Here is a 70,051-nt window from a genome sequence, read left to right on the forward strand (position 1 = left end):
ACATATAATGTGTGTTTATTTAAGTGTTTAATAAGTCTCATACAATTTATTGGAAACAATAAAATGCTAAAGGAAAGTTATCTTAGAATCATACAATTTATTGGAAACAATAAAATGCAAAAGGAAAGTTATCTATTTTCTATCTAAATGAGTTGCAACTCTAGACAGGTGTTTAGGCAGGTCTGGACAGGCTAGGCGGGTATCTAAGTGGGTGTCTCAGTAGGTCTAGGCGCATTTTTTTAATTTTCAAATACTTAAATGTTAATCGGTACGGTGGCCAGCCGTCTCGCGCCTAAGCGAGGATTTTTAGAACAATGTCTCGTCCTTTGTGACAACTTCTTCAGCCTCAATGGTGGCCTGTCCATCCATGGACCAAACAATGGTGAAGATGTATGGTAATAGATGTCCGAAGATATTCAGCCCAGCCCAAGCTGAAGCCCAATTGTGAGGTAGAAGATGGAAGAGAAGATGTTGAAGATATTTCTCATGGGGATGGATACATTGAGAAAAAGATGCAATTCCAACGCCTACACATCCATGGATCATACAATGGTCACCACCAAACCTCATCTCCTTCCACCTTCCCTCCTTCCTCCCTCCAAATTCAAATTCCTCCAAACCTCTCCAAACAATCACACCCCACACCCAAAAACCCACCCATCTACCCACCAACCAACCACTTCTTCCACCCCCCATGGACACCCCAACCTTGACCACACCCAGCAAATCCATGCCCACATGATCAAAACCCAATTTGATCACACCCAGCAAACCCCTCTCACCCACCTCCAAACCCAGCTAAGCCCTGCAGCTCAGCACAACTTCTTGATAACTTCGTACATTAAGAACAACTGCCCGGAAATTGCACTCGAAATATATGCCCAAATGCGAAGAATGGATACCCAAGTCGACAGTTTCACCATTCCATCAGTCCTCAAAGCTTGCGGGCAATCGTCTTTCGCAGTTTTGGGAAAGGAGACGCACGGCTTCGCGCTGAAGAGCGGGTTGGATGGTGATGTTTTCGTGCGCAATGCGTTGATCCAAATGTATAGCGAAAGTGGGAACGTGGTGCTAGCTCGCTTGCTGTTTGATAAAATGACTGACAGAGATGTTGTTTCTTGGAGTACAATGATTAGGAGCTGTGTTAGGAACAGATTGTTTGGTGAGGCATTGGAACTTATAAGGGAAATGCATCGTGTTCGAGTGAGGCCTAGTGAGATTGCCATGATTAGCATGGTTAATCTCTTTGCGGGGGTTGCTGATATCGAAATGGGGAAAGCGATGCATGTTCATGTTGTGAGGAATGGCAAGCACGAGAAATTGGGAGTTCCTGTTACTACTGCTTTGATCGACATGTATATCAAGTGTGGAAATTTAACTTATGCAAGGAGGCTCTTTGACGGGTTAGGACAGAAAACTATTGTTTCGTGGACTGCAATGATCGCGGGGTACATTCATTGCAGAGATTTACACGAGGGAGCAAAACTTTTCAACAGAATGCTGGCGGAAGGAAGTTTTCCGAATGAGATTACGATGCTGAGTTTGATTATCGAGTCTGGGTCTGTTGGCGCTATGGAATTAGGCAAGTGGCTGCACGCCTACATTTTGAGACATGGGTTTGTCATGTCTTTGCCTTTGGCCACTGCTTTGGTCGACATGTATGGAAAATGCGGAGAAACTAGATATGCAAGGGCTGTTTTTGATAGTGTGGATAACAAAGATGTTATGATTTGGAGTGCTTTGATCTCAGCTTACGTGCATGCCAATTGCACTGATGAGGCTTCACAGCTCTTTGCTCGGATGAAGAATAGCGGAGCAAGGCCAAATCAAGTCACAATGGTTAGCCTGATTTCGTTATGCGCAGAAGTTGGAGCCCTTGACCTGGGCAAGTGGGTTCATTCATATATAAACCAGCAACGGGTGGAAGTTGATGTCATTTTAAGAACAGCTCTAGTTGACATGTATGCGAAGTGTGGAGAAATCGATATGGCTCTCAGGTTGTTTGATGAAGCCACAAATCGAGACATTTGTATGTGGAATGCCATGATGACAGGATTTTCCATGCATGGCTGTGGAAAACAAGCTCTGGAACTCTTTGAACAAATGAACAGAGAAGCTGTGGAGCCTAACGACATCACATTTATCGGAGTTCTCCATGCTTGCAGTCACACTGGATTGGTGGTAGAAGGAGAGAAATTTTTTGAGAAAATGGTTCGTGTCTATGGATTGGCTCCGAAGGTTGAGCACTATGGATGCATGGTGGATTTGTTAGGTCGAGCTGGGAAACTCCACGGGGCTCATGAACTGATCAAAAGCATGCCCATACAACCTAACACAATTGTATGGGGTGCCCTGCTCGCTGCGTGCAAAGTTCATAAAAATCCCGACTTGGCTGAAGTTGCTTCAAGGCAGCTTCTCCAGTTGGAACCTCGAAATTGTGGATACAACATTCTGATGTCGAACATCTATGCAGCATCAAACAGATGGAATGAAGTTGCCGGGGTGAGAAAAGCCATGAAAGACAGAGGAACCAAGAAAGAACCCGGTCTCAGCTCGATCGAAGTAAATGGCTCGGTCCATGACTTCGTAATGGGGGATAAAGCGCACCCTCAAGCCGGAAAAATTTACGAAATGCTGGCTGAGATGATCAAGAAGCTGAACGAGGCAGGTTACACTCCTAACACGTCGGTCGTGTTGCAGAACATAGATGAGGAAGAGAAAGAAACTGCGGTTAACTATCACAGCGAGAAACTGGCCATGGCATTCGGTTTGATCGCTACTGCTGCAGGTACCCCGATTCGGGTTGTAAAGAACCTCCGAGTCTGTGACGATTGCCACACAGCAACAAAGCTTTTATCAAAAATTTACGGGAGGGTAATTATAGTAAGGGACCGGAATCGCTTTCACCACTTCAGAGAAGGATCTTGTTCTTGTGGTGATTATTGGTAGCAAACGACGATTATTTGTAACATGTAACGTAAATTCGAAATGTGATTAATTCATTCAGATCAACAATTACACATTTTTCGTGTTTTTCCTTCTAAGGAATGATCCGCATTTTCACATCGAAAACATATTGTCATCCAAGCCACGTTTCAGTTTTACGACCTCCGCTACCACTAACAGAGTGCCGAATGCTGATCTTCTCAGTAGAATATTTTTGCTGCAGCCACTCGAAAGCGTTGACATCAAGTTTCCCAGTAACAGATTTCCCTTGTTTTCGACGATTATGCTGTTCCCGTATGGAAACCCAAAGTTTCTCAATGGCAGTCCTTTGTTTCAATGTGAACCTTGCTATGTTATCAAAGGCGTGCTTTGCTAATATGTCTATGACTGTTTGGCACCTGCAAAGTAAAAGTACAATATAAAATAAGAAATTCTAGCTCTCCAGATGGTACTAGGTTGGATACTGAGAAGAGCGCATCGAAGAATTTAAAGTTTTCGAGAACTTACCATGGGGTTTTATAACGCCTAGCAGCTATCTCTAAACAAAGAACCAAGGCTTCCCTTTTTGACCTGAGGAATCTCTTGGTCTCTTCCTCCTCCTTCGTGATCTTGTTATCTTTTTTTTCCTTTGTTCTATCATCTTTCTTTGTAGAGGCAGGAGTTAAAAATGCATCAAGCCCAAAAGGATCAGACAACTCATCATTATTTTCCGCTGGTGCAGCTGAAGTCACGTCCTGCTTCGTCTGGTCATCTTCATCTGCTATCTTTGTTCCATCTTCCAGCACAGCTGCTTCCTCTCTGTCATCGTCCTCGGTTGCAACAGGCAGATTAGAAATGGCTTCCTTTAATCGTCCAGCTGCTTTTGAAAACTGTGTAAACATTCACATAACAAATGCATGACGAGAAAAAGAGGAAGAACATGAAAGACAGAAAAAAGGTAAGTCAGGGTTGGTGAAGAAATCACAAAAACAGATGGTAGTTCCACACTGAAATTTATTAGTAGATAATATTAAATGAAAATATTAGTTTAGAATGCATATGTATCCAAATTGGTTGCATGGTTCATCCTTCTCATCAAATCATATACCAAAGAAGCTATTCATTACATGATTCAGAAACTATGATCACAAACTGCCATAGGAAAAGTTCTCACCAGGAAGCTGTCGTCGGTGAATAATTCATTTGCCATCACTGCCCTGATTGTCCATGTCATTAATTGATTCTTTTGCTTCTTATCGAGACACTAAAACGAAAATTTAATCCTTGTAAGTTGAGTATTCAAATAAAAATTTCATGAACCAATACTAACATTATCGTGCATTATATGCAGACTTTCAGTCTTACCTCAGAGGCATCTTGTGCTGCTGAAAACAATGCATGGTAATCAGCTCGCATGGAAGGATCCGTACAAGAAGTAGGAGATTCCATTGCGGCTTCTAGTATAGCAAAAAAGTAATCACTAGTCTCAGCTTTCACACTTCCTGCCTGAATAAGCTGGATGGCAAGCTTTGAAGCCTTACTAAACTTCGCAGGAGTCTTTATATGCGAAGCTATCTTCTGCATCGCCTCTATCACCTGTTGCTCTGAGGCATCCGTCGTGGTTTTGAACCTCAACTTTTTCTTTTCCGGCACAGTTTCTAAAAACCAGTTCCAACATATTAGCTCATTTGATCGAATTAAAACATTGGTATCTCACACAAGTTGCATACATGAAGAAATAAACAAGAATCAAACTTTATTAAATCGTCAACACTAATTTCTAGCAAGAATTCCAACACAAAGAAACCGTCAACACTCCGATTTCCAGCTAGAATTCCAACAGTAAGTAACCGCATTTCCTTTACGAAAAGCTGCATTCCGAAAGTTTATATCAAAAGCCTAATTGTGTACAGAGAGCATAACTTCTGTACATTAATTCAGGGATACAATAACTAAAAACAAATGCAGCCCTGACAGTTAAATGAATTCAATTCTGTTTCTAGGGTTCTTCAACAGCGAAAATTAATGTAAAACTAAAACCCTAATAAGGCAATTTTTTTAAAGCTGCCGGAAATAAAATCAAAGAATTTACGAGTAATGGGTTTGAAAGCAATGTATCCAAAAACCAAAAAAATTACCTTCTGGGGTCGACTCCGCGGGATTCGGCCGCTTGAGGGCGGATTTGAGAATTGGTTTAGGGGCAGCAGGTGGAGGAGGAGCAGGAGCAGGGGAAGAAGAGTCGCAACTAAAAGAAGCTGTTTTTCGAGGTTTTGGTGGTTTTGGTGGTTCCGGTTGCGGTTGCCGGAGTTGAATTTCAGGAGAAGGAGGAGGAGGAGGGTCTGCAGACGGCGGAGGGAGGCCTTCAAACAGGTCGTCAGCCATGTCCCTCTCCCTCTCGATCGAACTGGTTCGGAGCTTGTCCAAAAAGGGAGGAGTTCCAACCCGATTGGATCTCTCTGTTTTTAATGGATATCAAACTCCTATTGTGGGCTTTAATCCAAGCCCATTGTAAATATCAATGCATCTTGGGCCCGTAAGATTATTCAAACCCACCCCAACTTAACTATCCATCTGAGTAACCCTCTACAGTCTTTATGTTATTTTATTTGACGATATTACTATTTTAAGCTACATCAAGAAAAGCATGAATATATCCAAACCGTCGATTGTTCAACAAAAATGGATAATGAATGATTTTAAAATTTGATTAAATTTTTAGTGTATATTTGTAAATTAATGATTAAGAAAATAAAATTTTTGATTATATATGATATTTGTATGGTGAAGCATAGTATGAAGCGAGATTTATGTATACCCATAATTGTTGTTATAGTTAAAACTGGGAAGCGTTTTGATTTTTAAAAAATAAATACTAATTTGATTGGTTATTTATCAATTTGTATTTTCTAAAATCATTAAGGAAACGCAATTTTTTATTCAAATTCAAGAGCCATTCTTTAATTAATAGTGAAGGGTATTATATACAATATTTGTACGGTGAAACATAGTATGAAGTGACTTGTCTCACTTTAAAAAAAAATATTTATATACTATATAATTAATTAGAAATATATACAAATACATACAAAACTAAAGCATATTAAATTGCATGTACACAAAAGTTTGAAAACTTTTATAAAAATTTGTAAAATATCCGAATTATGTTTATAAAATTGAGAGACAAAATCCGATTCCCAAAATTTGTTCCAATTTAATCTTTTTAGATTGGAATTGAAAATCTGGTTTGCTATCCGATCCATCCAAAAATTACTCTAAATAAGATATAAGGGCTACTAATCGTTTAAGAGTATGGAAAAAAACATGAAAATACTACGTACCCTCGTTAGAGCAAATTGTGTGTTTCAAAATTTAAGAAAATAAAACAAGCATGCAAAGATGATGGAGTGGTCATAAATTAAGACATGTACATGGCCATGCTTCTTTACAAGAGACAATATCGAAGATTTACATTAATAAACTTAGAGTTATATAGGGACAATATTGAAAAGATTGTGTGAGTAAATGTTGAATGTTTTGGTTTTCTTGAACACCCCCCCTGTGACAATCCGTTTTAAATTTGACGTTTATATTTTATTTTAAAAGCGTGAATTTATGATAATGCCTTAGAGGCGAAGGTTTTGACTTTCATTGACCCACATGTTGTGAGACGTACTAAATATTCGTAACTATAAACCCAAGAAGTACTTTTGTATTGGTTACTATTTATATTTTTATTATATATATTTTATAATCTTTATTAGTATTATGTTTTGGGCATTTTAAAGTGTTGGGGGGGGGGGGGGGGGAAGAGAAGAGGGGAAGGCTGTCTGATGGTAGCAAAAGAAAAGAGGGAGAGTTTCAGGAGTAAAAAGGAGGGGAAATGGTGGCGAATCGGGAGAGGAGAGAGAAAGAAGGACGGCCAATCAGGGGGGAGAACAAGGAGAGAAAGGAGAGGGGTGAGGAGCACCCAAATCGGACCCGTGCACCACACATCCAACCCGGTTTCAAATTGGTGAAATTCTGGCCAATTTCCCACCACTTTTCCGATGAAACATACCCATTTATCACTTGCAACCTCTTCCATAACCTCTTCTCTACCCTCTTCACCCAAAATTAGGAAAAGTTTAGTTGAAATTTGGTGGAAAACCACCATGGGTGTCGCGGGTATCCTTGGCCGAAATCCATCAATTGTGAAATGTTTTTCTCCAATTAACACCACTAGAACACTCCCCTAAAACCCAGGAACAAAGCCCAGGTAGTGGTGGAGGCGTCAGAGCAAGTTTGGAGGTCGAATTGAACGCACCCAAAATCTAGGGTTCCGACGGGTTGGAGCAAAATTGGAGCAAAATTGGAGCTTTTCCCGGCCAAATTAGACTTGGCCACAGGCGACATTGGTTCGTAATGTCTCGATAAGCGTGCTAGGGAGTCATAGCTCTGACCTCAGGTGAGTGGGTCTTTTCCTTCCTATTGTGTGTGTCTATATATATATATATATATGATTGATAATTCCACAAACGTTTATAAATCGATTATTGCTTATTATTACTGTGAATGCTTTGAAGTAATTATTGTGAACTACGAATAGCTTGATCCCTGTTTAGGGTACGTAGGCAGTTTAACAAGACGTTAGATGTAGCCATACGATAAGTGAGATTAAATAATCGAGACAAAAGCTTTGTTTGGGAAAATGAGCAATGCGAAGGAATCTGGTGAAAAACATGAGATTTAACCCTATGTCTTGGTGGTTAAATGTTGGTTATAAATCAATGTATGAAGAATCGAGAAATTGAAGTAAGGAAACATAAGTAGTGACAGTTAATTTAACTAGTGTCTAGTTGGGCTTAACACCGATAATTATTCCCAAAACTAAGTAGTTTGGAAGTGGGGCATTACAAATTATGCATTTCACGCTATGTTATATTATATATATATATATATATATATCTGGAAACACTATGAAATGTTTGGGTTTAGATTGTATCATGGCCTATTCATATGTATATTACCTGAATCTAATTATTGTGAATGCTTTGAAGTGTCAAATGACGCTGCGGACGCTTAGGTGAGATTCAAGTAAGTACACTTTGATGATAATGATGGTAGTGAGTACGATTATGTTGAGATATATTAGAGCTCATAAACCTACACCTCGATGTTAATGCTCCCGCCCATGGCTAGCGCCTAACCTTCACGTAATCGTTCACCTCCCACACCACACACTCACCTTGAATCCAAGGTAGGTGCCAGCCTGTCGTACATACCACATTAGGTGGTTCTGACTCGTAGGTGACTAGCGATACTTCGCACAGCCTTCACGTGATTGTAGCACTTGAGCGTATTTATTTACACCCAGCCTGTTGTACAGACCACTATAGGTGGTTCCGACTCGTGTGCAAGGATATGTGATGAGCTATGGGTTCAGCTGTACAGGCCACAAGAGGTGGCTCCGGCTGACATATTACTGAGATATGAATAAGTCGTACAGGTCACTATAGGTGACTCCGACTTATATGCTAGCCATGATTGATGAGATATGTGATGAGATATGAATAAGTCGTACATGTTAATATAGGTGACTCCAGCTTGCGTGCTAATATGGTTTATTAAGCACATGATTATTTATATTGCTAATGAGAGGCTGAGTAGTATTATATTTCTGAGTTTACTGTTAGTATACTTTTGATTTCATACTTCTACGTAGTATGATTTGCTGGAAACTATTCGAGTTCTACAGCGATGGGTTACTACCTTTGATAATGGAAATGATTTTGAAAATCTTTGTTTTGACCACTCACACTTTCTATTTTTCACCCCTCCAGGCTCTAGTATCATGGTTCCGTATCGACGAGGACATGCGGCACTCCCAGTTCTGGTGGCTTATATTGATGGTATAATTATTGTCTTTGTTCACTGTACTTGTCTTATGCTTTGTATCACGTGTGAAATGGGTCCATACCTGCTCACCGCGTAGTTGTGTATATAGGCACTTTTAAGTTTAAATTTATTCACATTTTATACACTATCACACTTTATGGCTTCATCACCTTCTAGGTGTCGACCAACACAGCTCGATTCGGGGTTCTATTGGACATTCCGGGTCGGGATGTGTCACCCCCTCCCTTTTCCAGTGGACTAGCCAGCTCAGTCCCAAGTAGAGATGCAAGACTCGTGGAAGTGTTTTTAAAATGACTAAATTCGCTTTTTGTAAAAATACTTTTAGAACCAATTCTTAGTAAAAGTGTAAAACTATGTTCAGATGAGGGAATAAGCTTGGAATTTTGACAAAAATCAGAATTTATAAATTGACATGTACCAATTCCCTTGTTTAGATTCACAAACATAGAAATTTAGAATTTCTGCGTGGAAAAAAAAAAAAAACTTGAAATTTGGGACCCCCACTTCCCAAGTTTAAATTCAATATTGTAAATAGATGTCATTTCCCAACTTCTATGAGTGAGAATTTAAAAATATCAAATTCTATATTCAAATTCCATTGTTATTTTAGGTTAATCAAACAAGAAAATTAACAAATTCAAGAAAATTCACAAATTGTAGAAAATAGATTTCCGTAGTTTCAATTTCCATCAATTTAACATTCCTTAGTAATCTTAAATTTCCTCATCCAAATAGAGTGTAAGTGAAATTTGAAAAGTACATAACTAGTGCTACTTATAAGAATCACATAACTAGTGGTACCTTCAAGTGCTTCTTGGAATCCACAAACATTTTATCTAAAATCGTTTTCAATTATTTTAAAAACACTTTCAAACAACTCAATAAAGTAGTATTGAAGACTTAAATATTATATAGTATTTCATCAAATGGTCGCTTTTATGTTAATTTACCAGCATATAAGCTTAACTTTTTGTTCAAATTATTATATGTTTTTCTTATAGAATAGAAGAAAATGCTAAAAACTAGGGAATGCTAATTAGAAAGCATAGGAAAGGAGCAAGTTGAGCTAAAAGCACTGGTACTGCATTCCAAAATTGCGTACGTATGTGCGTAGTTCCTTTTCTTCATATGACATGATCATGCATGAGAGATCCATACTCAGTGCTCACTCATCTGTTTGGAGTAAAATATTAACAAAAACAAAATCCCAAATTACATCTTGGAGTTATGAATGAGTTTATACATGTGATAATATATGAGATCCAGAAGAGGGAATGTATACTTGAAAAAGTATGTTCAAACAATTAAGAACATATTTGAAAGTGTTTTTAAAATAATTATAAATATTTTTAGATTATAAAAAACGTTTCAGACTATGTTAACTGGGTATAAAAAGTTAGAAGTGTTTTTCAGGAACCACTCACATTTACATTAAAATCTTCATTGTGCTTCTAATAGAAGTGCTTTTAAGCCGAAGTGCTTTAAAAAAGCAATTCTAAATGAGTTACTTAATTTTGACATATAATTTACACACACTATTTTTTGTCCATCTGCATTCTTTGTTTATTGATGCTCTTGATTCGCTTTTACTTTATTCGATCTAAATACTGAAATTAAACAGAAATATACATGAAGAAAAATAGCATGTGAAAATCATAAGTTCTTGATAACAATTGAAAAACTTAGGGTGGCTGGGTTATATGTAATTATGCATTATTGATGATACTACTTTCACATGAAAATCGATCTTCTTGTCAAGTTTCTTGCGTAGGGCACCATATGACGCTTTGCTACAAGAGGAGATCAGAGTTGAGGAGGACGTGCATCCCACATTCTCATCCCGCGCACTCGACCCCACCCAAACAAAACCCTAATTCCCAAGACCGACACCACGCACCACCACCTCCCCCATTCATCATTTCATTTCGTTTCATCTCTATCCCCAATTCTCATCCCATCTAATTTTTCAGAGAGAGAAAGACAGAGAGAACTTTGTAGTGAGAGAAACTAAAAGAAAGAAGGAGAGAAGGAACCCAAAGCTAGCTAGCTTCCCCAAGACAGTCTTTGACCTTGACACCCACCCAAACCCTACCCAAGTTAATTCATCCCCAAAAAACCCCAACTTTTAAGTTAATTCTTCCTCATTTGATGTTTATATCTTGGTCGTACCTGATCAGATCTCTCTTACACTTCACTCTTGTTACTGACCCAGCTAGGGCTCTCTGAATTTTCTTCCCCATTTCTTTACCCTACCTCTTCAAGCTCTTCTTATATATCTAGATTTCCTGTTTATACAGATCACACTTTCTTTATATAATCAACCAGCTTAATTATATCACTTCTAATCTTCTACTTGTCTCTTTCCTTTATTTTATAAATTTATATATATTACTACACTATCTTCGTTCTTCTCTCCTCCTTTTTTCTACTTTTCATTTTTATTTTTTCAATCGATCATGGCGAACCGGTGGTGGGCTGGACAGGTAGGTCTACCGGGAGGAGGAGCAGTGAACGAAACCTCAGCCGTAGCAGGTGCCGGCAGCTCCCCCATGAAAAACCTCATGAAACCAGATCTGGGGATCTCCATGAACACCACCGGAACCAGCAGCCTCGGAGGATCCGGCGGTGACGAAGACGACAACAACAGCGACGATCCCAAGGAAGGAGCCATCGAAGTCGCCACAAGACGACCTAGAGGCCGTCCCCCCGGCTCCAAAAACAAGCCCAAACCCCCAATCTTTGTGACTAGAGATAGCCCTAACGCCCTCCGCAGCCACGTCATGGAGATATCCAGTGGGGCCGACATCGCCGACAGCGTCGCCCAGTTCGCCAGGAGAAGGCAGCGAGGCGTCTGCGTCATGAGTGGGAGCGGCACCGTCATCAACGTCACGCTCAGGCAGCCGTCCGCGCCCGGCGCGGTCATGGCGCTTCACGGGAGGTTCGAGATTTTGTCCTTAACTGGAGCGTTTTTGCCTGGCCCTGCACTGCCTGGTTCAACCGGGTTGACCATATATTTGGCAGGCGGGCAAGGCCAGGTTGTTGGAGGAAGCGTGGTTGGCCCCCTTGTGGCTTCAGGGCCCGTGATGGTGATCGCGGCAACGTTTTCTAATGCGACGTATGAGAGGTTGCCATTGGAGGAGGAAGAAGAGCAAACAGGAGGGGGTACTAGTTCGGGGACTGCAGCAGGAGGTGCGGGGTCGCCGCCGGGGATTGGAGGTGGTGGGATGGGAGACCCGGCGGCATTGGCAGGGGTTTATAATTTGCCATCGAATATGCTTCCGAATTTGAGCCTTGATCAGCAGGCAGCTTATTCATCTTGGGCTCATGGTCAAGGTGGTGGTAGGCCTCCATTTTAAATCAAGTTAATAATTTTAGGGTTTATGGATTATTGTGAATTAATTAGGAATAAAATTGAGAAGTGAGTGTTTAGTAGTAGTAGTACTACTCTTTGAAATTAACTCACTTTGAGAGGAAGAATGAAACTGGAAATTATTGAGGTACTTAAACTTGATTTATTTGTGTTGTGCTTTGTACTGCTTGAGCTGCTGCTCCTTCTTCTTCATCTGGTGTAGCTGTAGAATTTCCCTTTTAAATTAGATGAATGTTTTACAATGAGTATTTATATATATTAGTTAATGACAAAAACATGAAAGAAACCAATCATAAATAATATTGATGGAAGAGTTAAATTAAAATTAAATGTACAAGCATAAATAAATATAGGATATTTATGAGATATTTTGATTTATTTCTTTCTGATTAAACTACTAATTAATCTTTTGAACCAAGTCTAATCAAGCTACTACTTGGATTTGGTCATTCATTTTATATTTTATTATATTATATTGTCCAAGTGGTGTGATCGGTAGATTTAATTACCAAGTGGTGTGATCGGTAGATTTAATTAATTATGTGTATTGTGCAGTGATCTTTCCTTTTAATAATGTGTTAACCGAAAATGTTATGAAGGATTATTATGTTGGAAATTAGTTTAACATATAATAACCATAAGAAATACGAAAAATTGGAAGCGACATCCACGTTTTTCTTTCGTCTTGGATGTTCATCTGTATATCTTATATCTTATTAGGTGAAATTTTAAGTCTACTTTTCTATGAAACCAATACACATGTTGTTTCCTTAACTATTTTTATTAGCTAGTTTAATTATGGGACCAATATTGCTGGTCGACTTTGGCTACTGTGCTTGTCTAAAATTTATTTATGTTAAGCAAAAGATCATTACTATTGAAAAAATTGACCATAAAATTGTACAAAACAATGCCATCTCCGTCAAGATATATAAAGTACGTGAGGAGGAGTATGCAGAAATATTTTAAATCGAAAGTTTATCAAACATTGCGTTTGTTTATATCTCATTTGTCAATTGATGTCTAATGACATTGCAACTTTTTCAACGGTATCAAAGCAGATTAATTAGCGCATATGTGAAGCCCAAAGGTCATATACGTGCTTCACATCATCATAAAAAACCCTAATTATTTAGAGAATGGTTTTATTTTGATTCATGATGGGACTTGGTTAGATACATAACTAAGAATAATGCTACCATTACTGAAAATTTCTTTCCTGCAAGAATAGGTAATATGGAAACTCTAAAAATTAAGAATCTTAAAGATATATGATCAATAGTCTTTCACACGCACAACGTTCATCTCCCATTCATGCTATGACTATTTACGGTACTAGGGATATAAAGAGCTAAACATTAATATTATAACTTCTATGTTTACATACAATACTAATTATATAAAATTGTCACCAAAAGGATGTTTCCTTGACACTCAAAGGATATATCTTATTTGGGTAATGTTAATGAGATCATTTATTTAAATCATATTTTGTAACCTATATGATATGGTTGATGATAATTGAATTATTACTCAAAAATTGATTAACATATGCTTATTTTTTTATTGATGACACATTACATAAATTTAAATTTTGGCTTGAAAAATAAGTTTACCTAACATAGTATAGAAACATGAAGGACCCTCTTCACATGGATTCACGTGTCATTGTTTAATTAACCCTAATTTGTCTATTACCTAGTAATAATTTGCATACAACATTCACTCTAAATTTATAATGGTAAAGCAGCTTTGTGTTGAGGATCACGGAGCCCACCCTCAAAGAGTTTAATATTTAAAGCAGCCTGATTAATTAAAATAATCTCCAGACTAAGACTAACGCACAAATGAAACCTCCTTTTAGTGCACCAGTAGTTGTCTTTGCTGGTGTAGTTTTACCAACATGTTGAAGCCCCAATTATTTTTTTTAATGTCTAAACAAGCCAACTAAACTATAATACTTTGGAGGGGAATCCGTAAAACCTGCACTAAGGAAATGAGGACAACCAATAAAGTTGAAGTTTCTGCATATTATAAACAAGAGTTAGTAGAAAACTACTGACCTAATAAATTCATTAATTTCGACAAAAAAAAAAAAAAAATCATTAATTAAGTATTGAGGTACATCACCAGTGGGAAAAAAAAACTTCTGAGAGCATATTATCACTTTCCAACTCTACCTCTGATCGATGAATGTGTGAATGATGATGATGATGACGCAAACACAATTAAAAATTTAATTAAAATTTAAAGTTGTTTTCGAATGCATGCACCTACCGTGGATTACACGTTGTCCTTGGCTGGATTATTAGGTGCACTTCTATACGTTGACCTAACTTTCGAGAGAGTTTTTAGTGTGTTCAAAATATGAAACAAAATAATATTCATTAAATATTTGAAGAGACACATGAAAAAAAATAAAAAAAACCCTTCTTTAATTGTATAATGATATTTGGTATTTAGTCTTGTTTTAAACATATTGAAAAATCTGTCCTAAGTTTCAAATGAGAGAGTGGAGAGATACTTTCTTGTTCTTAATTCACAATGTGACAAGTTTTTATTTAACATATAAATTACATTTTAAACATGTCACAAATATTTATCGGACAAATAAGGCAACTAACTACTATTAAATCTTGATTGCATTTGTAAAAATTTCGATTTGACTGCGTCTTCTCTTGTTAATTAGGACTTCCAAAAATTCTCATCACTATGGGCTAATCGCCATGCTTCATATAGCGAGAGCACTAGTTCAAATCAATCCATTGCAGCGAGAGCACTAGTTCAATTCACAATTAATTAATTAATTAAACCTAATTATCGATAAAGATAAAAAAGATGTAGGCGCAGTTTTGTGATTGATGTGCTTCATGCATTCCCAGCCGTAAATTGAGATTATGGTTTTATATTTGAAGTTTAAACCTAATTAACTTAATAGTTATATGATGATCGAACTGATGGCAGTTCGAATGACAGCTTGACAAAGCAGCTATTGGATCGCATTTTATACGGCGATCTATCAAACAATCTAAAGCTTTCACTACAGAAATATAGAACATTTTCTTTAATCATGGGATTACCTTTTTTTTTTTTTTAATATTCTATATATTATTCTATATGCTTTCTGAAGCCAATATAAAATTATATAGTAGTGGTGCAGTAGTGACTGTATGCTTTTGTGTCAATAAATTACTTAGGTCTTCAGTTTACGATTAAGATATTCATCATTCAGGGCAAGCTATATCTAGCTTTTCAAATTAACCTAAACTCAGAAAATGTACCGTGGTCTAGTCGTCACTAGTTTATAAATCTAGTGAAGCTGATCAGGAAGAGACCAACAGTAAAACTAAGAAACTAATTAAGAAAAACAAAACCAACATTAGAATTAGAGCTCTGCATCCATCCAAGTGTTGGACTGGTTGGTTGAATCAGGAGTTTTATTTAATATTGGTTGTGCGTTATTCTCTCCTTATCTTATCAGTTTTTGTGTTGAGAATGGTTTACTCATATTTACCGTTCCCAAATTTTATAATCTTTTCTTTAATAGTACTATTGCTTCTTCTACAATAAACCAAAGTACAAATTGAAATTCAACTTGTTTTGTTTTTGAGCTTTGATAATTCACACAAAAGACAATCGTGTCGAAAGACAAAGGGATTGGTTTGCATGTTTAATTGGTACTTAAATGCCAAGGGAACTGACCAAGGGTTTCCCCTTTGACATTTTGACTATGAAAATATGAAGTGGATCCCTTGGACTCATAGAGGGCTCAGAATTGTACGTTTATGATGTGATCCTTTTAGTCCTAGTCTCCTGTAGAACTGCTGGCTTTTGCTTATCCTGTCCATCAATTAACTTGTAAGGTCTACACAATTACTTGCAGCCAAAATTGCCTCATCAGTTCTGAATTTGTTTGGTCAAATTTTCTCTAGGGTAAAAACTAATGAAGATTTTTTTTTTTTTTTTTTTCCAGCCACGGGTAAGGAAGGTGTACATGTGATGATTGATGGGTTTTTGGTGTCGTGAAGATGGTAAATGACTAATTAATTTGGTGAAATCACTTTGTACTCCATGAAAGTTCCTGACTAGGAACGGGTACAATTCGAAGTGAATGCAACAGTTTTCTAGGCGTGGCATTCGTACATATTCACTGCCCCCAAGTTTCCAAGAAAGAAAAATGAGCAAACATTGCATAGCAAAGAAGTTGGAGACATATTCGGTTTAATGAGCATAGGGGAAACGAGGTTGACAAAAAAGGTTAGTTTTACCCTCATCAGTGTGATGTACGGCCATGTCGAGCCTCTGGTAATAGAATGAATTACTATTACTAGGTTTATAGGGTTTCAAACATGGACTAACCTGCCTCAAATACTAGATTGAATTACTTTTGCTCAGTGCTCAGCGCTCAGCGTGATGCATGCACACTTCTAAGAGCCAGAATAAGGGCAAGAAGCCCTGTGTTGGTTTGTGTTAATCCGACATGAATGAGGAGTATGTAGTGCACACTGAACTACACGCAAGAACAGGAGATGAGTGCAATGTCTATAAGTGAAACAAAAATTTCATCATAAGATTTCCATCCCAACCTAATGCCCAAAATATCGAAAAATTGTCATCAATGAAGCCTAGATCCCTCATGTCAAATTGTTTTTTCAGTAATTAATGTAATCTAATCAAACTTTTATGTAAAATTCCTGCCTTTAATTTAAAACACATTCAGAATATACAAAACTAGAGACTGTGGCAAGGTATTAGTTTAACATCTCTAAATTAACCTTCCAATCAGGGCATTTTGTTTTTGGCACTCGATATTTAGATCATCTTCAATCCTTGGGTTAAAACCTAAAATTTTTAACCTAGAAAATTTACGTTTTAATCCAGAAATAGTTTTTCTCAACCAACCCTTATGCGTTAAATTTTTAGCCCAAGATTGTTAAAGAATGAATTTAGGATAATTTTTTTCTTAAAGTACTTTTCTTTGAAAAAAAAATGTGGACTATCCTAATTTAATTTTATAAATATTTTGACCTAAAAATATTTAGATTCCGATAAATATTGAAAAATCACTAAATTGGCATCATGAAACTCGTGTAACACTACGAAAGAATATGAAATACATAAAATAATTTTTTTTTAATTACTTTAGTAGTTGGATTTAAATTTGGACCATTAGATTTTTTTTTTTTTACCATTGGATTTGATCAAATTAGATCTTAATCGTTGAATTCAATGAATTTATAAATATAAAACTAAAAAAATACACATATATAGTGGGACAACCCCACTAACCCAGATGGAATCCTAGGCTAAATTTGCCACAAAAATGAGTTTTGGATTTTAATTCATATTTGCTCCAAGGATTGGATCATGTTGGTCTTATTGCTTTGGATACAATCTTAACAAACCTTTGTTCAAAAAAAAAACAAAAAAATGGAAAAACCCTTAAAAACCCTAGCGTTGCGAGAGAGAGAGAGATATATACAGTGTCATGGTCGGCAATGCTGGTATCATCCGGACAATCGAGTACCACAAACCAGGGCATTAGGGTTAGGGTTAGGGTTTTGTTCAAAGATATACATTAGCGATTACAATCCCAAAATCAAAAACCGATCAGAGTTAAGATGACAAGCAAAGGGAATGTCAAATCGATCTCACCTGAATGCGATGGGATTTCAGACTTTTCCATTTTTTTTGTTTCTTCATTTTCTTGGAGTAACGAGGAAGATACAAGTGAAATTTTCTAGCGTTCGTGAAGAGTGTTATATGCAAGCTGATCAATTACTACCCAACTGGAAAATTAACAATCGTAAATTTGCATCTATATGAAGTAAAAAAATCGAGTGATTTGTTTTAGACAACACAAATGAGGCAACGTTAATCAAAGATGGCCTTAATTTTTTGTGGTGTACAGATGTAGGGTAAAAGTGACATTACATATTTAGTGATATTCACAATTGATCCTAATACCGTTTGTCTTATCTGAAAATTCATTGTGAATTGTGTTATAAATTTCTTATTTAAGTGTGATGGTGTAAATCTTAGATTAGATTTGATTCTAGTTATTCTTCCCTATTAGGACTTGTATTCCTTGGAGGAGAAGAATTTCTTCTATCTTCTATTACTATAAATAAAGGTACTGCGTAGGGGGAATAACACATCCTCTACACAACCCTACAAACACATCTCTCTCTATATTTTCTCTATGCCACTGGCCCTCTCTCCCTATCAGTTAGATATAGGCCACAACATGTTATCAGCACGCTCCTACTGATGTGCTTAGGAATCTGACGTGGAAGTTTTCTGCATCAAACCAGTTCACCAATATCATCACGTAATCAGGTTCTTTCAAAGCAATAGTTTTTATCTCGATATTTTTGCCGTCCTTATATCATGAACATTCACCATAATGCATGACCCAACTTTACGTTTATCAAATTTTAGATTCTCCATAAATTGTGTATGCCTTAATCCATAATTGTTGAATGATGTGAATTTGATATTGCCATGAATTGCATCAAATATATATCCACGCATTAAATTATTTGAATATATATGCATTGAACTAATTGAAAATAAAAAAATTAAAACATAATTCTTCTAGGGTTCTTCGAACCTAGGACCCAAGCTAACCTCGTGGAGCCTGAAGCTCCACCCTCGTGAACGAACCAAAACGACGTCATCCCTGACATCATCCCAAAACCCAGAAAACCCTCCCTCACCGTCACGAGCCACAGCCTTGCCATCTTCTTTTCTGGGCAACCATGACCAGAAGTCATGTTCTTGGGCTACTTTAATCATCTTGAACGATGATTGAACGGGATTCCAAAAGAATTCCTTTGATTTTTTTTTTTTTTTTTTTCGAATTATGGTTCTAAATCCCTCGATCGTATTTTCTCTGTCACTTGGATTTGTTCCCCATCGAACTCACGAACCTACACCATGGTTTTCAACCCAGAACTCAACCGCCCGTAGTGGTTGTGCCGGTCTCCTTCTCCGGCGAAGCTACCTAACACACGCTAGGGTGTTCTGGACACCAAAACGCGAAGCCCATATTAGGCTGCCCTATTTAGCGGCCCAACACCACAGCTTTAACCAACACGTGACACCAGCTTAAGGGTTATGGTGTCCCACATGCACGCGTTGCACCGGATCCCAACTTTGTGCTGGTGCATTTGAGTTCCCACATGCATGCAATCCTAGCCTGCAGCTAGTGCATCGATGCACCTGCACTGTGTTGCATCTAATCAGTGTCCATATAGGCCTCTGTTTTGGACACTATTTTTGCAGCCCGTTTGCTGCTACTTGGCTCGCAACCCAATTCTTTTTTAACCGATCAACCTGTGTCCACCACATTCCATTTTTGGGCCTGGGCTACACGGCACAAATTTGCTTAACCCACCCGTGGGTTTTGGCCCATAATTTTTGGCCTCCAAGCTTAATTGTTTTTTTTTTTTTTAAGACAATTTTGGTTTTATAATTGTTTTAGACACTTTAATTTTGGCCCGAAGTCCAAATAATTAATTCAATTATAATTTTAAACTTGAATATCTATTTGCATATTTTCTTGTTGCATATATCTGTATATATATTTGTGTTTTTTTGTAGGAACATATGAACTTGAAGTTCATAATTTTTTTTCGAAACCTGAAGTTTCTAGAAACATGCCTTGTTTGAAAACCTGAAGTTTTCCTCAAAAACATCACCCATGAAAACCTGAAGCTTTTTCATATAAATTTAAACTAATACATGTCTATTAGAACATGAATGTTCTACTCCTAGTGAATGGATTGATTTTTTCTCCATTATACTAACCACATCTTATCCATTTATTTTGTGATAGGAACATGTCGAATTTGAACAAACTCGACTTTACCGCTTTGGAGGTCCGTAGAAGAAACTACCTCAAGTGGGTCTAAGATGTGAAGTTTCACCTCACTACAAAGAATTTGCATCCTTCCATTGAAGATGAGACGAACAACGCGATCAGAGAAGCTGAGAAAGCCACAGCCATGATCTTCATCTGAAGACACATTCATGATGCACTGCAAACCAAGTACTTTGCTGAGGAAGATCCACGAGCACTCTAAATCGATTTGGCTGATCATTTTGATCACCAAAATGACATCTTCTTGCCAAAAGCAAGACATGACTAGCAGCATTTGCGCTTCCAAGACTTTAAGTTTGTAAATAAATATAATTATGAAGTTTGTCGAATCCGATCACTTCTCAAGTTTTGTAACGAGAACTTGACTGAAGAGAATCTCCTGGAGAATACTGATTTGACCTTCTCTGCTAACAATATTGTCCTGTAGCAACAATATAGATCTTAGAACTTCACTAAATTTTCAGATTTGATCTTTGTTTTACTTCTCGTTGAAAAGCAAGATTAGTTGTTGATGAAGAATCATCAAGCTCGACCTACTGGGGGCAACTGATGTGCCTGAAGCACATTATAGCATGAACCAATGCCTAAAATGCCAACATATGCATGGTAGGCACGGCCAGAAGCCACCTTGTCAAGGTAAACAGAGCCAAAGCCCATCTAAAGGAGGAAACCGAGCCCATAAGCGCCCTAACCTCACTCCCAAGGCCCTAAACTTCAAGAATAAGGGAAAAACACCTAAAACCATGGATGCGGACATGTGTTATCGCTGTGGTTCAAAGGATCATTGGTCCTGTGTTTTCCGTGCTCCCCAGAAGGTTATAGCTGAATATCATTCTTGTCGTAAGAAGTTTGAATCAAACTTCGTGCAAGTGGAAGAACCAGAAAGTACCAAGATGGAGGTTTTTGACTTTTAGGAGGATACCACCCCTATGAAATATTAGAATCTTAGACATGAACTATTTTTAGTTGAATTTAGAACCCTGGGGGCCGAATTCCACCGAGTGGCTGGACCACCCCTTGTTTTTGGTTTAATTTTGAACAATTTCCATTATGTTTAGATTATTTGTTGGTGATTTGTTTTTTGATATTAAATGTTTATTAATTACCATTCTTGAATACTTAAATTATTTTGAATGGATATCTGTTTTTAGAACTTTTATGCATGTGACCAATTCATTAATTTTTATTTCTAGGTATGACTAGTAGAAAAGTTAGTTGTCTGGCAAATAATGCAACCACGCACACCGTTTTGCGTAAACGTATCTATTTCACTAACTTCATACCTAAGAATGCACCTCTAACAACCCTCTCAGGACTATCCAACCTAATCAAAGGATACGGTAATGCACGTATAATGTTGTCCAATGGTACAATCTTGACCATTGATGAGGCACTTTATTCTCCACGTTCGGAAGAACGTTGTTGAGTTTTAAGGACATTAGAGATAATAATTACCATGTTGAAACCTATGTAGAAAATGAAGTTGAATTTCTGTGCATAACTTCTTACGAATATGGCTAGAAGCGTATTCTAGAAAAGATGAAGTGTATCCCAAGTGGTCTGTATACTACGACCATAAGCCCTATAGAAAGCCACTATGTGGCCGGCCTTACCTCTGGGACTACGCATGAAATAACACTTTGGCATGATTGTTGAGGACACCCTAGATGAACATCGATGAGTCGTATCCTCAAATCATCACACAGACATCCACTAACCTGAAGTTTAGGTTCGATTCAAGGAATTGCATGTCAAACCTGCTCCATGGGAAAACTTATTATTAAGCCTTCTTATGACAAGATTCGTTCGCTGACCATTTAGATATTTGTGGACAGATTCACCCTCTCTGACCATTTAGATATTTTATTATTTTGGTTGACGATTCCGCACATTGGTCACACGTGTGTTTGTTGTCCATAAGGAACGCTGCATTCTCCAAACTATTGGCTCAAATTATCAAGCTCAGGGCTCACCACCTTGATTATCCGATCAAATCTATTCGATTGGATAATGCTGGATAATTCACATCTAAAACTTTTGATGACTATTGCATGTCGGTTGGGGTAGAAGTTAAACATCCAATACCTCATGTTCACGCCCAGAACGACCTGGAAGATGCATTCATTAAGCGCTTACAAATGATTGCTTAATCTTTGGTCATAAATACTAAGCTCCCAATCTCTACTTGGGGCCATGCAATATTGCACGCAACCATGTTGGTTCGCCTGAGGCCTATTGCGACCCAACCATATAGCACCATTTAGTTGGTTACCGGATACAAACTTGACATATCGCATCTACGCATTTTTGGTTATGCGGTCTATGTGTCGATTTCGTCGTCCTTACGTACAAATATAGGGCCTTAACGAATGATTGGAATCTATATCGGATATGATTCTCCTTTAATCATTCATTATTTAAAACCTTTGACAGGCAATATGTTTACCGCTCGTTTCGTGGATTATCATTCTATGAGACGGTCTTCTCGTTGTTATGAGGAGATAAGAACGTCAACGTTCTTGAAAAACGACATGAATTATCGTGGTCGACTCCCTCTTTGTCTAATTTAGATCCCCGTACCACTCAGGCTAAGACTAAAGTGCAACGCATATTAGATCTTCAGAATGTAGCTCAGAGCATGCCAAATGCTTTCACTAATCTAGCACGAGTGACAAAATCATATTCCAGCTACGAATATGCCTGCAAAGATGGATGTACTAAATGTACGACACACTTCCCTCCTAGAGGCCCGAGATGCCACTTTAACCGATCCACGTACATTAGCGGCTAGCCAATTATTTGCCCCTACACACAAGCGTGGCATACCACTTGGTTCAAAGGATTCACACCCCCGAATGAAAAAACCCATGACATAGGCCCCTAAAGAGCCTACTGTGAATCTGACTATCGCCTATTCATTCTATCCAACTCATAAAGAAATTCTAGATTATGGAAGCATCCTTAAAAAGATGAATACACCTCCCAAGAATCGTGAGATTTCGGTCCATTATGCTAGCTTGGATGATGTTTATTGTAGAAATGAGATGATCGTTGACGATGTATTAGCATATGCAATAGCTACTGAGATCATGTTGAGCAGTGACATTGAACCCCATTCCGTTAATGAATGTTGACGTAGAACTGATTGGCCAAACTGGAAACAAAAAATCCAAGTCAAACTCGATTCACTTGCGAAACGTAAGGTGTTTGGGCTTGTAGCTCCTACTTTTCCACATATGAAGCTTGTTGGCTACAAGTGGGTTTTCGTTCGAAAGCGTAATGAGAAAAAAAAAATTATGCGTTACAAAGCTCATCTTGTTGCGCAAGGCTTCTCAAAACGCCCCGAGATTGACTATGACAAAACTTATTCACCCGTTATGGATGTGATTACTTTTCGTTACAGTTTGGTAGTTTCCGAAAAACTAAGTATTCAACTGATGGATGTAGTAATTGCATATCTCTATGGGGATCTTAATACGAAAATTTATATGAAAGTTCCCGAAGGACTTACCTTGATTAGACTAAATATTTCCGAATCTCGGAACATGCTTTCAATTCGGCAAAGGCATTCACTCTACGGTTTGAAGCAATCCCAAAAAATGTGATATAACTGTCTGAGTGTAACATCCCACACCGACCAACGGAAAGGAGGTGATGTGCCTTATATGTGCATGCCCACCTCCATATAGTACAAGGCCGTTTGGGAACTCACTGGTTTCGGGTTTCATCGAAACTCCGAAGTTACGCGAGTTCGAGGCAAAAGCAATCCTAGGATGGGTGACTCACTGGGAAGTTCTCGTGCGAGTTCCCAAAAACAAAACTGTGAGGGCGTGGCCCGGGCCCAAAGCGAACAATATCGTGCTACTACGGAGTCGAGACTGGGATGTGACAGAATGGTATCAGAGTCACTTTGTCGTGTGGTGCAGGTGTGCTGACGAAGACGTCGGGCCCCTAAGGGGGTGGATTGTAACATCTCACACCGACCAACGGAGAGGGGGTGATATGCCTTATATGAACATGCCCACCTCTATATAGCATGGGACATTTTGAGAACTCACTGGCTTCGGGTTCCATGGGAACTCACTGGCTTCGGGTTCCATCGGAACTCTGAAATTAAATGAGTTCAGGTGAGAGCAATCCCATAATGGGTGACCCACTAGGAAGTTCTCATGTGAGTTCCCAGAAACAAAACCGTGAGGGCGTGGCCCAAAGCGGACAATATCGTGCTACGGCGGAGTCGAGATTGGGATGTGACACTGAGTGAGTATTTGATTAATCAGGGATATGTGAATAATGAACTATATCCTTGCGTGTTCATTAAGAAGTCACATTCTAATTTGGCAATTGTTGCAGTATATGTCGTTGATATGAATCTCATTAAAACTTCTGGAGAGCTCCAAAGAACTATCACGCACTTGAAGTCAGAATTTGAGATGAAAGATCTAGGAAAGACTTGATACTGCCTTGGTCTCGAGATAGAGCACCGTTCGGATGAAATCTTAGTACATCAATCAAACTACACCCAAAAGGTGTTGCGTCGTTTTAATGAGGATAAAGCGAAGCCTTCGAGTACTCATATAGTTGTTCGATCACTAGATGCAAAGCAAGATCCCTTCCATCCGAATGAGGATGACGAAGAGATTTTTGGAGCCAGAAGTTTCTTTTATAAGAGCTCAATACACTAGATCCGACATCTCATTCGCAGTTAATCTTTTGGTAAGATATAGTAATGCAATAACATGCAGACATTGGACTGGTGTTAAAGACATCATCCGCTACCTTAAGGGTACCACGGATTTGGGCTTGTTCTATCCCTACAGATCCTCGAGTGATGTCGCACCCCCTTATCTCAATTCAATTATCGCCTTGTTAGTTATGCTGACACATGATACTTATATGATCCGCACAAAGCGCGTTCTCAAACAGGTTATGTCTTTACCGTTTAAGGCACCGCAATCTCTTGGAGGTTAACTAAACACACCTTAGTTGCCACTTCGTCTAACCATGCTGAAATTCTTGCCCTACATAAAGCAACTCGGGAATGCTTCTGGCTAAGAGTAGTTGTAGGCCATATTCGAAGCTCCTACGATCTTTACCCCATCATTGACGTCCTGACGATGATCTATGAAGACAACACAGCATGCATCGAACAGCTCAAGAAGGGTTACATCAAATGAGACAACACCAAGCAAATTACGCTGAAGTTCTTCTTCTCATATCAACAACAAGAGCATCAGAAGATTGAAGTCAGGCAAATCCGTTCACAAGACAATCTGGCCGACCTCTTCACCAAATCACTTCCAAATGTGACGTTTCAAAAGCTTATTCAAGGAATTGGTATGCGTAAAATTTCTGAGTTGTAACATTGTTAGTTCTCTTTGGAATAATGTCAAACTCAGGAGGAGTATTTGGAAGTATACTTGCTTGATCTTAATGTACTCTTTTTCTCTACGATTAGGAGCATTTTTCCCACTGGGTTTTTACTACCTAACGAGGTTTTGACAAGACACCCACCTTGGGTTGATCATATCCTGGATGATGTCCCGTAGACGTTTCATTTGACTTTGCATTACTTACGCATTTTTCCTTAAGCTACGAATTTTGTCCCTGCTCGGGTTGTTACCATAGCCTTAGGTTTTTTTGTGAGACTTATTTCTTTATGCAAGTTCCTACCTTATTGAGACAAGCGTGTTCCTAGAATCACTGCCGATGAGTCGACTTCCTCAACTCTACATGATGCCGAATCTACTTGAGTATTTACGCACTCAAGGGGGAGTGTTATAAACTACTTATTTAAGTGTGATTGTGTAAATCCTAAATTATATTTGATTCTAATTATTCTTCCCTATTAGGACTTGTATTCCTTGGAGGAGAAGGATTTCTTCTCTCTCTTATTACTATAAATAAAGGCATTGCGTATGGGGAATGTGTTCTCTACACAACCCTACACATACATCTCTCTCACTCTATACTTTCTCTGTGCCGCCAACCCCCTCTTCTTGTCAATTAAATATAGACCACAACAAATCGGTATTTAAATTTGGTTTAATCAAACTTATAGATGGTGTCTTTGCTCGGACTATCTTTTTCAATCTTCAATTCCACTCTTCTATTGATTACAAAACATTTGTAATGGGCATTACAAGCCAATTACGCGCATATTGACATTACAGGTGTGAATAAGTTTTGCAAAGCATTTTGTTTGAATAGGTGAATAATCATTGGATTGGAGTAAATATTTGTTAGAGTTAGGGCAATCATATAGCTACTGTCACCTTTACTTGAATATGAGTAGCCTTGGTTTAACACTAACAACAACAACCAAGTCTTATCCCACTAAGTGGAGTTGGCAGTATGAATCTTATCACGCCACTGCGCTCAATTTTGCGCATTTAACATCAACAAGAAAAGAAAAAAAACTCTCATTATTCAGTACATATTACTTGTGATATGCAGGATATGGTTAGCAATATATAATTACTATATTTTTTGAGTAAAACTAAGTTTAACATGTTTAAGTTGGATTCCATCCCTCTAGAACTTGTGCTCATTGGAGAAACCTAAAGAAGTTGTGAAAGATAAAGTACGGAAACAAAAGTAAACTGCACCGCATTACTTCACTTGCTTCATCTCCACAAACCTTCATCTGCTCATTGTAGAACTCGACGAAGTTCATCCGCCATCCCTTGCAAAAGAACCGGTTTTCGAATCAATCCGTTCATTCCCAGCTGCAGACATCTCTCCCATATATGCTCCTCCGCACTTGCTGTGAGGGCTATGAGCAATGGCCAACTATGGCTGCGGAACTTCCTGATTCTCAATGCTACTTCGAATCCATCCATTTCCGGCATGTGGAGATCCAAGACAACAATTTGAAAAGAGTTTTCGGCGGCAGTAAGAGCACTCAGGCATTCAAACCCGGAAGATACAGCGGTAACTTGACAGCCAAGTTTCTCGAGGAGCTTAATGGTCACAGTCCTGTTTATGTTATCATCATCCGCTACCATAACCCGAAGGCCTTTGAACTGCGAGTTGGAATTTGGTTGCTCCAAAGTATTTCCCAGGGGACATATAGTTCTTCCCATAGATGACAGGATTTGAAACCTGAGAACAAGTGTCATGCTTTCTGCAAATTCCACTGGGTTCATGGATATCCAGATATTACCTTGCATCATCTGCACATAAATTTATTACCGAAGAACCATAAGTTTCTAACATTATTCGTATTTTGATTGCCTTCTCATATCAATGCATAAATCAAAATCTATAAATGAGCTACACAAAATAACTAGTGATGCAAGCTGCAATAAGTATTTTCTAAATCTTATTAGCGTTTCTTGTAGAAACATATATTTTGGAAGAAAACAATCCAGATCAAAACTGTACCTGTATTTATACAGTGAAATTGTATCCATGACGCTAAAATTTGGCATAAAAGTGAAGACTGTTACTATCCGACTTATATAGTCCTTGTGAAAGATAAAGTGGACCAACATATTGTTCTAACTTCAGAGCAGAAAATACAATTTGACCAACAATATTACAAATTAAATACAGTAGAAATAGGTCGCCGATCAAACTAGAGGTTGCCTGGGATATGGTGTGGAGAGAATGTGGTGCCATGTTCATTTAAAGGTGCATAAGATATCCTTTGAAAGTGAGACTAAAAAGCAAGGAAACAAGTTAACCAACACGCATGACTTCTGAGACCGTGGACTCTGACCACGCATTTCTCACAAAGACCTTCTACATGCAGTTGAAATAGACTCATATTAAGAATGCACGGATCAAGACGGCAATAATCAACTGCATGGGGAGCATACCAACAGTTCAATTCCTTGGTCACAAATTACAATGAAGCAAATTATACAGCATCAAGCAGCAGAATAAACAATATTAATAACACAAACAAACATTGTTGTGCTTACCTGGACAATCTTCTTACAAATGCTGAAGCTCAGGCCCTTCTTGATTGCATCATTGTTGTGCTGCCTACGAGCATCGTGCGTCGATGCTACTAATCCGCCGGGATAAGAATTTGCCTCGTTAATCTCAAATTCAAACTTTATACAAATGTACTCATCTGGAATACCGATTCTCCACATTCCTTGCAATCTATCATCAGGGCCATCAGTACCACTCACAGAAATAGCCTGAAAGATGACAGTCCCCCCACCATTATAGGTACTCAATAGGTACCCAATCATATGCAAGAGTACTTGGAAAGTCCTTTTCTCGTCTCCTATCACCTGATTAGGCAATGAGCTTTGAACATCAATTTCAAAGCTAAAGCCTTTATACATACACAAGCATTTGGCAAGGCAAGCAGCTTCCTTGATCATAGAATGTAGTTCAAACGGCCTCATCTCCAACGGGAACCTTCCATTATCTTTTGCCGACATCTCCATCACATCATTTATCAAAGTGCAGATAACATAACTAGTTTTCTCCATTGTGTCCACAATAATGCTCTGTTTGAAACTTAAATTCTCTTGGAACATTGAAAGCAAACCCAAAATCGTATGCATTGGCCTTCTCATTCCATGACTCATTACCTTCTGAAACGAGTGCCTTGCTTGGCTGGCCATCATTGCATTCTTCTTAGCCTGTTGCAATGCTCGATTTTGTTCAGCCAGTTTCTCCCTCATTAGTTGAGACTCTTCAAGTACTGCAGCATGGGATAGAGCCACGGCAACTTGGTCAGCCACAACTTCCACTATCTCCAGCTCATGATGGCTCCAACCTCCAGAATCTGCAACCGGAAGAACCAAAACCAATATAGCATAATGTGTATCAACCAACTGAGGCGTACCCCCTTTGAAATTTGAAACCCGAAGCATTGGCATCCGGATTGCTGCTACAGCACCTGATTCACTAGACTCACCGCTACTTGCAGACCCCAATGCCGAATCAGGCCTCAGGATCATTACCCTCTCGCTCTCTCTTATCTCCAACACATCTGGGTCATTAATTGGGATAAAACGGCGATACTGTCGCGAAGAACTTGTTTTCAACTCATGGGTCAGGTTCATCTCTCCTCTTTTCTCATTCGGCATCCAAACTGCACAATTATGCAAGTCTAGTGTCTTTGAAAGCTCAACCAGAGTTGTATACAATATGGTGTGTTTGTCAAGCGACTTTCTAATTTCCTGGGTCAGCATTCGAACATGCCAACTCGCTTCCTTCTGTATCTTCATCATCCCAACTTCTTGGTCTAATTCCATCACATTTTGCCTCAAGAACAATTCTCTCACTTTTACTTTGAGAATCATAGGGAACAGAGTTAAAAGGGTTATTGCGGTTGCGCAAGAGACCAAGGCCGTGAGGAATTTGGCAATGGTGAGGGACAGCATCAACTGGAACGTGTAGCGGCCATAATACGTCCACGCATTCAGCAAATGGGTCAACCCACAGAGAACTATGAAGGCAATAAACTGCAGGAGGACCCATTTGAATGGAACGTTCGAGCAGCTGACAAAGTAAAGGAGTTCTATCGGGATTGAAAAATATGCTATTGCAATCAAGAAATCACTCACTCTTTGGCACTCCAGAATGTTTGGAATGCTCCAAAAACCCTCCTCGTCACAATTGCAATGTGCAAAGTCATGATCACTGCCCGAAACTAATGTAACGAAACACAAAACCAACAATCCAATTGCTAATGCTCTGAACATTGCACCCACCCAAGTGATGAATTTGTTCAGATCATTCCACTTCTATCAAACTTTCAATCTTTCAAACTCCGGAACAATCAAACTCACTCAAACACCCCAAAAACAACGAAAACCACTCGAATTCTATCACTTCAATCCCAAATTAAGAATCCCAAAACACATTTCCCGTATTCTAAGATATGAAAACACCCACCTGGATTGTTGGAGGGTGACTGACATAATTACTTTCTAAACTCCTAAGATCTAACCTTCCCATCTGCCAAAAACTCCAAAACTTTCTATCTTCCCAATCAAAATTCTACCTTTCCAATCAAAAACAGCCCTCCAAACTTTCTACAATCCACTCCTCTGCTGGTTTTTTTTCCGGGTTCTTCTAAAACCCTTCTTCCATTTCAAAAACTACAAGTAAAAGTTTGACTTTAGACAATCAAAATCTCAGAGAAAACAAGAACAGAGCCAAAAAATAAAAAATAAAAAAAATAAAGCAAAAAGAACACACCTCAGTGCCTCCCGTGTCCAAATCAAAAACCGAAAGTCGGAAACTTTATTACTCAATCCAACTTTTTATGCAAAACCCACCATTAATCACCTCCAAAGACTCGATCTTTCTCCACCAACTTGTAGCAGAAACGAATCCCAGAAACCAAAATACAAAATACCCAAATACAGATTGCAGACGAGCTGCTGGGTCGGTGAGGAATGAGATGTTTAACTTTACGCCTTTAAGGGGAGGCCGTGGGGCCCGCAATTGTAAGTGAAGAGAACCTGGACGTTCTCGCACAGAAAGGGCGCTAACTTATTTATTGCATCTTGTAATAAAAATATTTTCTTTCCTTATTTATTGCGTCAAAAAGGTTGTTCCATTTACCTTTTTTGTTGGTATAGTGTGGGCGGGTGCATGTGGCAGATGTGCATGTTTCCACCGTTGGATGGGTCCCACCTTGGGCAGATTTTGGCCGCTGGGAGGTTTGGCGGTTGCAAGTTGACTCGAATTAGATGATTCGGACGGTAGAGTCAGGGTTAATCTAACAAAATCTATAGTTTGATAAAAAAAAATAAAAACATGTAATGCATGTGCTTAGGCAGAGATCTTCTCGGTCGACATGTCATTGGTTTGGTTTTTCATTCTTTTAAGTATTTAGTAAGGCTTATGTGTTGCTACGGTAATTTGTTTGTGTCGCAACAGTAAGTTGTGATTTGGTCATTTGCGATAACTTTATGTGAGACATCGGTAATAGTTCAATTACGTTTGTTATATTTGTGATAGATTTGTTTCGAGATTCTTGCTTCATGTTGTTTTGTATGGTAATCGTATAGGAGTTTTAAAATCATTTATGCTCAATGCAAATTATCTTCGTTTCAACAAATTTGGTTACTGAAAACAATGTACTCATCTATCACATCTTATATTTGGCTATATATATATATAAAGCCAACAACATTTTTTGGGGTCACGGGCTTCATCAAATGTTTTGGACAAAAATGTCCCTAAACAAAAATGTAAAGCATCCCAAAACAATGCAAGGATATTTTCATCATATAAACATTATTTTTTAATATTTAATTTTTTTTTGTACAATTTTTATTTTTTTAATAATTAGTACATCACAAATAGACTAGTAATAATGTGATTCAATTAGTTGTTTATTAAATATTATTTTCTCTATTTTTAAACACGTTCAAAACATCTTAAGAGGCACGTAGTACTGATTATAAAAAAATGATCTTTCGCACTCGCATAATAATGTGATTCAATTAGTTGTCAAATAATTTTTTTTTTTTGAACAAACGATATTATTTACACTAAGGGTGAGGGAGGGTTGGGCTTAACCTCACAAAGAGCTAGTAATAATGTGATTCAATCAGTTGTTACTAAATATTACTTTATCTATTTTTAAACATGTTCAAAATATCTTAAGAGACGCGTACCATCGGTAATTAAAAAGGCCTTTTGCATGCTTACAATAATGTGATTCAATCAGTTATTTATTAAATATTATTTTCTCTATTTTTAAACACTTAAGAGGTGCGTAGTGCCGGTTATGCATGTGCTTAGGCACATATATTCTCGGTGGACACGTCATTGGTTTGGTCTTTAGTTCTTTTAAGTATTTAGTAGGGTTTATGTGTTGCTTCGTTAATTTATTTGTGTCGCAATAGTAAGTTGTGTGACATGGTCGTTTGCGATAACTTTATGTGAGACATCGGTAATAGTTCAATCACGTTTGTTGTATTTGTGATAGATTTGTTTCGAGACTCTTGCTTCTTGTGGTTTTGTGTGGTAATCATATATGAGTTTGAAAATTATTTATGTTCAATGCAAATTATCTCCATATCAACAAAATTGGTTACTGGAAACAATGTACTCATCTACCACCTCTTGTATTTGGTTATTCTTAATAATGTTACACTCTATCGCTTCTTGTTCAAAACAACTTAGGATGGAAATAAATCAAACTTAACACCTCGGAGTCTCAAGGAGAAAGATGAATGTTTTCTACCAAGTAAGTTCAACTTTGTTTTTTTTTTTTTTTTTTTTTTTTTTTTAAATCGAACTTAACACTTCAGACAAAAAGATAAATGTTCTTAACCAACTACGTCGCATAATTCAAAACCCTAGTTTCAACTTTTTAGGTTGGAAATTGAAAATTGGAGTTTGCAAGTATGGAAGTGTCAATATTGTGTTGGTTGATTAATGTCTTTTGAGTCTTGACCAGCCAATGCACAACTTTGAGTTAACGTGTGGACCTTAAGATGCCTTGAGACAAGGTTCATCAATAGTCTAAGGTATAGGGTCGGATCAATTATCTATCAAACTTGTAACATTGTGAACATTCAATATTTAATCTTAACTACTAGTATTACTCTCTTTGCTCGTAAGTGAATGGAGGTTTTAGATGCTGACTTTCGCGGATGGTGAATTCAATACTACTGTATAGTATGTTCGGTTAGTCTAAATCCTTCTCAATTGTAGTGTAAAATATTAACGTATAAAAATAAAAATAAAACCCCAAATTATCAAATTATTCGATCGAATTTTGTCAAAAGGCCAAGGCGTTGTATTTCACACATAGAACAAAGTTCAAATATCTCATCTTGTAGACCAATTTAGAATGCGATAACCATTTTGCTTTTCATTTTTATTTTTCACTTGTTTTAATTTTCATACAATCTCTTGATTTCTCCTTTCCTTCCACCGCCCGCCTCCATTTTTCCGTTTTAACACAAACTAAAAACATTATCAAGCGAGCCCTTAGCCGCAGGTGAAACGAGGTTGCCAGAAAAAAGGTTAGTTTAAATAAAATGCTTTCCAAAAGCAGCACCTAAACAAAGCTCTTCAAGTGATGCACTTCTCTTAAAAGTTTCAACACACTTCTAACAGAATCACTTTCACTAGAACACTCATGAACAGAAGTGCTTTCTAAAGAAGCACTTCCAAACAAACACTATGGACTATTCTGCCAGCCATTGACGTACCCTTGAAAGAAAATTCAGCAGACTTTAAGGCAACCGCAATTCGAACTCTGTACACCAAGAAGATAATGAAGAACCATTCAAGGATCAATCAACTCATAAGAAAAGATTTCAAAAGAGATGCAGAACTGTGATTAATTCCCGAATGGATAAATATCGACAACCATATCCAGGCAAAGTATAGAACAGAAACCAGCCGGCGACCCCCATGCACATACACCATGAGCAAAAGTGAAGGCAGCAAAATATTTCAAAGGGTGGAGGTCACAGGTATGGGGCCATCATCTCTAATGTATGGTGCACACTAAAAACAGAGTTAGCTGACGAAAATTATGTATTACACATCTATCTACGACAAAAAACCGCTTCTCAAATCCCAAAAGAAATCCCTAATCTTGAATTTGATCGTAGTCCCCGTTCTCCGGAGATTGATGTGGTGCACGACCTCCTCTTCCTGTCAATTCATAAGCACCGGTGCCTCTAGCATCTGGACCACCTCTCCAATCTGTGGGCCGTGAAGGTGCGACATGCATGCCCTGAAGCATGAAGTGACTTCCCCCCATAGGTTGCTGATCTTCATTCCCCCTGACAAGAGGTCTTCCAGAAGAGTCAAGTGTTGAGCGGAAGCCTCCGCTCATCATTTCCCCTGGCGATGGTAACTTGGCGGCAGAAGCATCACCTTTTACACCAGCAGTCGCATCCTTCTTGGCATCAATCTGAAATGTTCCGACAATAACCTGTGGGTGCAACTAAGTAGTGTTACATAGATACCGCAGAACCAATTTTCAAACAAGCTAACTGAAACGAGCAGAGATTTCAGTTAAGAAGAAAGGGTTAAAATGCCCCAATGCCAAATAACATAGAAAAATCAATTTGAGCATCAGATGGCATCCAAACCCCCTACTGCTTCGATGCAGAGACACATAAGACACTAGTATCTTATGCCACAGTTGTGCACTCAAACAATATTACAGACATTATTCAACAAAATGTGAATTTTTCTAAAATATTACCTGCACAGGGCCTGCAGCCTTCAGGGGACCACCAACTCCACCGCCGATGATTTGCCCATCTGTATTAGATAGGCATACACTGAGCCCACCAGCCCTCCCTCCAAGGTCAGTACGTACATAAGATCCAGACAACGAAATAATCTCAAAGCGACCCTAACATCAGAAAGAAACCATTACACTTTGATGAACTAAACATGAGGGAGATGATCAAGAAGCCACAGTTCCATCCGTCAAGTTGTCTGGTATCATAAAGGACTTAGCCAGACATATATTAATCTTTGGAGGAACTAACAAAATATTTTTTTTGCAAGAATATACAAACCTTTAATAAATTTAAATTTTTGTTTCACACGTCCAAAATTTCTAAGATAGAAAAAGCATAGGCATATTTTGAAACTAATATTTTTTATTTCCAATAAACCACTTTAGGCCAACCAAAAAAAGAAATCAAAAGAAAGGAATCTTGACGTCGTCATTTCCTCCCTTTTCTCCTGCCTAACTACACACACACAGAGATAGAGCAATGGCACATTGCACAACTATAATTTGTAGCAATGAACTCCACCTGAATAACTTGGACGCTACTAAAATCAAAATTCAGCCACCTATCACTATGGATGGTACTTTTTCATCAATCATACTATGTCTTCCTGTGTAGATATACAGGGCACTATAACTCAGAGCTATACAGTCAAAATATATTTTATTTAAAAGATTTTTTTATTTAGATACGTCTAAAAATAATATAGAAGCAAGTGAGAAATGTTATTCTCAGGCTTGCAGCTTTGCTGTATCTCAGTTTAGCTGAATGAACAAACCAATAAAAAAATCCATGTACACAAAAAACTTAATGGCTGAACTTGTACATTTAACCTCCATCTGAAGGCACACGGATAACTACACCTGTTAGTTGCCAATAGTGAGCAACTAGGTTACAGTTGCCTTATTTTTGTCCACCGAGAATCTAATACCACCTGGGAGGTTCACTAGTCCAAAGCGTAGCAATTTGATTTTATAATCAAAATGACACAGGTATCCACTCATATACACATACCTTGAACAAAACACTGAATATGATACTCCAAAAGCACAAATACAATATATTTCAAGATACTTGATGTTTCTGAAACTTGGAAAGGCTGAAGACAAAAATTACCTCATATGTAATGTTGCCTCCCGAAGTAGCTGGCTGGCGGAGAGATGCATTTGAGATGGTACCAGAAGCAGATAGAATGCATATTTCACGCTTGCTCTGTTGCATGAAAAACATGATTTTCTGGCCCACATCCTGTTAGACATTTCACTAAACTGTGTGAGCACATAACAAACAAAGAAAACAAAATAACGGGAACACTGTATAACTACTGCACCAAAAGTAAGTTTAGGCAAGATAAACAAGGTAAGTTCAGGCAACCATTGATGTAGTAAAAATACAACAGTAACTGCCCCAAAGGAAAAAGGAAACCACTTCTGCAAGGTTGTTACAAAACCCACAAACAAATTCAAGGAAATATTCTATATCCAATATCAGCATGTTAGACATTAAAACAATGTGAAAATAAAAAACATGCAATCAAATAAGAAAGAGCTATATTCCAGAATCTGCAATTTATATAAATAAATAAAAAAAATAAAAAATAAAAAAAAACACACACACACACTTGATTGAAGGGGAAAAACATTGAATTAGGACATTCATACCTCCCCAGCAGCAACAGTTAAAACATGTGGTGTAAAACCTTGCCCTGCATTGCCTGCATCAACCAATTAAGAGTACCACATGAGTGTTTTAAATTATGATTATTTATATCACAAAACAAGCCTCTTTGGACTACAGTATTGACATCACTTAAAAAACTATACTTGGTATTACCGAAACTAAACACTAGGTAACTATCCTTAAAAAGCAAAAACATAAGAGCTTCTTATCAATATCTTACTATCAAGCCAACCAAAGTTTCCACTCCAAAAAGTGTGTGATCTCGGAAGATTTTGGTTCATGTAAATAAAAGTTACCAAATTGCCTTATCTTCTCTTTTTACTTCCCCAAAAACTTATCATTCAAACAGATGGGGAAGTTATTCTACTCCAATTTTAAAATTGACAGCCAACTATGCCCACCATTTGACAATAATTATACTGAACACTCCCAAAAGGTTACTACTTTGGGTGTGAGGACACCAAACAATGCAACCGAAAACACTTATAAATTTAAGCATTGGAACAAAACCTCTAAAATTGCAACGTATTCACAATAAACTATTAACAAATAAAAACGCAGAAAACAGGGCAGCCACTGCGAAACAAGGCGAATTAAAAAAATAAAAACCCAAATAAAATCGAAGCAATTCGCAACAACCCGCCGAGAATACGAAATTTCAAAACGAAACACAAATAGGGTATTTCCAGAACACTCACCCAGAACCATCAAGTTTCAATCTTTCCACATCAATGCTACCAAAAACTTAAAACCCAAATCGAAATCGAAGAAATTAGCAAAAATATGGAGAATTTCACTACCAAATTGCAAAAAAAATTCTAAAAAGGTATTTATTTGCGACCCACCGAGAGAAAACTGCTGAGATTTTTTGGTCGACCCAGAAAACGAAGGCGAGACGGCGCCGTGTTGGTCCTTCTTCTCCTTGGAGGACGAGGAGTGAGACGACGTCGTCGCTGCCTTCTTGGCCGCCAGAGCCTGCTCCGGCGTGCCGTACTTTCTGGGCCGCCCCCGCTTCCTTTTCGCGGGCTCAAGTGGCGAGGTCACCGCCGAGGAGGGCACTGAGTGAGAGTACACCATGTGGGAGCCATAAGTTGAGTGGGTGTTGGGCAAGAGACCATTGGTCGGAGAGGGAGTGGTTGCGGCTGTGGAAGGGGCGGCGGGGGCGGGGGCCGTCGTGGTGGTGGGGTGTTGGAAGTAGGAGCTCAATTGGTTTTCATTCGGTTCCATTTGGAGTTTTAGAGAGAGAGAGAGAGAGAGAGAGAGAGAGTCCGTCGAATAAACAAAATAATTATTTTATTTTTCTTCATTTTATTTTATTTTTGGTTGGTTTTCTTGGTTTGCGCTTTTAATTGTGTGGTGTGATTTTGGCCGTCGGATTGGGTTTTAGGTTTGATTTGACATTTAGACTCCAGTCAACAAGTTCACAAATTACATTTTTTTTTTTCAACAAAAAAATAAACTTTTATTCTAAAGTACAAACCAATGTTATTCTTGATATGTAACTAAAAAGTTTTAGGTTTCGGCTGGTTCAATACCACATTATGTCAATCTTATTGTGCGACTTAATTCAAGTTTCTATTAATTTTAGAGTAAATTATAGTTGTATAAAAAAATTGAACGAGAAAACGATGTAAAATCAAGTATAAGAACGTAAGTTTACTATCTTTCCAACTAGTGTAACTTACATAAGAAATTCATATTTTATAAATATTGAGCCTTTTGTCGAGTTTTAACTCTTGTTTATTCGTTATAAGTGTGACCCTCTGTAAGTCGTTGACGTGCTCGACATATAAGTCAACCTGATGTTAGATCACATCGACTCCAAAAAAAACCTTTACAAAAATTACTTTTATTATACATTTTTTTTATTACAAATAATATTCTACACGAATCCGCGTTGAAAAAATAAATAGAAAATTGAAAAAGAAAACCATAGCAATCCCAATTAATGTTTTGGTGGGACGATTTCAGTTAATTTGGCACCTCACCAGTCCCCACCAACCTTAAGTTGCTTCTCCAAAAGATACCTACCTGTTAGTGGGGCTATATGCTCAAAAGTTGATATAACTAATTGTCAGTGTTTGTTGAGATATTTGCAATTTGAATATCAAATTTTTTATTTTATTTTTTGGTTTGCACACCACAAGAACAATGATATGAACGCTATTTTTGTCGAATAATGATGGTTCAATTATAATTTTTTTTTTTTGTCAAAATAGTTCAATTATAATTGCACTTAGCATATGTGAGTTAAATCAATCGGCCTTAATAAAATTATGTGTTTGACGGATGAATTTTTTAGTTTTAACACGAAATTTGATAACATGGATCCCGATGAACAAAAAATGTATATTTTAGACTTTAGAATATCTATATATATATAACCGGAAGACAAAAAGGTAATTCATTCGTAATTTTAAAAGTGTCGTTTCCTAATTAGGATTTTTAGATAAAACAATTTAATTTAAACAAAAAAACAAACCAACACAATAAAACCATTCAAAATAAATATATAAAAAAGATTTAAAACAAAGTAAAATAAATAAAATTACAAGTAAAAAATAACATAAAAAAGAGAAAATTACGAGTGCGGAAAGAGACTAGTAAATGATGAAGTGATATGCTTTGTTCAATAAAATCCAAAAGCGAAGTGGCAGTTGTTTCGGTTAAAAAGAGGGAAACCGTTTTATTCAAAACAAGAAGAAACCAAAAAGGTGAATCCTTTTGTTCCTCTTTCTCCCTCCCTTCCAGACCTTTTCGTTTTCTCGTTTTCTGTCCAGCATTTTGTCAACATAAAACCGCACATAACAGCATGGATCTTCTCCGAAACGTCGATAAATTTCGAGACTTCTGTGTCTAACCACAGCGATTTGATCATGCATGAGAGCAGCACAGATTTGGTAGAAGGAGCAAGCATGAAGAACAACACTGGGATCACATCGTTGAAGCAGCAATACGGTCAGTACTGTAATTTTTCTCTCTTCCCCTTGTTGGCGCTGTAGTAAATACTTAGGGAATTTTCGCTATAAGAGCGACCCCAAGCCAACAAAGTTCCCTGCTTTGCAAGGGTCGGAGATTATCGCTCTGGAGATAAAAATTACGGAGTATAGAATACTCTGGAGCAACGTAGATATTCACAGCATAATGTGATGGTACAGGTGGAGATCATGGAAGTAAAGAAATGGTGCAACTTGAAGTTGATGGAGGAGAATTAGATTTGCTTGATGGGATGTATGATAAGCCACTTTCATGCTTCGGCTGTGGCATTGGATGGTCCTCGTGAGTTTCTAATTCAAGATTCCTACTTTTTCCTTTCCTTTAAGGGACGATAGTGATTGATGTTTTGCACGTTTTGTAGAGCATAAACATGTATTTACAAGCACAGAGTGAGAATGATGGATGAATATGTGTTAGTATTAAGATGCTCACTTTTCATTTGAATTGAGGGATGCTAGAGATTTTTTCTTTTTTTTTTGGCGGTTTTTCTAGGGTACAAACACGGATTATTATGAATACTTAAGCGACTCATAAGATGGTGTACTAAACCAATCAAACGGTTTAGTAAGACTCTTAGAAGTAGCGTTAGACATGCTATACATATGTTCCTGTTGAGTACGTGTTTGTCCTGTAGACAGAACTAAAGATTTAAGGATCGATGCTCGTGACAGGTTTCTCTTGGGATTTGCCTTTCCACCACTATGGTATTATGCTACAGTCCTTTACTTTGGGAACCACCTTAAAGACCCCAGGGAACGACCTGGCCTTGCAGCATCTGCCATTGCAGTAAGAAATTATGCAGATTTTTTCCTACCATTTTTTTGTCTTCTGATGTTTGGTGTTGGCATTTTGTTTCCTCTTGTGCTGAAAACTTGCACTGATGCAGGCTTTAATTTGCTTGGTCATCGTCGCGGTTGCTCTGCTCGTTGTTTTCTGCTTGCAGTAGCAGCTGGTGTTATGTCCCTTCAAGAGAAGGAGAGAATTTCTGCCACAAATTGTTGGCAAATCTTATCATTTGTAACGGGATTGTTGTAACAATTTAGTGACCGTCTTCAAAAGTAGATCTCAAGTTTGTGTCGTTTGAGTTTTCATTACGTCTCAAGATTTATGCTGGATAACCATTGCAGAATAGAGCAAGAAACAAGGATCGCTATTTCTTGCACGACATCCCGATTCCCGAATTTAAAGAAGAATATCAAATGACATTAAAATTAGAAGATAACCTCATGGGAATCAGTTAAACAGAACTCACACCAAGCACATACAATGATTAAAGAGATAACACAAACACAAGTTAACGCGAGCACATACACACAGAGTACGAAGTTCTGGCGTGTATTGTAGATACTACAGCCAGGAACCATGGCTCCTGTCACATGTTCGATATATTCACACGAAAAGGTTTTCCGTAGCTTAGCAATTTACACAATCATCTACCGCACTTCTAGATTTTCTCCTTTAGGGCCTCCTCGCCTGCGGTCTCTTTGTCTTTGATAGAAAGTGAGGCCACGTTAAGTAATTGTGAGCTCTTAAGTCCCTCTAGCTGCAATACGGTGCATAATTTGGTGAGTTATATAATGAAACAGGAGGTTGTTATAGTTAAAACGAAGATCAAAAGCCAATTCAATCAGTATCATACATATCTCAAACATGCCACCACAAGGAACGTTTTAGTTATCAAAGTTATTGAGCAAAACCTGCATCTTACTGGTCATCCAATGAGTTGGCGCCTATCTTCCCCCAATTATCACATAATCGTAAGATCTACGGAGTTCTTGAATTATATCTATATCTTGCCTTTGCAATTTAACACTTGGTTTCACAACTTTATTTAACATAACTTATCGCCCTATAGGCGATATGGTGTTCAAAACTTAACGATGCCTCTTACCAAATGCTCATATTAATCTCAAAGTACAGGAGGATTACAAACTCCAGAAATTACCTCAGTGCATGTTTCTTGGTATGCTGCTGAAAGTGTGCTATACTTTTTCTGCAACTCGGACAATTCAGCCTGTAGTTTTTCGTAATCAGACACAGATGGACCCCCTAACTTTTGTTGAACAAACCTGTCAAAAAATTGAATATCAAAATCAAAATACGTCTTAACATTTGTCGATGCACACCAGCATACATTTGTTAGTTCAAACTAGACCAAGCAGCAAAACACAATTAAGCACAACTACCCAACATCTGCAAGACAGCAACAGTAGTAGATGGAAGCGGAATACTCCAGTTACAACAAATCTCTCTGTTCATGGATGATTTACATCACTCGGTTCCAAGGAAAACGCTTATGAGCATCATGGTTCAGTTTATATGATGATTACTGATTGATTACGCATCCTCAAGGTCCTCAATAATGTGAAAAATTACCATGAATCAAGTAAAAAGAGCACATTGACAATGTAAAGTACCATTTCTCACGAAGAATTGATACACAACTGAAATAGCATTCAGACTAAACCTCGCGAACAAGGATCACGTAATTGCATAGCAACCATCATATGTTCAAAGCTCTCACAATTCTCAACACGGTTCACACATACTCAAAGTGTATTATAAACTGGTCCGAAAGGGTTGACGATCTAAGCAAAAATGTGCAATGACAACGAGATGTAAAAGCTAACATCGAAAAAGCTAACATCTAACTTTTGATGTGGAAGAATATGTAGCTAATAATAACATACTGAATTCTTGAGCAAATATTCAACAAATCCACATGAAATTAACCTAATTGAGTTGAGCTAGCAAAAAGTCTAAAACTTGAATCTAGGCTCACATAAATTTTAGATCACAGAGTCAAAGAAATGAACTCACTCAAGTGCAGAGGAAGGCTTCTCATTCTGCTCATACAAAGCAACCAGAACTGTCCCAGAAAAATTCACAAAATTATATAAAACAACAACAACAATAATGCCTTTTTCCCACCAAGTGGGGTCGGCTGTATGAATCATACAATGTCTCGGTTTTGCGCCAAGTTTTGCGTCAGCAATTCACAAAATTATACGACAAAAAAAATTACAGAAAACATGAAATTAATCAATAAAATAAAAACCCAACCCACAAAAATAAGTGAGGAAAAGTCCAAAACTTTAACAAACCTTTGGTGAGGGCATCAAGAACTCCACTGGATTCTAAGTACTTCCTGAATGCTTCCTTCTTTGCTTCTTTTTCCTGACAAAAATGCATCCATCCACCAGGAAATGGGTAAAGATTGAAACTTTTTTCATGGAAAATACCAAAAAATAGAAATAAAAATTGAATCTTTTACCTCTTTGTAGTGAAACATGATGTTCTTCTTCTTCTTCTTGTATTTTCTTTGATCTGCTGAGGTTGGGTGGGTGGGGTGGGGGGATTTCTTGGGTTGTTTCTCCATAGCTGTAAGTGGGAAGCTTTTATGGCATGGACGTGGGCTTACCTTGTTGGTGCAGCCAACGGTCCAAAGAGTTCAGTGGGTCAAACCATTGCTTTCGTCGCCTCATGAACGTATGGGCCTTCATTATTTCAAATAAATAACCAAATACAAAGCATCAATTGCACCACATAGGACCTTCAGCTTATCCTTAATCGATCACAGCCTGTCTTACAATTTGACCCCGAATAATGTAAGCGTGAGTTTTACATCATCTCAAAACGGATCTCACAGCTACCGTGTCAACAATATAACAAAAAAACTAAGAGCTAAAAAATCACCCAAGCTCGAAAATCAGAATACAACAACAATAACAATTTTTTTTTTTTTTTTACTAAATAGGATCTGTTATATGAATCATAAAATGTTATTTTTCACGAGATCGCTTAAACAAATAAAAAATCAGAATACAATATGAAAATTTTGAAATCTCATTTTCCACTATGAAAATTGAAAACACTTAGAAAGTTTTTTTTTTTTTTTTTTTTTGGGTCAACAACACTACAAAGTTTCAAACCTTAGTTTTTTTTTTTTTTTTTTAACAAACAATATTATCTATACTAATAGTTTGTGGAAGAATGGGTAAACCTTATAATGAACTAGTATTAATACAGTTCAAATTTGCATTTAACGAGAAGCAAATCTGAAAATGAATTGAATACTGCTAAACCGTAGTATTTTGTGACAGTTGCAAACCTTTGTTAAAAGGTGTAAATAACCCGAGTAAAGTCTAGTGACGTCACATTCCTACCGAACCATCCTTGAACCGGACCCCTTACTATAAATAGGTGGCCCAAAACCCCCAACCAGTGAGATCAGAAGGCGACAGATTCTCCTATGCAACTGTGAGAGTCCAAACCTCACTCGCCGGAGCTCCTCCTCCTCCTCCGCCCTCGCGGCTCCCGGAATTCATCAAGACGCTCAAGCTCTCAGGTAAGCTCTCTCTCTCTCTCTCTCTTCCTTTGGTTGTAATTTGATGAAATGGGGCAAAAATGGCAGCTTGGAAAACGCAGTTACCGTCTTTCGTTTCGATTCGATTGGTTTAGGGTGTTTTATGTTGTCCTCTTATCAGACCATGCAAGATGAAATCCTTAAGGTTGTCGGAAGTGTTTTTGTTGGGTTTTTCTCGTGAAAGTTTAGGTCTTTTTCCTCATGCAAATGGGTAACCAGATTATGGACGATTCCGCTGTTTCGGTGATAACTAGGTTTCAATTGTTAGAAACTACTTAAAAGTCTAGAACTTGGATTTGTTGCAATTTTCGCAAGGGCGGTGCTATCCACGCACCTATTTTTACTTTTCACACAACCTTTAATTTTAAGCCGTTGGATCAAATGAATTGGAGAAGATCACAGAACAACAATTAACAAGGGTTGTATGGGAGGTAAAAATGGGTGTGTGCATAGCACTACCCTTTCGCAATTCGGATATATGGTTGCGGGGCTCATATGTGTTCAAGCTTGTTCTTTTCCCTTAAGCCCGATTTCTTTCCTGAATAGGCAATGTGAAATTGTAGCAGATATTCTCTTGGGATTTCGTAGTTTTCTTTTAGATTGCATATTTTGCTTACACAGTGTGGGAAAACTTAGAATTATAGAATTTAGGTGAAAATATGAATTTGAAACGTGTTTGATTAATATGCTGCTCTCGGGGTTCTGGTAAAAGATTGGGAATATCGATCAAATTAACGTATGTCATTGCTAGGTTATCATTACTTGGTTCTCCTTGTAAAATGCGTTCTAATTTCCGTTAGTTTATCAGTATTTGTTTGACATGAGCTTTTAAGTGTTTCTAAATATGGACAGCTGGTGACTTTTAGATTTGTATCCTTTTATGTCAATGGAGGTGCTTTAGTTATTGTTTGGCTACACATTTTTAGAACTGCACTGATAAAGCGGAGCATGCTCTCAGCACGTTTTTATGTGTCCAGATGATATTATGACGGGTCAAAAGAGGTCTGCAAATGATGCTCATGAAGTATTCACCTGTGATGATGACATCCTACATGAGATCCTACTCCGTCTGCCAGAGAAATCTGTTTTCAGTTTAATACTCGTATCGAAGAGGTGGCTTCGTGTGATATGTAGCCCTTCTTTTCGATGTGATTACCATGCTCGATGGAAAGTAAATTATCATCTTTTGGGCTTCTTTGTGTGCAACCATCTTTACCTCGGAATATCTAAATATGGCATGCGGCGGCCCTTAACAGAGCCCGCAATTCATTTTTTGTCAGCCTGTGAGGAAGGTGATAATCTAATGGTTTCTGCACCCAAACAGCTTGGTTACTTTCTTGGCACTTCCAATGGCCTTCTTCTTTTTGGCCGCCATCCAATGACATATACCGTGTGGAACCCAGTCAGCAAACAGCTATGCAAACTTCCTCAACCTCAGCAGTTCTATCAAAGTTTGTGCATGGCATTCCTCACTGTCGAAGAGGACTGTTTTAATGACGCAGTCCACTACAAGGTTATTCGGGCAAAATGTAACTGCAGACGGGAATCTAAAACTGTCTCCATTGAGACTTACTCTTCAATCACCGGTACATGGAAGCATTTCACTCTTACTTGCTCTTCAACATTTGCATTGCGTCCTTGGAGAGAGGCTACTGTAGTTAATGGTGTCCTACACTGGTTTGCAACCCAGGGAAACCTAGCCATTTATGATCCACGTCTTGGAAATAGGCGTATAAATCTGCTTAAATTACCAGAAGGGAGGATTTCTCAAGATTATGATGAGTGCGTTCTTGGGCAGTCTTCAGATGGGCTTTTGCAGTATGGTCAGAGCAGTACATCTGGCGTGGAAATATGGGTTCTCGAGGGCGGAGAAAGTAGTTTCTCATCGATCAGCAGAGGCAATGTGCAATCACAGAAGAAGTGGAATTTGAAGTACAGACTAGGTTTCAAGGCGATGTGGAAGCAGAATCCAGACCATGGAAAGCATTCGAAAGAAGCTAAACTTATGGCATTCCTTCATCAGAATTCCGAGTATATCTTCATAAGAGCTGGATGGAACATATATTTCTTTCACCTGAAAAGCCAGAAGCTTAAAGAGATTCGATATCTTGGTCGTGACCCTTCGATTCAATGGGATGACAGCACAGTGGTGCCTTACTATAGACCGTCTTGGCCACGCTCTTCTTTATGTCCCTGGATGTAGACTATGGCTTGCTGAATTGTCATTTCCGACGAGAAAAATGTTTGAAAATCTGCATCATATGGATCCCTGTCGTGGCTTGGGTTTCATTTGAATTTTGTCGTTCTGCAGTTTGAGATGTTCGTGTATATGCGTCAGATGGTGTTTTTTTTTTTTTTTTTTTTTGTTTTGTTAAGGTTTTGTTGTTGTTGTTCGTGAACATGTGATGGAAAGTAGAACATTAGAAAAAGCTTTTGTAATTGTGTAGCAGATGTTTGAGTGTATGTTCCTTTTATTTTTCACAAAAATTTAAGATCGACACGAATCTTTTGTGCTGGCGAGGTCAGCACCTCATCCACGACCGAGAGAATCAACTGACAAAAATAAACACGTACGGCGTGTACACAAAGAAACAAAGAAAAAATGAGTTTGCGGAAATTACTTTTTCGATCCAACAGCACAAACGACGGGTAACAAATTCTTACAAGACATCCGGACACACAAGATTCGAACAACCCCTGGACATGACAGAAGAAATGTGACCGTTAAGGAAAGAGAGAGAAGACTTGGTTAGCAGCCACTAATTGGCGCGAAAAGAGCGGAAATCAAAGCAAAACAAGAGGCCCTTGTGAAGAATGTCCATTCTCTCAATCCACTCGATCCACATTCACTTCCCACACACACAACGCACAACAATCACACAAACAAAAGTTTCCCACCTAGCAAATCGATCGATCTCTCATCCCCATTTCGGTTTTCCTTCACTTTCTTGCCAATTTTCCCGGGAAAATGGAGCTTTCTGGCGCGTTGATCGGACGTTTCTGACCCCCATTAACTTGATTCGTGTTTCGTAGGGAAAGTTTGATGCTTTTGAGAAAAAGGGGTCTCTTTCGCTTATGGTGTTGGTGGAGAGGAACACTTATCAGCTCGAGTTAGGAGCTGATGGTTGTCTAATGTCATGCAGCTCAAATGTTTGATGAAAGTGCTAATGAATTGATGAGCTTTGGATCGGCAGCTTAAAACGAAAAAATGGTATGTGCGGTTTTGGTTGAATTTTCATAAATTTGTAAAGTTTTTTTTGTTTCTTGCTTTAATTTGTAGATTAGATCAGGTTCTCTAATTCAGTTTGAAATTTCGAGTGATTGTTGGAGTCTAAGACAACATCTTCATTAGAAGTTTTGCAGTACATCGAAATTGGGTTTGTTAATTACAAATGATTAAGTTTTCTTTTCGATCAAACATGTGATTGAGTGTTTGTGATACAGAGCGGAAAAATCGTTTAGTGTATGTGTTGGCTTGTGGTTAACAGACTGGGAACCTGTTGCTTCTTCTCAAGGGAAAGAAACAAATTATGAGATAACTCTAACGGCACAATTTATGAGACAACTCAAAGGAAGCATTGTGCAAGAGAGACAAGTGCGCTAACCATCACACTATACTTTTGGTGGTGGGCATAGCTAACATAGACTTCATAGATAAGCAACAACAATAGGACAAAGGCGTTGGCCGCATATTAAGCCATAATTCATATAAAAGCCATTCAAATTAGTCTTCAGAAATGGTTATCAGTGAATTTTGTGTGTTTTTATGGCACTTTATTCGTATATCTATTCATACTTTAATATCTTCATCTACAGGGAACACCAGTGAATATCATTGTAGGTTCTCAAGTCTGGGTTGAAGACTCAGAATTGGCCTGGATTGATGGCCAAGTGTCAAAGATTACAGGACAAGAAGCTGAGATCGAGAGTAGCAATGGGAAGAAGGTAAACTCTTTTTACTAAATTTGATATATTTCCTTCTGAATATATATTTGGGTCTTTGAAATTTGTTTATTTTAAGAAAATCTTCTAGTATTATATAATTGTACTCTAACGAGATTCCTGTTCACTTTTTTGTGCTATTAAGATGGTTGTCAAATTGGCGAAAATATATCCAAAAGATATGGAAGCTCCTGCTGCTGGAGTTGATGACATGACAAAGCTATCTTATCTGCATGAGCCTGGAGTTTTGCAGAATTTAAAAACTAGATATGAACTTAATGAAATCTATGTACGTGTTCTACCCTTCATTTTAATTTACTTACAGAGTTTTTATTCAAATTAGGAATTCTTATTCTCTATAATCCTGCAATAATATATGCCTCTGTTGCTATCATGATAGACTTATACTGGAAATATCCTTATTGCCATTAATCCATTCCAAAGACTGCCGCATCTCTACGATGGTCACATGATGCAACAATACAAGGGCGCGCCATTTGGAGAACTAAATCCTCATGTTTTTGCAGTTGCAGACGTTGCATATAGGTTACCTTCATTCCTTATGTGCATGCTATGCTATGTATTGCTCCATACGATCAATAAACCGAATATTTAAAGTTAATTCTTTGAAAAAACCAGGGCGATGATCAATGAGGGAAAAAGCAATTCAATTCTGGTCAGTGGTGAAAGTGGAGCAGGTAAAACTGAGACCACAAAAATGCTTATGAGGTACCTTGCGTTTCTAGGTGGCCGGGCTGCAACTGAAGGACGGACAGTTGAACAGCAAGTTCTTGAAGTACGATTTCTATCCTACCTTTGATCAGCATTGATATTAAGCTTCGATAACTCCATTTTATCTTCTCTATGTCAAGCTCTATTAGTTTCTTATGAAATTCTTATGGCGTTCTTTTCTGAGTGCAGTCAAATCCAGTTCTGGAAGCATTTGGCAACGCTAAAACTGTTAGAAATAACAATTCTAGGCAAGATGATATCAAGCTAGTACATATTTGTGTCAAATTTGTCTTGGTTTGAACAGTCATTTTACTGGCATAATTTACTTTTCCTGAATTATTATCATGTTCAGATAAATTCACGTGGTATTCTTTTTGTTTGTATTGGTGCAGTCGTTTTGGTAAATTTGTTGAAATTCAATTTGATAAGCAAGGAAGAATCTCAGGAGCAGCCATTAGAACCTACCTTCTGGAACGGTCTCGTGTTTGCCAAGTTTCTGATCCTGAACGGAACTACCACTGCTTCTACCTTCTTTGTGCTGCACCACAGGAGGTAAGATCCTGTAGGAACCAGACATCGATTAAGACAATCAAAGTATTGCTGCAAATTTCCGCTCTTAAACTTCGAGCTAATATTTGTTTATGTTGACAGGAAATTGAGAAATACAAGTTGGCAAATCCCAAATCATTTCACTATCTTAACCAGTCACGTTGCTATGAACTGGTTGGTGTAAGTGATGCTCATGATTATCTTGCCACAAGGAGAGCTATGGATATTGTTGGAATAAGTGCTAAGGAGCAGGTAAGGCCTCTTCTTAATTTCATTTTAACGTGGAACCTAGAAAGACTGTCATCTCACACCCTTCTTTTTCTTCTCTCTCTCCCTTAGGAAGCTATTTTTAGAGTAGTTGCTGCAATTCTTCACCTCGGAAATATTGAGTTTTCCAAGGGCTCGGAAGTTGATTCGTCAGTTCCAAAAGATGATAAAGCAAAGTTCCATCTTAAGATGACTTCAGAGCTTCTCATGTATGTATTCTTCGGGGTTTTACCCATGTAATCTGTTTCCAGTCTGTTTTCATATTGTTATAGTGTGATAATAACATTACCTCAGGTGTGACCCTGATGCATTGGAGGATGCATTATGTAAGCGTGTCATGATCACGCCTGAAGAAGTTATCAAGAGAAGTCTTGATCCTCAAAGTGCAGCAATTAGCCGCGATGGTTTAGCAAAGACAGTATATTCTCGATTGTTTGATTGGTTGGTTACTATAGCTTAAAACATCATCAGATTTACATCTGGTTTATGAATAAATTTTCTATTAACCACGAGAAGCATATTGGAGTGAGAATTAAATGCTGATATGGTTCTAAATTTATACAGGTTGGTGGACAAAATTAACGTCTCAATTGGACAAGATGCTACCTCGAAATCGCTGATTGGGGTCCTTGATATCTATGGTTTTGAAAGTTTTAAGACCAATAGGTAACAACTATTAAGCATAATACCGCACTTAGAGTACTTGAAGTTCTGTGCATACGTGCATTCTGTGTCTTTTTGAGTAAAAAAAGAAACTGAAAATGCACTAATAAAGACATTTCATATCAAAAACTCGTCATGCGTTGATGGTATTCCACAACTTAATTTTAGCTTATCAACCTGTGCAGTTTTGAGCAGTTCTGCATTAATTTCACAAACGAGAAATTGCAGCAACATTTCAATCAGGTAATGGCTCAGATCATGTTGAACTCTTGCTTTCTCTATTTTTAGCTCTTAGGTTATTGTTCCTGTTATTATTATTTTAATTTAAATTAAGTTTTTCCTGTATATTTTCAGCACGTCTTCAAGATGGAACAAGAAGAATACACAAAAGAGCAGATTGATTGGAGCTACATTGAGTTTGTCGATAATCAAGACGTTTTGGATCTTATTGAAAAGGTTATTCCTTCTATTCCTTCATATACATCCACCTACACGATCACCTACCTATATATATAGTTACACACACACACACACACACACACACACACAATCACTACTGGAATATTCAGATATTCAGTAATATTAATCAACAGTCAATTTTATCCTTACAAGTTTTCACATATGATGCTTCCTTTCACAGAAACCTGGCGGAATAGTCGCTCTCCTTGATGAAGCTTGGTGAGCTATTATTCCTCTGTTCATTCTTCCTTAAATGCAAGGCCGTTAACGTTTTGCATTTAACTTTTATTTGTCTCTCTTTTCTTCATTCTTGTTGACTGCTTTTGTTTCTTTTCTATTTCCAGCATGTTTCCCAAGTCAACCCATGAAACATTTGCAAATAAGCTTTATCAGACATTCAAAACTCACAAGCGCTTTATAAAGCCAAAACTTTCTCGCACGGATTTTACCATTGCTCATTATGCTGGAGAGGTAAATTATACGAAGTCAACACTTTCTAATAATATAATATAGGATACTTTTACATTCCGGTTTTAACTTGGGAACACTTTGTTACAGGTCCAATATCAGTCTGACCAATTTTTGGACAAAAACAAGGACTATGTGGTTCCTGAACATCAAGATTTGTTGGGTGTTTCCAAATGTCCTTTCGTGGCAGGCCTTTTCCCTCCACTTCCAGAGGAGACAGCCAAATCTTCCAAGTTTTCTTCGATTGGCTCTCGTTTTAAGGTACATTGATATTAGCTTGGTGAGCATGAAGGTCGACTTAACCCTAGATAATCAACTATCAACCTAAAGCTACATGCAAAGCTCTCGTGTGGTTTCCTTTATATTCTGGAATGTCAACTTCTGCTGCAAGAAGTTGAAACTTAAATTTTGTACGTTTTAAATTGTGCAGCTTCAACTACAATCGTTAATGGAAACCCTAAACTCTACAGAACCTCACTATGTCAGATGTGTAAAGCCAAATAATTTTCTAAAACCAGCCGTGTTTGAGAACGTCAACATTATGCAGCAACTGCGCTGTGGTGTAAGTAAAATGTGTTCCTTTTCCCTTTTACTTTCTTTAAAAAAGGATTTCATGTTTTTCTTCCAGATGTTAATGACAGTTTCCCTTGTAGGGTGTTTTAGAGGCAATCCGTATTAGCTGCGCTGGCTACCCTACTCGAAAACCCTTTTTCGAATTCATAAACAGATTTGGACTTCTTGCACCAGAGGTCTTGGAAGGAAAGTAAGTATTATCTCTAAGGATTTTCAGTTCGAGAGGGGAGAGAAATTTTTTTCGACATAACGTTTCGACTTTCTGATTAAACTCTGTGGATCTGCATTCTGAGCCTGTTTTACTTTTGAGCAGCTACGACGAGAAGGTTGCATGCACTAAGATTCTCGAAAAGAAGGGTCTTAAAGGGTTTCAGGTAACTAGTGGTGTTCCTCATATAGGTGTAAATATAGCTAATGGTCTTCATCCAATCGCATACTGATGGTAGAGACATTTTTTTATTGCAGATAGGTAAAACAAAGGTATTCCTGAGGGCTGGTCAGATGGCTGAGTTAGATGCACGAAGAGCCGAAGTACTCAGTACTGCAGCTAAAACTATACAGCGGCGTGTACGAACCCATTATGCTCGGAAACGGTTTATTGCACTGCGACAGGCGACCATAGTTATGCAATCGATATGCAGAGGTGAGCCAGAGAGCATCTTAGCAGAAGGATTAGTCATGGTTTCCCTGCACATTCTTTTCTTACATAATATTTTAGGGTCGTCGATCAACATGCGAATTTAAATTGTTTCTATGTTTGTTTGGTATGACTTACAGGAAGCCTGGCTGGCAAAGTCTTCCACGGCATGAAAAGAGAGTCAGCTGCCGTGAAAATTCAGAAGAACCTACGTAAACACCAAGCCAGAACAACTTACAACAAGCTCCATGTCTCTGTTCTTGTCGTGCAGACAGGTTTAAGAGCAATGGCTGGACGTAAACAGTTCAGATTTAAAAGGCAAACCAAAGCAGCAACCATTGTTCAGGTTGTATACAAAATATCTTGTAACTTGCAAGATTTGTTTTGTTTTAATGACATGAAACATTACTGATTTCCTATTGCAAAACAAAAATCTACATGAAAATTGCAGGCGGTGTGGCGTTGTCATAAAGCTGCCAAATACTTTAAGCGGCTCAAGAGGGGTTCAGTAGTTGCACAGTGCCGAATGAGGGGGAAAATCGCAAGGAAGGAACTTAGGAAGCTCAAAATGGTAAGCATTAAACTCTCTCTAGGCATTGCTTTCGTGAAAAAATTATCAAATTCATAGGCTAGCAACCAAGATGAGAGGAATACATAAAATTTAGTGTGTACAGGCAGAGCATAGTTTCTGTCAAATACTGCAGATTATTGCCATAAATAGTAGTACGTACACTTTCCCTTTCAAGCTGACATTTTAAAATCTTCTTCTTACGTATGTATGTCTTTTTTCTTTACGATATTCACATTATCTCCAATTTTCTGCAGGCTGCAAGGGAAACAGGAGCACTTAAGGAAGCAAAAGATGCACTGGAAAAACGAGTGGAGGAACTAAATTGGCGACTACAGTTGGAAAAACGTTTAAGGGTAAATTCGATGTCTTTCAGAGCAATTTTGTTTGGCAGAGAAAATGCTGTGGACGTCTGATGAATATTTTCATCTCATGTCCCACGGCCGAAAACTACTATGCTAATGCATTGGTGTACTTTCCACGATGAATATGATAGGAAATTCCTTGTTCAACATCCGTCTTAATATTTTCGTAGAATATTTTCTTCTAATTTAGGTAATTTATGCAAAACAAATTCATGCTAAAAGCTTGTGTCATGTTTGCAGACTGACCTAGAAGAAGCAAAAGCACAAGAGATAACGAAATTGCAGAACTCATTGCAAGAAATGCAGACCAAACTTGATGAATCAAACGCATTGATTGTGAAGGAACGAGAGGCTGCAAAGAAGGCTATTGAAGAGGCACCTCCTGTGGTTCAGGAAACCCAAGTTATGGTTGAGGACACTGAAAAAGTTGAATCTCTAACTGCAGAAGTTGACAGTTTAAAGGTACGAATGTTCTGTCCAATAAACAGCTCCTATAATACTTTGTCTCACATAATTCTGTGTTTGCAAGACTTTTAACATGTTTCGCACTGTTCTATCATGCGTTATCGTCATTTATTTGTTCATATATGTAGCGACAGATTTTGATCTTTTCATTTAGTTCTTCTTGACCTTGGTTTTTTTCTACCTAACACGTCCCCACCTCACCAGGCCTCTATGGAGTCAGAGAAACAAAGAGCAGAAGAAAATGAAAGAAAATATAATGAAGCTCAAACATCGGGCGAAGAACGACGCAAAAAATTAGAAGAAACAGAGAAAAAAGTTAGTCAGCTCCAGGAAAATTTGACCAGGTAATATGACACTAAAGCATGAGTTTTCTGATGCAGAGCATCAAAATGCACGTCCTTGTATGTGCATTTGAGACGATAATTACAAAATTGTTCTCAATATCTTACTCCGAACAAGTTTTAAACTCGTGTAGTATTTAAGTTCAAACCGATAAGTACATATTGGAGAGAAATGATATACCAACTTTAGCTTTCCTGATGTGGTTTGTTTACTGGAAATTCAAACTTCATTGATTAGGCTAGAAGAGAAGCTTGCCAATTTAGAATCAGAAAATCAAGTATTACGCCAACAAGCTGTGTCCATGACGCCTAATAAATTCCTTTCAGGACGGTCCAGATCAACTATTCAGGTAAATTTCAATGTAAATCATGGATTTCTATGATGTTCAGATGCTTAAGATTTTCTTATTGTTTGATAATTGGCAGAGGGCAGCTGAAAGTGGTCATATTCCAGGGGATGCAAAGACAGCTCTGGTAAGTTTCCGTTAAACTTCAAGTATTAACCTACAAAAAAGGCAATTTGATGCAGTAAAACTCTTCACTTATGCTAATGTCCCGATAAAATGGATCAGGAAATGCATAGTCCTTCAATAAATCACAGGGAGTCGGAATTGGAGGATAAGCCTCAGAAATCACTAAATGAAAAACAGCAAGAGAACCAGGAGTTGCTCATTCGATGCATCGCACAACACCTGGGCTTTGCAGGGAACAGGCCTATTGCTGCCTGCATCATATACAAATGCCTTTTGCAGTGGAGATCATTTGAAGTTGAGCGGACTAGCATTTTCGATAGGATTATTCAGACCATAGGGAATGCCATTGAGGTTTGGAACTCCCATCCTTAACCCTTCTGGTATTTTGGTTTTCCGTTTCTTCATAACACAAAACGAACCTGTTTAACTTGAATATTACCACTTGGAATTTAGACCCAGGATAACAACGATATCTTGGCCTATTGGCTATCCAATGCCTCAACACTTCTATTACTACTCCAGCGCACACTGAAAGCAAGCGGTGCTGCTGGAATGGCACCCCAGCGACGTCGATCATCATCAGCTACTCTGTTTGGAAGGATGACACAAGTAATTCATCGTCTCTCGTCAGACATTGAATATTTTCTAGTCATAAATCTTCATTTCTTCAGTTGCTTCACATTTTTTCTATTGTTTTCCTCTAGAGTTTCCGTGGAGCCCCACAAGGTGTTAATATTTCCTTAATCAATGGTGGAATGAGTGGCGGAGTGGACTCTTTACGGCAAGTTGAAGCCAAGTACCCAGCTTTGCTTTTCAAACAGCAACTTACAGCATATGTAGAAAAGATTTACGGGATGATTCGAGATAATTTGAAGAAAGAGATTTCTCCTTTGCTTGGATTGTGCATCCAGGTCCAGTAAATTGTTCACCTACAAACTAGAAAACTAGAAAACAATTTATCGAGAGAAAAATTGTGCTTCCATGATTTTTCAAAACTTAGTACTAAATCCGTAAACTAACAGGCACCAAGAACTTCCAGGGCAAGCTTGGTCAAAGGATCGTCGCGATCAGTTGCCAACACTGAGGCCCAGAGAGCTTTGATTGCTCACTGGCAAGGGATTGTCAAGAGCCTCGGAAACTTCTTAAATACTTTAAAAGCAAATCATGTTAGTACTCTTTCCCCCCTCCTCTTAAGATTCATACTCACTTGATCTTTCTGATTTTCGTTTCTTCAACTTTTGTGAAGTATTTTGCCAAGGATCTTTCTTAGACATGCGTTGTTCCTTTCTATAGGTACCACCATTTTTAGTTCGTAAGGTGTTCACGCAAATATTCTCCTTCATCAATGTTCAGCTATTCAACAGGTATCGTCATAAGCCCAAATTTGAGGTTGTCTTGTTTGTATGCTACTTAGCACTAAACTTATCGTAATATCTTCCATGTATTTTCTATCCCCGCAGTCTTCTATTAAGACGAGAATGCTGTTCATTTAGTAATGGTGAATATGTTAAAGCTGGGTTGGCTGAACTGGAGCATTGGTGCTATAAGGCAACAGATGAGGTACCCACCGTACCTTAAATTTAATTCCTTTACTGTTCGATAACTGATATACCGACCAACTTACTAAATAAACGAAAATGCAGTATGCAGGATCAGCTTGGGATGAACTCAAGCATATTCGGCAGGCTATTGGATTCCTGGTATCTTTCATTGTATTCTACTTCTACAAATGAACAAATGGTGAAGTTGTCCTGAAATTTATGTTTTTTTGTTCAGGTCATACATCAAAAACCGAAAAAGACACTTGATGAAATTAGCCATGACCTATGCCCGGTAAGTGATGTGTATATAAGGATACAATAAACATCTCAAAGTCTATCAACTCTCCCTCGAATCTCATTTGACACAACTTACTCTTTTAACAGGTCCTCAGTATACAGCAGCTATATCGTATAAGTACAATGTACTGGGATGACAAATATGGCACGCATAGCGTGTCCTCGGATGTAAGTTTTTATGGATGCCATTACTCAACTAGATTTGAGTCATCTTCGTCACAAGGCAGTACAATAAATTAGAATATAATGACAAACATGCATCCACAAACTAACTTGTCCATTCCTTTTTCCAATGGCACGTCCAGGTTATATCGAATATGAGAGTGCTGATGACAGAAGATTCCAACAACGCAGTCAGTAATTCTTTCCTGCTGGATGACGATTCCAGGTTATGACAACATTCAATCATGTCTTCGCCGTTATTCATTCTTTCTTTATCGACTCTTCCTCTTCTTTACATCCCGTTTCATTAGTTTTTCCTCGTCAAACTGATATGTTCGTGTTTTACTAAGATTTCGGTTACTTGTAAATTTAGTATCCGAAAAATGAGACATTGCATCAACCCTGCATTGTTTCGTAGTGCTTGTTATCATCGCTGAACACATTTGCTTCCATGTTTACCTATAATCCTAGCCATTCGACTGACACTAGACTTTACACTGCAGCATTCCATTCTCCGTTGATGACATATCAAAGTCGATGGAGCAAATAGACATCTCCGACATTGAACCACCACCGCTCATTCACGAGAACTCAGGCTTTAGTTTCTTGTTGCCGCGCGCAGATTGAGTCTCGGTCTCTCTACGATGAGCCTAGCTATGGGGTTGTACATTGTTCATGAATCATCATTTCTTTGCCCCACAGATTTTTCTTTTGAATCTACATTTTAGTTGCTTAAATTAATTTCCTCAAATGGGGATGCTTTAGCTCCCAATCCCCACCAAATGTAAGTTGAATATATTTTTCCTTCTTTTGTTGTAAAACTAGCTGATATTAGGGAAAGAAATTAATGGCTTAGAGCATTTTTTTTTTTTTAATTAAATTCATCAAATTCTCATCCAAAAACTTCGTCATGTATTTATAATTTTGGTATGGAAATCTTCGCATCCATGGTGAAGACGATAATCCTAAAAACGAAATTGATTACTACACGCCATTTTCATTTCCGACGTACCCTTCTTATTATCAGATTAAACAAATCAAAAGACAATCCAAGGCCTAAAACTAAAAGTACCGCGTAAAAAGTGAACAAAAAATGCGCGGAAATCATTTTTCGTTAAAAAAAAAAAATCAGGGTGCATGAAAAGGGCTAGAGCTGAGAGAGCTCAGTTTGAGAACGACCCGTCGTTTATCCATTAATTGCTGCCATTTCAATTGTCCATCGACTCCATTACTCATTAGCATGTTCTTCCCTTTCCGTTCCCCTTTTTTTCTTTTTTTCTTTTTTTTATCAATATGTCACTTTTTATGTATATTTTTGTTTTTTTAATCAAATTCTTCACTCTTTTGTTGGTCATAAGTTGGATCTTTGAATGTTGAACCGTTAGATAAAAATTAATTAATATTTGTCAGCCAGTCTGAAAATTTAAGCATAAATTGATTTTATAGTTGAGACCAAATAAGAAAATGAAACAAGGGAACAATTAATTAGCAAAGGTTATAGCAAATTGGTTTTACAGTAGAACTTTAACTTCTTTTATGGTATTGGAGTGTATTATACTATGTGTGAAGCGTGACGTTCTTTACATCATTATGTTATCCATGTGCTAGGTTTGAGAATTCGCTGCACACATGAGGCATGTGCGGAAAATATTAATCTCACATAAAAAATGAAAAGAGATATTGTGTGTACATATAAATAATTGAACTATTTTCTATATTACTAATTGATTTTCGATGAAACCCAAGAAAGACACATTTGAAGATAAACGAACAGGAAATCTGAGTCAAATTATTGACCCAATTAAAGATGATCCATGTCCTTATCCATCTAGATAATTGCTTTTAATTGGAAGGGGATCCTCTCTGGATACCTTCCTCCTAATCTACCAAGTTTGGGGATCTGAACCATTGAAATTTGATCAAACGACTAAAATTATTATAACTTTTTAAGTGGGCCCTTGTTTATAGCTGTTAGATTAAATTTCAATGGTCCGGATCTCCGAATTTGATGAATTATGAGAACGAGATTCGAAGATAATCCATTTCCCTTTTAATTGGTCATTGGAGATTGCTTTAAAACAATTATATATTATCTTAGTTTAGTTATTTATAATTAATTTATACATATTTTAATTTTAAGCTACAATGATTGATTGCTTAATTAGAGACAAAGTCAAAGATGGAAATACATGATATTCTCTGCATGACCTGACTAGAAGGGCTTGTGCTGTGTTGTGACAAGGACCGGAGATAATAGCTTGACCACAACATAGTATTTGGCATGTGGTCAATTAGTATTGTGTTTGTGTGGAAAAAGAACCACCTCTAAAGTCTGTCTCCTTACCCTAAGTGACCCAATTGCTTTGCTTTCTGCATTTGTTACGTCAGTTTATGTCGGAATTGAATCTGTTTCGAATCTTAATGTTTGGAGTTTAAAGGTCAATTTATCCGGATCGTACAAATTAAATTCAACAGTTCACATTAACTTATTTTTCTGGCCCATCATATAAAATTAACGACTCTGATTTCTTTACACACCAATCAACGGCCTAGATAATTTGATTCCTAAACTCCGAACACTAAAATCCGAAGCAGATCTAATTTCATTTATGACGAGATGGTGTTCTATTCTAAATGATTCTTATTCACGAGAAAGGGGTTTGAATTCAAACGCAAGAATAACACACTAGAAACAAGACACATTGAAGGGAAAACTAAGTGACAACTGTCGAATTTTATCCGAAGCAAAGGTAAAAGGTGAAGTTGTGAGAATTAGAAAACGGTAATTTTAAGAGAGTTTTAATGGAAACGACTTTTTAAAATTTTTATTAATAAAAAATCATCCACTAATTTTATTTAATAAAAAAATTAAATTTTAATAAAAAAAGACTGAAGTTTTAATAAAAATAATAAAAATTTAACATAATAATTAAAAAACAAAAATTAAAAAACAAAATTTGACGGACACGTCGCATCACTTAGTCATACACACTTTTCCTCCCTCATTTTTCCTTCATCATTATTAGCTTCTCTCTCTCTCTCTCCTCACATATTCGATATTCCCATCAAATTTCTCTCTCTTCTCATCACACCCATTCATATCAACTTTTTTTTTCTTTCTTTTATCTCATCTCTAATATCATTCTACTATCGCTCCATAAATATTACAATTTTTACTTTTTATTTTATTGTATGTTTATTTGATATTGTTTCATAATTGTTTTGGAACAAACTAAGTAATAATATTACAAGACAAAAAATAAAGAAAATTTTTCATTTTTCAGTTTGATAAACAATGCTTATTTTTATTTCGAAATGGTGATTTAACTTTAGTTTGGACAATTTTTTAAGTTTGTGTCATGTCAAGTTAACACTAGTTATTTTTACAATTGAACATTGATTATTTTTAGAATTGAACACTGATTATATTTAGAACTTAACACTAACTATTTCTCAAACCAAATAATGACTACCTCTTAAACCGAACACTAATACTATCACTATTTCTTAAACTGAACACTGACTATTTTGCAAACTGAATACTGACTATTTCTTAAACTGAACACTAATACTATCATTATTTCGTAAACTAAACATTGACTATTTCTTAAATTGAACACTATTACTATCACTATTTCGTAAATTAAACACTAACTATTTCTTAAACCAAACACTTATATTATCACTATTTCGTAAGCAAAACACTAACTATTTCTTGAACCAAACACTACTATTATCATTATTTCTTAAACTGAACACTAATACTATCACTATTTCGTAAACTGAATATTGACTATTTCTTAAACTAAATACTAATATTATCACTATTTCGTAACCTAAACACTAACTATTTCTTAAACTGAACACTAGTACTATCACTATTTCATTAACCATGGTAGAGAAAACAATGGACAACAGACGAAGCTCAACTGGAAAATGCACACTAGCATCTATGGTTTTGGGGGCCAAGAAATTAGTGGCCAATGGTTTGAAAAATAAACTTGGAAAAGGCATGTCATCAACATTAACTAGATACAAATGATTAGTTGTTATACTAATTAATGGATGAGTCGTGAACATTCTAACAATGAATTGCAAACCCAAATAATTATCCTATACACGAGAATGTCATCAAAAGTATTATGATGGTCGAATATCTTCAGGAAATATCTTCCAAAGCAATTAGTCGTTTAAGTCTGAAGAGAACAGATCTTTCTCTAATTTTAAGAAAGATGAGAGCCTATTCCATTCTCACAAAAAGTTCAAATAGGAAATCTTCAATTAAGATTATTATAGGAGATCGTTTATTACATTTTCGTTGAAAATGACATGTTTATTACATTTTCGTTGAAAAGGGGGAGAATGGGAACATGAGGGGAGCATTGAAAGTACTAACTATCATCATTAAAGCTCCTAAACATGAAATAAAGAAAGAGGAAGGAGGCACGTGAGGCTATGAGGCTAGGGTTTGAAGCTACTAAAGAAAATAATAATAAAAGGTGTGGGTTGTTGCAATAGATATGGTAAGTTTACAGAATTTGCCATGCACACGCTTTTGTGAGGTTATTTTTTATTTTTTATTATTTTCTTTTTTTTTGTCCTTATCATTAAATAAAATTATAGAGTGGTTTTTGGTTAAAATGCAAACTTTTGAATTTTTTTCGTTAGTTTTCCTTAAATAATCATGAGTAACTCATCTTTTGCTTTCAACACGGAAAAAACTTAAAATGATCATCCATATTTTTTCATAATTATACTTTACTCAAATGGTTTATCCATATTTTTTTAGAATTGCAATGCATGCGCCCGTGAGAGAGGGAGGAAACAGAGGGGGACTAAGTACTAGTTTGATACTGCTTAACTTTAAAAAAAAGCAGGTATGAAAAAAAGCACCTAGTTTTTTTGTGTTTGGTAAACTTTCAAAATTAGTTTTTTTTTTTCATAGTTTTGGGTGAAAAAAAAGGCAAAGCAGCAAAACCCAGCTTTGTAAAACCAACTTTTTATCACAATACACGAGTGAATAGTCCCATTAAATGAATTTTTCAAAATGGCAACCTTACCTTCTCTTTCTCCTTCATCCCAGTTCTGGACTCCACCCCCTTTTCTCCAGTCGCTCTTCGGCGCCATACTACCTAGATTCACCAGCCCATCCCCTCCATCTCTTCTTACTCCCCAGATTCGCCACCCCATCTTTCTCCCAATCCCCACCAAATACACCCATCGGCACCTTGTAGACCATGATCCCAACCCACTCCCCGCTAGATGATAACCCAGATCCCACCCACCCATCCACCGCTGCACCTTCCAAAACATGTAATGCCCTGGAAATCGAAATGCAAGAAATATAAATGGGAGTGAGGACGAAGGTTCCAGATCGCCAGAACTGAAAGAGAAATGCAAAGGGACGAAGGTGGGTGAGGATTTTGAAATTTCAGGAGGGATCATTGATGAAAATAGAAGAAAAGGCAAAAACATTTTGGCAGAACGAAATATAAAGAAAAAAGAATAAAAAAGCTAGAAACAAAGGGAAACAAAGAAAAAAGGAAAAAGGAAACAGTCGTGAACTTTTTGGCAGAAAGAAAAAGAAAGAAGGAAAAAGAAAGGAAGAAAAGCCCATAAGTTTTTTTTTTTTTGTCATTTTACACAATTACAGCTGTTTTATATAAATATTTATTAAACATTATAACACTGTTTTTTTTTTATTATTAAAAGCATTTTTACAATTATCATTACCAAACACTTTACTGCTTTATTTCACAGCTACTTATTCTTACAGCATAGCAGAAGCAGTTTCTTTTCAAAGCACATCAATATCAAACTAACCCTAATTGACTGCATCCATCATCAAAATTGATAACTGTGTAGAAAACCAAGATCCACAGTTTCTAAATATCTCTCATATATTGATTAATCAGATAATCTTACAATGATGCAGCAGTGTATATATAGACAGTACACTGCTCTTACAATTACAATTATATCCCTGTCTAATCTATTTATTTACATAAGAATCATAACAAACATTTAACTGATTTTACTTGACTCTTTACACCCCCTCAAGCTGAACTTGGAGGCATCAAAAGGTCCAAGGGCAAGCTTGGATTGCAGATACAGAAACCTAGATTTAGACAGAGATTTGGTATGAATATCAGCTAACTGATCTTGAGAACACACATACTGGACTTTGAGTAGATTAGCAAGGACCAACTCTCGAATATAATGGTAATCAAGTTCAATATGCTTGGTGCGAGCATGAAAGACTGGATTGGATGCAAGGGATATGGCAGACAGATTATCACACCAGAGAGAAGGGACTTGAGGAAGCTGGAGACCAAGATCTTTGAACACTTTGCAAATCCAGGTGATTTCAGCGGCTGTGTGCGCTAATGATCTGTATTCGGCTTCAGTGGAGGAACGAGCAACCGTGGGTTGCTTCTTAGCACTCCAGCTAATAAGATTGGATCCCAGAAATATGCAATAGCCACTAGTAGATCGACGATCAAATGGACAGCCAGCCCAATCAGCATCAGAATAGGCAGTAAGATGAACATTACCTTTCGTGAACCACAAACCATGACTGACTGTGGCTTTGAGGAATCTGAGAATACGTTTGGCTGCTTGAAGATGGGGTTCGCGGGGAGCATGCATAAATTGACAGACTTGATTGACAGCAAAGGATAAATCAGGTCGTGTCCAAGTTAAGTATTGCAAAGCACCCACAATAGATCGGTATTCTGCTGGATCAGGTAACAAGGGACCAGTGTGATCGAGTTTGAGAGAGCCAAGAGGAGTGAGGCATGGTTTAGCACCATCCATGCGGGTCTTGTGAAGTAAGTCAAAAATATACTTGCTTTGATGTAAGAAAAGACCAGCAGCAGATCGCTGAACCTCAAGACCCAAAAAATAGTGCAAAGGGCCTAAATCCTTCACGGGAAAAACAGTACTTAGTGTCTGAATGAACCGTTGACAAACTGCAGGATTTGGACCGGTGACAAGTATGTCATCGACATACACCAAGACAAAAACAGGAACAGATTCTTGGAGCACAAATAAAGAAGCATCAGATTGAGATTGATGAAAACCCAAGGACTGAAGTACGGCAAATAATTTGTCAAACCAGGCCCGAGGGGCTTGTTTCAATCCATACAAGGATTTACGAAGCTTGCAGACATGAGTCGGATAATTGGGATCACTGAAACCAGGAGGTTGCTGCATGTAGACATCTTCTTGAAGGTCACCGTGCAGAAAAGCATTACTGATATCCAATTGATTGAGAAACCAGTCATATTGAACTGCAAGAGATAGAAGAATCCGAATGGTGACAGGTTTTGCAACAGGACTAAAGGTTTCCTTGTAATCCAAACCAGCTTGCTGATGAAATCCTTTGGCCACAAGCCGAGCTTTGTAACGGTCTATAGTACCATTCGGATGTTTCTTAACTCGAAACACCCACTTACATCCAACAATATTTTGTTGGGAGGTAAAAGGAACGAGAGACCAAATGCCGGTGGACTGCAGAGCATTTAGTTCATCCTGCATAGCAGCCCTCCAGTGAGCATGTTTTGAGGCCTGAAGATAAGTGGTGGGAAGAATATCAACCGTATCAGGTAAAGGGTGTTTGGTGGCGGAGTAGGCTTTCGGTTTAGAGATACCAGCTTTGGATCTAGTGAGCATAGGATGAGTATTAGGGGCAGAAGAAGGATTCACTGAAACATCAACAGGTACTGGAACATCAACAGGTACTGGAAGATCCCCAGGAGGTACTGGAACATCAACAGGTACTGAAGGATCCGCTGGAGATACAGGAACATTAACAGATACTAGAGGATGCACGGGAGGTACAGAGTGAGCAGCAGGTATTGTGAATTGCAGATTTACAGATGAATTCATTGGAGAAGTATCAGCAAGAACATGAGGTGCACCAGGAAAGTCAGATGATAAACTCTGAAAGGGAAAGGTAGTCTCGTCAAAGAGTACATGCCGAGAGATATATACCCGTTGTGTAACTGGATCAAGACAACGATACCCCTTGTGTTGAAGACTGTACCCAAGGAAAACACAGGATTTACTCTTGCTGGCCAACTTAGATGTAGTATAAGGTTTGAGCCAGGGATAACAACAGCAACCAAAAATCTTGAGTCGAGAATAATCTGGAGGAGTGCCAAAGAGGAGTTCCCAAGGGGACTGCAGTACACCACCAAGGGGAAGGCGATTAATAAGATATGTAGCAGTGGAAAAAGCTTCAACCCAAAACATATGAGGCACTTGAGATTGCACGAAGAGTGTACGAGCAGTTTCAACTAAATGACGATGTTTCCGTTCAACACATCCATTCTGCTCAGGAGTATGAGGACAGCTAAACTGTTGCAAAATGCCATGAAGTTTAAGAAAATTCTGAAATTGATGACTGGTAAACTCACCCCCTGAATCAGAGCGAACAACTTTTATTTTATTACCAATAGTGTTCTCTACATAGGACTTGTACTCCACAAAAGTTGAAAATACAGACGACTTGGACTTTAAGGGAAAAAACCAACTATACTTGCTGTGATCATCAACAATAAGCAAGTAATATCTATAGCCACTCACTGATACAACAGGAGATGGTCCCCAGACATCACAGTGCAACAAATCTAGACTTTTAGTAGATACAGATTGATGAGTACCAAAAGGAAGCTTGTGATTCTTTGCTAAAGCACAGTCTTTGCAGAAGAAGGCCAGAGAAGAGTTGCCGTGAACAACAACTTTATTGGTAGACAAGACTTTTCGAAAAATAGCAGAAGATGGATGACCAAGGCGGCTGTGCCATATGCGAACATTAGCAGAGGTACTTACAAGTGCAGTAGGAGTATGAGTGACAGGAGAGAGATCAGATGAACCATGAAGCGGAAAGAAGCCATCTTTAACTTGGCCCCGCAAAAGCGTCCTCCCCGTAAAACAATCCTTGACAGAGGATCCATGAATGTCAAGTGTTAATGAACAATCATTATCTTTAATAAACTGATAAGCAGAGAGAAGACTATGTTTCATTTGAGGCACATGAAGAACATTTTGCAATTTAAACGAGTGAGCAGGAGTATGCAAAATAGAGGTGCCAATATGATCTATAGACAGACCTTTACCATCTCCGATGTACACCTTGTCTTCACCATGGTAGGGAGTAGGAGATTGAATATGTGATATATCATTCGTAATGTGAGAGGTAGCACCCGAATCAATGAGCCAAGGATTGAAGGACTTTGCAGTATAGTGAGCACACATGGCAGCAAGTTTAGCTGGAGGAAACTTGCCTGAGATTTCAGGATTCATTCTGTCGAAGCAATCAAGAGCTTCATGACTAGTAGAGCCACAAATTTGACAAGAAGTTTTGGGTCCTGAAGAGGAAACATGACGATTGAATCCAGAATTATAAGATCCTCGAGTGAAACCAGAGTTGAAATTCCCACGATTGGAACCACGATTATAGCTGCGATTAGAACCACGGTTAAAGCCTCGGGTAGAACCACGATTGTAGCCTCTGTTAGAATTATACCGAAAAGAATTCTGAAGTGGTGAAGCTCCAGGATTGTGAGCAGCAAGAGCTTGTGGTGGTGTAGGAAGGAGAGGCGGTTGACTTTGCACAGAGAAGGCATGAAAGGGCTCAGAAGAGGAAAGTTTCTTGCGACGCTCCATGGACAACTCCTTAGCGAGCAACAGGCCATGTAATTCATCCAACGAAGTAGAAGAAAGGCGAAGTAAGATGGAATCAGTGAAAGATTCAAAATCATCAGTAAGACCTGCAAGAGTCGCAGCAATGAGATCACGATCAGTAACAGATGCACCAGCGGCAGTGAGAGAATCGGAGATCTCCTTGATTTGTTGAAGATAGTCAGCCATGGATTGAGAGCCTTTCTGAACATTTTGAAGCTTCGAACGCAAGTGATGAATATGTACATCTGAGATACCACCAAAACGCTGCTCAAGCTTGAGCCAGAGAGCACGAGCAGAGGAGACACCGACTGTGAACGGAATAATTTCCTCAGAGAGCGTCGAATTGAACCAGATAAGTAAATTCTGATCTTTCTCATACCATTGCTCAAAACCTGGATTGATGGAGCGATCTGGAAGAAAGGGAGATGGACAAGGCTCAGTGCCATCAACAATCCCTAGAAGCTTGTAGCGACGAAGAATCGGAGCAAACAAAGCTCGCCACGGCAGATAATTGGATCGCCGGAGCTTGATCGTGAGAGAATTATACATCTGAGAGGTATTGAGATTTGGGGAAGAGGAATTAGGGTTTGAGGGAGGCACCGACTCAATTGGAGAAGAAGAATCGGAGGGAGACGCCATCAAGATTCAAGAAAAGGAAGCAAGAATCTGAATCGGAGGAGAACAACACTTCAAACAAGCACGACGGAGAAGACGATCGGAGAAGACGATCAGAGAAGAGCGGAAGAAGGCAGGATCGAAGAAGCCGTGAGGCGGTGTGGCGATGGTACCATGTAGAAAACCAAGATCCACAGTTTCTAAATATCTCTCATATATTGATTAATCAGATAATCTTACAATGATGCAGCAGTGTATATATAGACAGTACACTGCTCTTACAATTACAATTATATCCCTGTCTAATCTATTTATTTACATAAGAATCATAACAAACATTTAACTGATTTTACTTGACTCTTTAAACTGCTCTTTCAAAATTTAATATAATTAAAAGCTAAATAAATAAATAAAACAATTTCCTTTTTAATTAATTTGATTGTTTGGTCTTTCATTTATGGAAATCATTGTTTGTATTATATACGAGAGTAGCTTTTTACCAGAGATTTTGATTTAACGAAGATTTTCATTGTAGAGCTAAGATAATTGACAGTAGATAAATTCAAAAACCACTTATATCAGTACAGAATTCTTATGCAATAAATGCATGATCTTTACGGAATTCTGTTATTGCATTTTTACTACATTAAAAACGATATCTCTGGACGCTCTCATATACAATCCTATATATATGTGTGGGTGTGTGTAATTGATAAGGAAGCAGCAACGTGGGAATTAGACAAAAATATTAGGATAAAGATTGTCTGCCTTCCACTTACAGTATCCTTTCATACCCTTCCGTTTTGTATGATCATGGTTAAACCACGTCAATATTTTATATTATTTTTTTATAAAGATAATAAGACAAAAATGAATAGTAATATAAAATGTTGACGTAACTTAACCATGACCACATAAACAAAAGAGCATGAGAGGACACTAGAAGTAGGAGGACAAACAATCATTGTCCAAAATATTAAGCAGCCATTTTAGAAATTGAATATACAATATCTTAGTAGATATAGTCTGCATCATAGGTCTTCCAATCAACTTTTTTCTTAGTCTTGCCTCACTTTTTCCACAAATTTGTCTCAAAGTCAAAGGTTCCTTCTTGGTTGCTTCCTCTAGAAAGGAATCATCTCCAGATATTTTCTACCAAATTCATCAAATTCATCAATATGAGTTCTTAAAATTTAATCCAACAGCTAAAAATAAGGGTTTTTTTATAAAAATTATAATAATTTTAACAATTAAATCAAATTTTAAAAATCCGGATTGATAGATTTGGTGGAAGGGATCCGGAAAGGATCCCTTTCCCTACCCCACTTCAAGAACCTCTACATATTTCCTCTCTCTCTCTTTCTCTATATATATATGTAGAAGCACATGACCAAGCAAGCATAAAATCAGTCCTCTATCTCTCTCTCTCTCTCCTCATATATCTCTCTTTCTCTCTCTCTCTCTCTCTCTGAAAAATGGAACAACTCAAAAATCACCATCAACAATCTCAGCCTGATCATCAAAGCAAAAAACCCACCAAATCAAAAGAACCCATGATCAAGTACATCTCCAGCCCTATGATGGTCCAAGCCAGTAGTGCTTCTGAGTTCAGAGCAATTGTTCAGCAATTCACAGGCCAAAATGCCAACACTCCATCTGATGAAGAATGCACTGCCACCCATGAAAAAGAACAAGCCTCGAGACCAGATACAATGATCAGATTTTCGGACCACCCTCCTCCGCCTGCGCCGGCCGCTGTTTCCGATCAGCTTATGGATGAAAACAACTTATGGGAAGCAGTTGCTGAAAGCTTGAGCAGTTACCAACCTCCATGTGTTTATGTGTGATGAAAGGAAACAGAGAACTCTGTTTTCCTCTGTTTTTTTACTTTTGGAGAGTTTTATGATATTTTGAATTTCATGTGCTCCTAGCATTTTTGCAGTGTTGTAAGCTTATACTGTACCTGTTGGTTATTTACTTTATTTTATTAAAGATTCAAAACTTTATTTATTATTATTTTAAATAAAAAATATGAAGAGTCATATTCATTAGAGAAGTCATGTCTTTTATTAAGGGACAAAGATTGTCAGCCCTCCCACTTTCGGTGCCCCCTGTTTGTGTAATCATGATTAAATCACATTAACATTTTATATTACTATTCATTTTTTTCTTATTATCTCTATAAAAAAATAATATAAAATGCTAACGTAGCTTAACCGTGACCACACAAAACAGGAGGGCACTGGAGGGCATCGGAAATGGGAGGGCAGACAATTCTTGTCCTTTATTAAGGGATATGTAGAGTTATAAATAGCGAACTCTTCAAACAGAACAAAGAGGTTAACATATATTCAAATGTCTTCCTTCTCTCCCTACTACAATACTCATATATAATCCTTATTATCTTCCTACTCATCTTGATCATCAATGGGCAATTGATCACTACTTGGCATCTCATCTACTGTAATCGTGCTTATGGATTAGACACTATGAGATTCAAGGGTTGTATCTTGGGATTGTTATAACCCCTATAACCAGGATGTAGGGAGGCATCTACTAGGATAGTGGCAACACGCCTCTCTTGATATCACATACCAGATCATTCTTTACGTCTTCCTTTTTACTGCTTTATTTATTAATATATGTGTTTGATGCATTTGGGTATTATCTAATTGATTGAATTTACATGTGTATTATGATCATAATCATTTATATTATCCTACAGTACCTTACTACATTATTGAAGTAAAATCAACATTAATTAATTTCGAGTTTAATTCGCAAACACCTACATTTGAAGTGATCGCTATGTTGAAGAAAGTAAAAATCTCAGCGCCGGAAATTTGACATAACATATAACTAATAGATCCACTACTAATCGTAATGAGACCGTTTTGTGATAAACGCCCACACCTGCTGTATTGTGCGATGCTGCAAGTTGTAGACTTTTTTAAACTGTTAGTGTTGATTAGCAGAAGATTGTTGATCCGTCTCTCTGAAATCTTGATTCATAATAACCAAGCGAATTGAACACGAAAATTTCGACATAAAAATAAAGGCGCATCAAGAAGTTAGCCTGCAAAAATTTACATGATATACTACCATAACTGCATCGTCTCACTAAAAAAACCATAGTTCAATGTTTTGAGGATAAACACTCAAAGATAAAACACCAGGGCCTTAAGCAGCAAGTTTTTTTCCCCCTCCTCGGCTAACTTCGTTTCCTCACCTAATTCCCTAAGTTCAGATGCTAACAGACCAAAATGTCCATCATTTCACCGCTTAATTCCCATCATCGGTCGATTTCAGGTAAAGACTCTCACCCCCATCTCCACCATGGCTTCCAGAGCTCCCGCCTCGCCCATCCATATCTTGCTTACTCCCACCGGCCATCCTCCTATGCATGCCTTCTCCAGGAGAGCTGCGTCCGTAATCACCGAACCCTCCAGCCCCAAGTTGCCCGCTGCCTCCAGCATTATTTCCTTCATTCCCGAGCATGTGCAGTCCCGCGCTTCCTCCAGCAGTCATAGCAAGTTGACTATGCAGGGCCTGTTGCTGCAGAGCTGAAAACGGATGCTGGGAGTACATCATGGAAGAGCGTGCAGCCATGAGCGATTGTGGTGTCATCTGCTGAGCTGCTTGTTGCTGCATGTAATGTGCTCCTGGCTGCATCATGCCGGTGGAAGAGTACTACAAAGCATTTCATGAAAACAATCAGGAAATGTACAATTTCGGGACACTGAATTACGCGGTGACACTTAACAGATTCAGTCGGTGCCCTTCAAGTTTATTAATTTTTTTCGCAAATGAGGTTTTGTACCTGAGGATGCATGGTAGGAGGCTGGGGTTGTGAATCAGCAATGGCAGCCAGGTACATCAGATTCCGCTGTAGCTTCGCTTGGTTCCTGCAATAATTGCAAACGAT

General features: G+C 37.8%; 10 protein-coding genes across 10 annotated transcripts in view; 5 read left to right on the forward strand and 5 right to left on the reverse strand.

Annotated features, from left to right (window-relative positions):
• Positions 1-492: 492 nt before the first annotated feature.
• LOC137745138 (pentatricopeptide repeat-containing protein At4g21065-like) lies at positions 493-3,037 on the forward strand. The gene has a single exon (XM_068485026.1). The coding sequence runs from the start codon at positions 493-495 to the stop codon at positions 2,947-2,949; it is 2,457 nt and encodes an 818-aa protein (XP_068341127.1). The 3' UTR covers positions 2,950-3,037.
• LOC137745139 (uncharacterized) lies at positions 2,974-5,354 on the reverse strand. Its single transcript, XM_068485027.1, has 5 exons — positions 5,064-5,354; positions 4,291-4,583; positions 4,100-4,189; positions 3,454-3,815; positions 2,974-3,344 (listed from the first exon to the last, which is right to left on the reverse strand). Exons 1-5 carry the CDS (start codon positions 5,305-5,307, stop codon positions 3,080-3,082), a joined length of 1,254 nt encoding a protein of 417 aa, XP_068341128.1. The 5' UTR covers positions 5,308-5,354; the 3' UTR covers positions 2,974-3,079.
• A 5,922-nt stretch (positions 5,355-11,276) lies between these two features.
• On the forward strand, positions 11,277-12,176 carry LOC137744100 (AT-hook motif nuclear-localized protein 20-like). Its single transcript, XM_068483964.1, has one exon. The coding sequence runs from the start codon at positions 11,277-11,279 to the stop codon at positions 12,174-12,176; it is 900 nt and encodes a 299-aa protein (XP_068340065.1).
• A 14,115-nt stretch (positions 12,177-26,291) lies between these two features.
• On the reverse strand, positions 26,292-30,472 carry LOC137745450 (protein EIN4-like). Its single transcript, XM_068485413.1, has 3 exons — positions 30,249-30,472; positions 28,004-30,148; positions 26,292-27,250 (listed from the first exon to the last, which is right to left on the reverse strand). The coding sequence occupies exons 2-3, from the start codon at positions 29,747-29,749 to the stop codon at positions 26,726-26,728; spliced, it is 2,271 nt and encodes a 756-aa protein (XP_068341514.1). The 5' UTR covers positions 29,750-30,148; positions 30,249-30,472; the 3' UTR covers positions 26,292-26,725.
• Positions 30,473-33,332: 2,860 nt separating this feature from the next.
• LOC137745349 (AT-hook motif nuclear-localized protein 14-like) lies at positions 33,333-37,215 on the reverse strand. Its single transcript, XM_068485293.1, has 5 exons — positions 36,802-37,215; positions 35,938-35,990; positions 35,393-35,524; positions 34,237-34,389; positions 33,333-33,960 (listed from the first exon to the last, which is right to left on the reverse strand). The coding sequence occupies exons 1-5, from the start codon at positions 37,181-37,183 to the stop codon at positions 33,613-33,615; spliced, it is 1,068 nt and encodes a 355-aa protein (XP_068341394.1). The 5' UTR covers positions 37,184-37,215; the 3' UTR covers positions 33,333-33,612.
• A 1,617-nt stretch (positions 37,216-38,832) lies between these two features.
• On the forward strand, positions 38,833-39,899 carry LOC137745412 (large ribosomal subunit protein eL20z-like). Its single transcript, XM_068485364.1, has 4 exons — positions 38,833-38,914; positions 39,115-39,235; positions 39,625-39,739; positions 39,840-39,899. The coding sequence occupies exons 1-4, from the start codon at positions 38,833-38,835 to the stop codon at positions 39,897-39,899; spliced, it is 378 nt and encodes a 125-aa protein (XP_068341465.1).
• A 235-nt stretch (positions 39,900-40,134) lies between these two features.
• Positions 40,135-42,347, reverse strand: LOC137745762 (uncharacterized). The gene is made up of 5 exons (XM_068485770.1): positions 42,228-42,347; positions 42,058-42,130; positions 41,774-41,822; positions 40,899-41,022; positions 40,135-40,496 (listed from the first exon to the last, which is right to left on the reverse strand). The coding sequence occupies exons 1-5, from the start codon at positions 42,330-42,332 to the stop codon at positions 40,398-40,400; spliced, it is 450 nt and encodes a 149-aa protein (XP_068341871.1). The 5' UTR covers positions 42,333-42,347; the 3' UTR covers positions 40,135-40,397.
• An 811-nt stretch (positions 42,348-43,158) lies between these two features.
• LOC137744780 (F-box protein At5g03970-like) lies at positions 43,159-45,833 on the forward strand. Its single transcript, XM_068484577.1, has 2 exons — positions 43,159-43,301; positions 44,297-45,833. The coding sequence occupies exon 2, from the start codon at positions 44,305-44,307 to the stop codon at positions 45,520-45,522; it is 1,218 nt and encodes a 405-aa protein (XP_068340678.1). The 5' UTR covers positions 43,159-43,301; positions 44,297-44,304; the 3' UTR covers positions 45,523-45,833.
• A 454-nt stretch (positions 45,834-46,287) lies between these two features.
• On the forward strand, positions 46,288-56,619 carry LOC137745414 (myosin-11-like). Its single transcript, XM_068485367.1, has 39 exons — positions 46,288-46,315; positions 46,808-46,914; positions 47,136-47,264; positions 47,407-47,550; positions 47,662-47,807; positions 47,901-48,057; positions 48,183-48,241; positions 48,386-48,545; positions 48,645-48,794; positions 48,882-49,018; positions 49,104-49,250; positions 49,374-49,475; positions 49,658-49,715; positions 49,827-49,928; positions 50,113-50,150; positions 50,276-50,402; positions 50,490-50,660; positions 50,830-50,961; positions 51,053-51,162; positions 51,286-51,346; positions 51,438-51,615; positions 51,750-51,955; positions 52,061-52,180; positions 52,435-52,533; positions 52,783-53,004; positions 53,212-53,351; positions 53,587-53,698; positions 53,775-53,822; positions 53,921-54,172; positions 54,275-54,430; positions 54,526-54,732; positions 54,844-54,987; positions 55,115-55,185; positions 55,282-55,381; positions 55,465-55,521; positions 55,598-55,654; positions 55,747-55,827; positions 55,965-56,047; positions 56,325-56,619. The coding sequence occupies exons 1-39, from the start codon at positions 46,288-46,290 to the stop codon at positions 56,446-56,448; spliced, it is 4,722 nt and encodes a 1,573-aa protein (XP_068341468.1). The 3' UTR covers positions 56,449-56,619.
• Positions 56,620-69,098: 12,479 nt separating this feature from the next.
• LOC137746057 (GRF1-interacting factor 1-like) overlaps positions 69,099-70,051 on the reverse strand; it is a 3,658-nt gene continuing 2,705 nt past the window's right edge. The window contains exons 3-4 of the mRNA XM_068486109.1: positions 69,947-70,031; positions 69,099-69,816 (exon numbers count right to left, since the gene is read on the reverse strand). Coding sequence (XP_068342210.1) covers positions 69,409-69,816; positions 69,947-70,031 — 493 coding nt within the window. The 3' untranslated portion in view covers positions 69,099-69,408. The remainder of the gene's footprint in view (positions 69,817-69,946; positions 70,032-70,051) is intronic.

Source organism: Pyrus communis, chromosome 9 (assembly GCF_963583255.1).
Source record: "Pyrus communis chromosome 9, drPyrComm1.1, whole genome shotgun sequence".
Lineage (NCBI taxonomy): Eukaryota > Viridiplantae > Streptophyta > Magnoliopsida > Rosales > Rosaceae > Pyrus > Pyrus communis.

Excerpts from the sequence above, each read along its gene's own strand:
- LOC137745414 (XM_068485367.1), top strand. The coding sequence starts at position 46,288 with ATGGAGCTTTCTGGCGCGTTGATCGGAC. Across the intron at positions 50,403-50,489 it reads TTGCTCATTATGCTGGAGAG|GTCCAATATCAGTCTGACCA; the intron begins GTAAATTATACG and ends ACTTTGTTACAG. Across the intron at positions 55,522-55,597 it reads GGCAGGCTATTGGATTCCTG|GTCATACATCAAAAACCGAA; the intron begins GTATCTTTCATT and ends TTTTTTGTTCAG.
- LOC137745450 (XM_068485413.1), bottom strand. The coding sequence starts at position 29,749 with ATGTTCAGAGCATTAGCAATTGGATTGTTGGTTTTGTGTTTCGTTACA. Across the intron at positions 27,251-28,003 it reads TTTGTAAGAAGATTGTCCAG|ATGATGCAAGGTAATATCTG; the intron begins GTAAGCACAACA and ends ATTTATGTGCAG.
- LOC137745139 (XM_068485027.1), bottom strand. The coding sequence starts at position 5,307 with ATGGCTGACGACCTGTTTGAAGGCCTCCCTCCGCCGTCTGCAGACCCT. Across the intron at positions 4,190-4,290 it reads CAGCACAAGATGCCTCTGAG|TGTCTCGATAAGAAGCAAAA; the intron begins GTAAGACTGAAA and ends TTTTCGTTTTAG. Across the intron at positions 3,345-3,453 it reads AGGCGTTATAAAACCCCATG|GTGCCAAACAGTCATAGACA; the intron begins GTAAGTTCTCGA and ends TTTACTTTGCAG.
- LOC137744100 (XM_068483964.1), top strand. The coding sequence starts at position 11,277 with ATGGCGAACCGGTGGTGGGCTGGACAGGTAGGTCTACCGGGAGGAGGA.
- LOC137744780 (XM_068484577.1), top strand. The coding sequence starts at position 44,305 with ATGACGGGTCAAAAGAGGTCTGCAAATGATGCTCATGAAGTATTCACC.
- LOC137745412 (XM_068485364.1), top strand. The coding sequence starts at position 38,833 with ATGCATGAGAGCAGCACAGATTTGGTAGAAGGAGCAAGCATGAAGAAC. Across the intron at positions 38,915-39,114 it reads ATCGTTGAAGCAGCAATACG|GTGGAGATCATGGAAGTAAA; the intron begins GTCAGTACTGTA and ends GTGATGGTACAG. Across the intron at positions 39,236-39,624 it reads TGTGGCATTGGATGGTCCTC|GTTTCTCTTGGGATTTGCCT; the intron begins GTGAGTTTCTAA and ends TGCTCGTGACAG.
- LOC137745349 (XM_068485293.1), bottom strand. The coding sequence starts at position 37,183 with ATGGAACCGAATGAAAACCAATTGAGCTCCTACTTCCAACACCCCACC. Across the intron at positions 35,525-35,937 it reads TAACTGTTGCTGCTGGGGAG|GATGTGGGCCAGAAAATCAT; the intron begins GTATGAATGTCC and ends AATGTCTAACAG. Across the intron at positions 34,390-35,392 it reads GAGGCAACATTACATATGAG|GGTCGCTTTGAGATTATTTC; the intron begins GTAATTTTTGTC and ends TTCTGATGTTAG.
- LOC137745138 (XM_068485026.1), top strand. The coding sequence starts at position 493 with ATGGATACATTGAGAAAAAGATGCAATTCCAACGCCTACACATCCATG.
- LOC137745762 (XM_068485770.1), bottom strand. The coding sequence starts at position 42,332 with ATGGAGAAACAACCCAAGAAATCCCCCCACCCCACCCACCCAACCTCA. Across the intron at positions 41,823-42,057 it reads TCTTGATGCCCTCACCAAAG|TTCTGGTTGCTTTGTATGAG; the intron begins GTTTGTTAAAGT and ends TTTCTGGGACAG. Across the intron at positions 41,023-41,773 it reads AAGCCTTCCTCTGCACTTGA|GTTTGTTCAACAAAAGTTAG; the intron begins GTGAGTTCATTT and ends ATTTTTTGACAG.